The sequence below is a fragment of the Quercus robur genome, chromosome 4 (genome assembly GCF_932294415.1).
Source record: "Quercus robur chromosome 4, dhQueRobu3.1, whole genome shotgun sequence".
In the NCBI taxonomy this organism is placed as follows: Eukaryota; Viridiplantae; Streptophyta; class Magnoliopsida; order Fagales; family Fagaceae; genus Quercus; species Quercus robur.
The window spans coordinates 58,377,799-58,449,887 of NC_065537.1; the positions used below are offsets into that span (position 1 = coordinate 58,377,799).

Sequence of the window (72,089 nt, forward strand, 5' to 3'; positions counted from 1 at the left end):
GTAGGCCTTGTGGTTTGAACCATGCTTAAGTGCAGCCTTTATGCTATGTGAAATCAGTATTTTAAATCTAAATGTTCAGCATTGTGGTTTATGTACTGTCACTCTTGTGCCCTTGTAGGATTGTTCCTAGATGCATATGCCTTGTGTGCTATGCATTGGTTGAGTGTTGTACATACAAGTGTCTTGCCTTGTGCTTGTTAACTTGTATGTCCTTGTGTTCATTCCAAGTGTGAATGAACACTGTGATCACTACCTTGTGGTGTTCACTTGGTTGATCAAGCCATGGTTTGTTCATTAACTCCATCTTATGCTTGATCTCTTTTTGCCTGTTTCATATACATTTATAATTTTCTGCTTACAATGATCATGGTGTATTGTTGTGTTTCAGGAGTTTATGTTCATATGATTCAAGTGCTTCACAGCTTCTAGAATTAGGTGTGAGTGAGTTTTGATCAACTGTTCCCAACTCACATGTTAAGTCTAGAGTCTGTTTTAGGGTTTTGTCACGGAATAGCCAAAGGGGGAGATTGTAAGGTTGAATTTATTCAACCATCTAATTGGCTTTATTCCGTGCCAAATTTGCTTGTAATTCAGCATTTAGTAACCCTGTATTTAGGTGGGATTGTTGTAAGGGTAGTGAGTGAGATAGTGTGAAGATTGCTCAAGAGTGTGCAAGAAAACAGAGTGTCGCGGCTGGGACTCGCGACTGGACTCGCGGCTTCAACCCGCCAGAATCTGCACACGTGCCAAGCATGCTGGAAGATGAACAGTCATGCTAGCTGGAGCACTACAGGACAAAACAGGACAACTGGCCATACGGTTAACTCGCGACTGGAACTCGCGACTTAGTCAAGCCGCGAGGTCAAGCCGCGAGCCACCCCTGTTTTGGAAAAACCTGACGTTTCGCATTCCACTCCTCTTCAGTATAAATACCCTTTTAACCCACGATTGAAAGAGAGCTTCCAGAGAGAATTTTGAGAGAGAAACCCTAAAGAAAAACCAGATTGTTTTACCCACAATCTCTACCTTAGAGTCTCATCAAAATCCCTCACTCTCTTCCTCTCCATTGTCAAATCCTTGAGAGGCCTTTATACCAAACCTGGTTCTCACCATTATCATCTCTGTGAGACAGTCGTTTGGAGTTCTGGGAAGCAGTTAGGAAGGAGCCAATCTTTATTGGTTGATGCTACGGTGAAGTAGCGGAATCCGGAAAGCTAGAAAAGAAAAAGGTTCGGCGCAACCTCGTTGGAGCAAGAAGCTTGGAGGGCTTAGGTGCATTGGGTAGATTAGGCTTGGAGGGTCTATTGCTGTCCTTGTATCCCAACTGTATTTTCTAGTGGATTGATTACCGCTTGGAGGGCGGCGGAGAGGTTTTTCGCCGAGGTCTTCGGTTTCCTCTTCGATAACATATCTGGTGTTATCGCTGTGTTTGCATCTTCCTTCCTCTCTATCTCTGCCTTTACATTATCTGCTGTGGTTTATTTTGTTGTGGCTTAGATAGTTGTTTAATCAATACTATGTTATAGCATATGTTAAGTTTCCGCACACTATTGTTTAACATATTGCGTGTGTTGATTAAATTGGTTTTTGGGGGTCTAAACGTTCAAAAGTGTTTTTGTACACGTTTTTGAACTTTCAATTAGAAACTCAGAATACAGTGTGATTCAACAACTAAACAAGTCACTAGCTCAAATTTCCATCTTAGGGCTATTGCTATCCTCTGATGTCCACCGTAAGGCTCTTTTGAAAGTCTTGAAACGGACATGTGTTCCTACAGGTGTCACAGAATCTTCCTTTAAAGGTATGGTCTCGGCGGTGTTGGCCACCAACTAGATTTCCTTTACAAATGATGAGCTACCAGCAGAAGGTAAAGAGCATACATTGCCCATGCACATTATGGTAAAGTGTGAATATATGATCATCTCTAAAGTAGTAATTGACAATGGATTAGCCTTGAATGTTTGCCCGATGTCTACTATAGAGCATTTGAATGTGGATACCTTTCTTATCTGCCCTACCACCATGATCATTAGAGATGCAAGGTGAGATTGAATTAGCAATTGGAATTGACCCCATGATTTTCATGGTCAACTTCCAAGTCATTAAAGTGGATTCCCCATATAATATGCTTCTAGGGAGGCCCTAGCTATACGGCGTAGGTGTAGTTGCTTCTACCCTTCATCGGAGGCTCAAGTTCCCATCCGAGGATCTATTGATCACTATTATGGCTGAAGAACCCCTGACCATCTTCAAGGAGACTTCTGTCCCCCACATTAGTGCTAATGCCTTTCTAGAGGCAACTTTTCACATTTTTGAGCTAGTCTCCATGATTTCTAGAACTTCAGAACTTGAGTCAACATGGTCCTCCGCTACTTTAATGGCTGCTAAAGAGACACTCAAATTTGGCTATCAGTTTGGCCAAGGCCTCAATGCTATAGGACACAGAAAGGTTGCTTTGATTGAACTCTCGAACAACAAATGGGGATTCGGTCTAGGCTACAACCCCTCCGATGAAGAACTTTACCAGGCTTCCAGAGGTAAGAAAAGGAAGTGAATTAGCCAAGGGATGTCCATTCCCTACATCAGGGTCACTTTTTCGGCTCCGGCCGAGGTCATCTAATCAGAAATAACGTAGGAATCATGTGAGGAAGAATCAGATGTAGCTTGTCTCATCCGCTTGTGCCCTGAAGAATTCTTAGTGAATACCATCATATCCCCAGGGGATGATCTAACTTCTATTATTAGGCCCTGTGTGCTAGGCGAGATAGTAGACCATTGGACCATTGAGCCCTGCTTTGTGGTTGCACTGGCAAAGTAATGAGTGTTGGGTCCTCTAATTGCTCGAAAGAGTTGGAATAGTATATCTAGTTTGTTTTGCATGTTTATTTCCTATTTTCTGCATTCCTTGTTTGCATTTCCCTAGTTAATTTTCTAAAAAAGAAAGAAAGAGTGTTTCCCTTTTTATCATTGTTAGGCATGAACTTTGTTATCTCCCTGTCTGTAACCTATTAATGAAAATTATCTAGCGTTTTAGGAAATCCTTGAAATTATCTCTTTATTTGCTTGTCTATGAATATGTGTGTGCAAATTGTCTTATGTTTCTCTATATATGTTCCGTTCTATAGGATCTATTCTAATTCCTAAGCGGGTACATCGCCTTGTTTCCATAACAAGGATATTGATGATGTGAATGAGAAAATAGAGTTGGAGCATGATATTGAAGGATTAGAGGAAATTCTGAGTTTGCCTCGTGATATTTTGGAAGCTTTAAACAAAGAGAGCGAAGGGTCTAAGCCCAACATAGAAGAGACAGAAGTGGTTAAACTTGTCAACAAAGCCAAGAATGAAAAACCCATCAAAATTGGGGTAAACTTTCCTAAAGACATGAAGCCTGAGCTTATTGCGCTACTTAAAGAATTTAAAGAGATATTTGCTTGGTCCTACCAAGATATGCCAGGGTTGGATATTGAGATTGTCGTGCACAGAATTCCAATTAATCTAGAATGCCCTCCAATGTGGCGAGCGATTCGAAGGATGAAATTTGAGATCATTTTGAAGATCAAGGAGGAAGTTGAAAAGAAATTGAAAGTCGGTTTCCTTACCGCGATAGCCTACTCAGATTGGGTCGCCAACATTGCTCCCATGCCTAAGAAAGATGGGAAAGTACGTATCTGCGTCAACTACAGGGATTTGAACTGGGCCAGCCCCAAGGATAACTTCCTATTGCCACATATCAATACATTGATTGATAATATTGCTACCAACAGGTTCTTCTCCTTCATGGATGGATTCTTAGGCTATAATCAGATCAAAATGGCCAAAGAAGACAAAGCTAAGATAACATTCACCACTCATTGGGGAACTTACGCATATGATGTCATGCCATTCAGCTTAAAGAATGCCAGTGCTACTTACCAGTGAGCCATGGTAAATTTGTTCCATGATATGATGCATAAAGAGATTTAAGTCTACGTGGACAACATGATTGCCAAATCTCGCATTGTCAGGGATCATTTGGTAGATTTGAGAAAGCTATTCAAGCGCCTTATCAAGTACAGATTGAGACTAAACCCTAACAAGTGCGTATTCGAAGCTAGTTCAAGGAAATTGCTTGGCTTCATAGTCAACCAAAGAGGAATTGAAGTGGACCCAGCAAAAGTTTAAGCCATCTAAGACATGCCGACACCACAAATTGAGAAATAGATTTGTAGCTTCTTAGGTAAAGTCAATTACATAGCTCGCTTCATAGTGTAGTTAACCACCACATGTGATCCATTATTCAAGCTCTTGAAGAAAGACACAAAGATAGAATGGATAGATGAGTGCCAAGTGGCCTTTGACAAGATTAAGTAGTATTTGTTGAACCCTCCTGTTTTGGTTCCCTCGACCCTGGGATATCCATTGATCCTTTACCTAACTGTACAAGAAACCTCCATGGGCTGCATTTTAGGCCAAGTGGCTGAGGTCGACCAAAGAGAAAGGGAAATTTACTACTTAAGCAAGAAGTTGGCCAGTTGTGAGATCAACTACATCACCATTAAAATGATGTGTTACGCCCTAGCATGGGCGTCACGCAAGCGGTAGTATATGCTTTACTACACCACACTGCTCATTTCCTGCATGGATCCTATTAAGTAAATCTTTGAAAAGCTAGCTCTTATAGGGAAAATTTCCCGTTGGTAAATGTTGCTCTCCGAGTTCGATATTATATTTGTGACAAGAAAGGCCATCAAGGGTCAGGCCATAGCTGCTTACCTAGTAAACCAGCTGCTAAATGATCTAGAGCATTTAGAATCCCTCTTCCCCAATGAAGATGTCATGGCACTAGAGCTAGAACCAGGTAATTTGGAACCGTGGTGTTGGAAGCTTTATTTCGATGGAGCTGCCAATTCTACCAGAATTGGAGTGGGAGCAGTCTTAGTTTCCCCCAAGGGCCAGCAAATCCTTGTTTCAATCAAGTTGTTTCTGAAATTCTGAGACATCACATTTGCCTATTTGCTCGAACGCACAATCAATTTGTAGACACCTTGGCTACCCTGGCTAGCATGGTCAAGTTATTAGAAGGAGATGATATGCGGCAATCGCGCATAGAAGTCCGTGGTGTTCCAGCTTATTGCATGAACATCAAAGAATGCATAAGTGTCGAAGTTGAAGTCGATGGAAAGCCATGGTACCATGATATCAAGGCTTATATCAAGAACGGTGAATACCTGCCCAGTGCAATGGATAGTGAAAAGAAGTTTATCTAGTGCATGGCCTGCCAATTTTTCCTGAGTGGAGAAGTCCTATAAAAAAGGAACCATGATTCTACCCTGTTCCAATGCGTAAATGCCTCCAAGACTAATCATTTGATGGATGAGATGCATGAAGATTGACTTGGAGCTTATGCTAGTGGACTCCTATTGGTTCACAAGATTATGAGAACCGGTTACTATTGGCTCACCATGGAAAGTGATTGCATTAAACATGTGAGGACATGCCACTATTGCCATGTCTATCAAGACAGGAAGAATGCTCCTTCTCATCCTTTGCACTCTTTAGCAGCACCATGGCCCTTCTCAGCCTGGGGTATGGATGTCAACAGACCCGTGATTCTGAAAGCTTCAAATGGTCATGAGTATATCTTAGTGGCCATCAATTATTTCACAAAGTAGGTGGAAGCCGCTTCGTACAAAAGCGTTACTCAAGCAATGGTAGCCCGATTCTAGAAACATAATATTATTTGCCACTATGGTGTGCCAGGAAAGCTCATTACAGATAATAGGGCGAACCTAAATGAAAAAAGTAATCCAGCAACTCTGCCAACAGTTTAAGATCGAGCACAAAAATTTGGTTCCCTATCTGCCCTCAGAGTAGCAAGCTCACTCTCATGTACACTGCTCATCTCCTCAATATCCTCCATAAGGGTATCAGCTAGCTCTCTGTAGCAATCTCTATCCCTGGCAGCCTCCCTCAAGCACTGCCTTAAATCCATAAGGGCCCTCTTAACCCTGATCTTAATCTCCAAAATATAGTATCTCAAAACATCAGCCGAAAATGGCAACTCAGCTGAGACTGGTGATGATAAGTCAAACACAAAGGGGGAAGTCAATGCTAGACTTGCGCACCTCCCAGAACTCAGAGGCACGCCCTATCATTGCTACATCAATATCCACGAGCCCGTACTCGCAAGTGACAACAGAAAGATCACTAAGTTGAGGGATGTGCTAAATACCCCCGAACTGCGGCATAACCATGCTTGGAAAGTACCCCATGCATCTCTAGATGCCCACCACGTGAAGTTATGGACATTTGATCCAAACCTACATTTGTCCCCCGTGGACACCACCTTTTGTTTGCCTTTTTGCTTGTTTTCCTTCTTGCTTGTTTACTTGCTTTCTTGTCTCTTTGCTTACCATGTCTATCATGCTTATCTACTTTATGCCTCTTTCACATGCCTTAAGCATCTCTTTCTTTCCATTGCTTGTTTGCTAGTTTCTTGTCTTTGCATTTGCATGTACACATTTGGAGTGAGGACGCATGGAGCTAGGTGCGGTTTCCCAGGTGCAAGCAAAAAGGGTGAGGATGGGAGCATGTGGATATAAACCAAGCGATTATGTTAGTAGGTTTAGGGGTCTAGCCTTTCTTATTTGGTTATGTACTCTTTTAAAACCTCTTCCTTCCTCATTCCCCTCTTTCTTAGATTGTTTGTATTGGTATATCATGCCATGTACCATTCATCCTCATCTCTAGAGTATGGCAACCCCTGTTTACTTTCCTACACCTATATTTTAGGCCATTCTCTAGGGATGTAGGCATTTACTTTGCTGCTCTGTGTGATAGTATTGTGCATGGTGTGTATATATATATATATATATACCTGCTCGCCTCCTTTCGGTGTGATTGTCGTAGTTCATGTCACCTAAGGCAAAGCAATGCCTAATTTCCGCCGCAAAAGTAAAGTGACATATCGTCGGATTTTTGCTGTGGAAATCTGGTACTTTGCCTAAATGCCTTAGAAAAGCATAGATTGGGACCACACCCATTTAAAAGCCAAACTTCAAAGCCTCCATGCATGCAAAGCCCGAAAGCCAGTGCCAAAATCATGTTTTTACTGCCAATCTCCGTAAATTAAGTTTTTATCAAAACAAAGGACTGTCCTTGGATAGGCGTTGTGGGGTGCCTAATACCTTCCCCACACGTAACCAAACTTCCGGACTCAAGAATCAAGATTTTTTTCCATCCACATTAGATTAGGAAAAATGTCATTTCTCTTAGCCTAGGATTGGTAACAAAATCAACTAGAAACAAGTGACCAATCACACCTTAGAAAAACCCAATAATTGGTGGCGACTTCACTTACCTTTGGTAATCACCTAAAATTTGGCCAAGATTTCTTGCCACACTACCAAAGGTAGACCTACCTTCCTCCACCAAGAGAGAGAGAGCACCTGAAGCTCCACGTGAACCATGCACCAAGCGCACCAACCAATCAAGAGGGGCCTTCAACGGGCCCCACACGCGCGGGAGTGTCGCCACGGCGGGTGGTAGAACAAAGGCTCGACGACAATAGTTTTTCGCTCCTATCGAGGCCGAGCATTGACACTAACTTGCATTTAATCAAGTTTGTTGCCATTGTTGTGTATGGTTTGTGTTTGTGTGGCTATTTTGTAGATGCCTCATCGATCCTTATGCGGTAAAGAGCCTTTGATTGATCTCACATCATCTCTAGTATCAAAAAGGACTTGACAATCGTCAGCAAACTTTGATAATAAAAGGTTCAAGACTCTTTTGGACACTCAATCCTTCAACAATAATTTCAAGAATGCTCCAATTGTGGTAGAAAGGATTGTGAGATTTGACACATTAGGATCAACTTTCATTCCAAAAATCTTTACTAGCAGAGATTGGGCTAGATTGTTTGGTGGCTTTGAAGTTCCTATTGAGTAGTTGATCAAGGAATTCTACTCCAAAGCCTAGTTTATTGGAGCTGAACTGAAATGTTAGGTTCGTGGAAAGGACTTTGCCATCACTCCGGACTATCTGGCTAAGATTCTTCAAATGAATCGTCCGGTAAATGTGGATACATCCCCTTACGATAACCAGTTGACCTCATTGTCCAAATCCTTGAAACATTAGCAGCAAATCTTGAAGTTTCCTCCACGGGTACATCAATTGGCACTTCGATTCAAGCTGGAAATGAAGACTCTTACCTTGACTATGTACTCAAATTTGTACCCACTAACCAGCATAAGTTTCATCAGTCTTGGAAGAGCCCAATTCCTCTGTGATCTTATCAATGGAGTTCCAATCAACATTTGTGCTCACATCTTTCAAATTTTGGGAAGGACTGCAGGACGATTAGCTGCCAAGACATGTCTTCCTTTCTGCAACCTAATCATGAAGATTCTAACTTTCAAGGGCATTCATCCTCCTAAGAATGGAATGGTCCTGCCTCGTTAAGGTTCGATTTTCTTGCATTCTCTTCAGAGTAGCAAGGTTCCCTCATCTACTGAAAGGGAAAAAAAAGAGCCCTACCAAGCCTCCAAAGAGTGAATCTAAGACTTCTTCTCTTGCCTCTCCCATTGGGAAAAGCTCGACTGCTCCTAGTGTCTCCAAACTTCCTAAGACATTACCTCCTCTTCTAGCATTCACTCTTAGCCTGGATCATCTATCCCTCACATGCATAGGATGATGACTTTGATGGAGGGTTTACATGAGCACATTTCTGGACTTGCAATTATCATGTATTCTCAAAATAATCATGTTCAGCTTCGCTTGACTACTATTGAGACATAGTTGGATGAGATTTAGTATAAGCTTGAGGTGGACCTTTAGCTATTTGTGCCAAAAAAAAGGGGAGAAAGCCTTATTGTGAATATTGTGAATACTCCATAAAGTAAAGGAGAGCATCATAGAGTAAGGGGGAGTGCATATAGAAAGGGGGAGCACAATGGATACAAAAAGAGGAAGCTAACCTACAGCGACACAACTTAAAAGTTCTAACAATTTTTTCCCTGTTTTGATTAGTATAGTTTATTTACATTGCTTTACTTTAAAGCTTTCAGTACTTTAGTTTAAAACTCAGTTTATCTTTAGTACTTGTGTATCTTGGTTTTTATAGTTGTTTCTTGATGCTTTTAGTTATCTATTGCCTCTTACTTTAGTTTCTTTAATGCATCATATGCTTGTTGGACATGCAATTAATTTTTGCATTGCTCTTAATTGCTTGCATGTCCAGATGATCATTTACTTGTTAAATGTTCATTATGGTCATTTCTTAATGACTTTTCTTGTTTGATCAAGTTATGTTATTTATTCATATCTATTTTATCTTTACTTGATCTCATTTTACTTACTCTTTATACATGCCACGTATTCTACTTGCCTTATATTTAATGAAGCTATTTGTTATGTGCAAGTGTTTCAAGATATAGATGTATATGGTTCAAGCACTTCATAGTTTCTAGATTTAGGTGTGAGTGAGTTTTGCCTCTATTCCCATACTCACATTTTAAGTCTAGAGTCTGTTTAGGGGTTTTGTCACGGAATAGCCAAAGGAGGAGATTGTAAAGTTGTGTTTTACAACTATGTTTTATGTTGGATTTAATTTTGTGTCAAATTTGATTGTAATTCTGTTTAATCATCTCCCTGTATTTTTGTGGGGTTTAATATAAGGGTTGTGTGTGAAAGTATGGATAAGATTCTGTGAAGATGAGGATTTTACGACTAGCTCGCAACTGGCTCGTGAGTGCCAACCCGCGAAACAGGCCACATGAGAAGCACATGCTGGAATTTGAAGAGTTTTTGATAGGCTGGATTTCACAAGTCATTCATGACTTAGGTCAAGTCGAGAGTGACCTATGAAACTCTCTGCCTAATTATTTTGAGTGTGCCTTTTCTTATACCTTTACCAACACTATATAAACCCTCATTACCCACGAAATTGTAAGAAGAACAAGGAGTCTTTACAAGAAAATTTTGAGAGAGAAACCCCAGCCAAACACTTGAGAGTTAGAGATTGTTTACCCATAATCCTTTACATTATTTCTCTAAAGTTTCCATAACTCCTACCTTTCCATCTACACATCCTTGAGAGGTTCTTAGTCCAAACACTTACCTCACCCATTCTGAGTGTTGAGAGAAGTTTTGGTGCATATGGGAAGCATTGGAAGAAGCCATTGAGTGGCGGATGCAATCCAGCGGAATTGCGGGATCCGAATAACTAGTTAAGACAAGACTCCAAGAAGTCCGTTGGTAGTTGGAGCTTGGAGGGCTCAAGTACATTGGGTAGATTAGGCTTGGAGGGCCTTTTTGATTTTCCTGTACTCCAACTTATTCACTAGTGGAACGCAATTTCGGCTTGGAAGGCCGTGGAGAGGTTTTTCGCCAAGTACTTCGGTTTCCTCTTCGATAACATGTCTCGATGTTATCTTGTGTTTGCATTTATCTTCCCTACTCTTTAATCTTTACATTTATCACTTATTGTATACTTGCTTATGCATAAGAGTAGTGTTTCAGTTTATTACACATCTTTTACTCTTATTCCACACTTAGTTACATTAGAGTAAAAGCAACTAAGCAATTTAAAATTGGAGGTCTAAATAAGCATTAGTGTTTCTACACTAATTGAGCTTTCAATGTAAAAAAGGAAATTGAAAACTATCTATAGATTCAACATTACTCAAGAAAGGATTATCGTGTTTTTATGGAAAGAAAGTTGAAACAGAATAAAGATTAAAAAACCAGTTGTATATTACTTTTGATATTCTTAATTTATATAGAAGGCCCACAACATTTAGGTTTCCTTCTTCATTTTTATTTATTTATTTATTTTTTAACAAATGAGCTCCCTTAAAGGTAAGAAGAAATTTTGACAAGTCAATAAAAATCATTTCTTATTAGGAGGGAGGACAAATCTATACAAATAGAGAAATGTTATTTCTATAATATTTTCACAACAAATTCTATGTGGAAAGTTTGTTAATGGGGGGTAAAAGAGTGATGTTAGTGGTATATCTAGATTAAAATTAGTAATTGTTTGTCACCTACGATTTATTGTAAAAATATTGTTATATATATGATAACATAAAAGCATTTGAATTTGTTAATCGATCAACTTTAATAAAGCTCTGTCCTATCATATGTTTTTTTTTTTTTTTTTTTTGGTGAACCCCAAAAGAAAATAACATCCTTTGATTCTTCTCTTATCTCCAATTAAAATAGACATTGATCCTTCTTTTATCTTGCATACAAATTCCTTCCTTATTCTTTCCTTTGAACAAATAACTCGTATGGTTCCATGTGTGAAGTTTCTTGATGTGTAAAGTGCTATGATACTATTGAAGTCCCATCAACCATCAACTTCAACGAGGCTTTGTCTTTGTTAGAGATATGTTAAGCCCAATAGTCTAGGCCAAGCCCAATCCTAATTGATAAGCAAGCTAAAAAAGCTACTTCTCATACAAGTCAATTAACCATAACTAATGTGTGTTTAATCTAGGATTTAACCTCCTTTAAATACCCTAGGATTAGGCGTGCGAGTGAAGAATACTACCTTACAATCAACTCTATGCAAGGTTTATAGAGATGTAGATGCTAAAGGTCTAAAATTAGCTCTGGAAGAGCTTTACACTAAATTGGATCACTTGAGTCAGTACACAATAATTGCAATAATATTATTTTTAATAATCTTATCATAGTGAAGGACAATACCTTCCTTCGATTCTTATCTTCTTTCCAAACAAAATAGGCATCAATCATTCTTGTCTCTTGCATCCCCATTCCTTACTTATTCTTTCCTTTCAACAAATCGCACGTACAGGTTCCATGATGCTTGAAGTCCTATTGTACGGTCGTGGAGCAACATGACCATTGATTTCTCTCTATAAATAATGTAAATTATCATGTTTTTTCTATCCAAGAAGAAGGAATTTCAAGAAACTGACTCCTAAGACATTTCTGACAATAGCAATATGGCCGGTATGTTTTCACATCTTGTTGTTTTCTTTCTTATTTTGTTTCATTTTCAATATTTTTCAAACTACATCGTTATAGTCATTTTTTATTGCCCACTTTGGAAATCTTTGATGACATATGCTTAAAATGTATGAAGAGGATTCTCAAAAAAGAGGGGGAAAAAAAAAACAAAAGAGTGTATGAAGGGAACTTCAAATTTCCGAAATTGAGGTCTTGACTACAAAGATAAGAAATGAAAAGAAAAAAGGGAAAAGAAAAAGGAGCGAGCGATATTAAGAGTTGTTTTAATTTCTCAACTACTCTTTCAAAAGATTAAAGTATTAAAAACAACGGTGATTTCTTGAATACTTCGAGCTAAAGTGGGCATAAAGAATGGAAAAGTATCATCATATTATTATGATGGAAATTAAAGGGTATTTTTTTTTTTTTCTGTATTTGTTTTTGTCTCTCTTCCAATAATGCATGTTACAGATTATTATTTACTACTCTTTGGGAAATTAATGGAAGGCTTGTCACAGCCATACAAGAACATAAACATTTGACAAAATTACAAATTATATCTTTTCAGTTTGTTGAGTTGTCATTTTTGTCTCATAAGTTTTGTTTTCGTAACTTTAGTCCCTAGTTCACAATTGTTACTAACGTTGATCCTTCTGTCCAGCTCTCTGTCTCTCTCTCTGTAAGTTTCTTTTTGAAATTTTATTTCAACAGAAAAATCCACCTCCCCAAGCTTCCAGAAGCCTCCACCACATGTACCCAACTTGACTCTTAAGGTCCACAATTAATTTTACACCCATGTTTACAACAATTCTATATGTGACTAGTTGTTTGTCGTTATTATTATTATTATTATTATTATTATTATTATTATTATTTTGGATATGATTGTCATTTTTAAATGAATCCACCAATTTTTTTTTTTTTTTTTTTTTACTAACACTCATCCAAATCAGATAGTTGTAAAAATAAGTGCAAAATGGTTGTGATCTTAAAGTTTTTCCTTTAACTAATACAACTATGGGTTTTGCTTATTTTCATTCGTTGGCCCGGGAGACCAAGAATTACAAAGACATAGAGTCATATACTTGCACTCATATGTGGATGAAAGCTTGATATTTTGGAGGCAGAATCCCAATTCCCATCTTATCTAAAGTACTTTGAATTCTTTTCTGATCATTAGAAAATGGTTGGAACAATCTTTCCTCCCTTTTATAGAGAATAAATATAGTTCAATTGAATTTAGGACTCTCACTTCAACGGCAACAGCCTTAGATGATTCAGCACATTGTACTTGGGGAACTATCCTTTAAAGAAGAAGAAGAAGAAAGTTTGTACAAAGAGGAAATAATGTACTTCACATGTTTGAGAAAATGTGTGAGAGAGAAAGAGGACGGGTCTTGACCAAATTACCTTCAACAGAGGGGTCAGCAAGTTACCTTCAACAGTGACCCAGCAAGTTTGGAGAAAATTGTAGTGAACTCCAAGATTGATCTTCATCGGGATAGTCGACGATCTGAGGACAAACAAGGGAAAGGCGTGAAATGGATTTATGGGAAGAGAGGTGTTAATGGCATGGAAGGAAGTGTAAAGAACTAAACCTGAACCCGATCTTCGCCGGCACTGGACTGGGAGCTCTGAGCCGTGGATTTCTCTTCTGGGCATGGGCTTGCCTTTGTTCTGGAAGACAGGCGTTAGGGTGGGAGCGGAGTGAAATGCTAATGGAGACTGTGGGAGAAATCACGCGAGTATCAACCATAGCAGGGAAAAAAATTTTAAAAATAAAAAAATAAATGCTACAGTACTTTCAGCTGTCTAGCTTGAAAAGTATTTTACTATAGTATTTTTAGTAATAAGTTTTCAGTTTTTAGCAAAATAAGCGGTATCCGAATAGACCCAAGTCTTAAGAACTCCAAGGTGAAGATTTATGTCCTTGCCGTAGTTACCAGCCTATTAAATAAAAACTTAAGTTGTTTGGTGATAAATTTTAACATTTAACTATATTTATGATAGTTAAACTTGGTCTTTATTGGATTCCTTCATACCAGTATTCGTTTGGGAATTGTTGAAAAAAAAAAAAAAGTTTTTTACTTTTTGAGTCTTTTTTTTTTCTCAAATATTCTAGCTTTTAGTTTTTTTTTTTAATAAACTACTTCAGCTTTAAGTTTTTTGTAACACATTTAACATAAATGTTACCAAAATAATAAACTATGTACAAATAAACCACCGCAAATAAACAATTCACAAACTAACGCTCTGTTTTGTAATTTGATTCTTGGTGGAAGAGTTATATACTTGTAGCATTTACTAATGAAGTTACAGCCATGCCCAAGGTAGTTTAGGCTTTATGCCTTCTTTTCGGAGGTAGGTAGGGGATGTTTGGTGAATTATCTTTCGTTGATCTCTGTTGTCCCCTGTATTTTGAATTTCATGCTTTGCTGTCTACATCTTCTTACACTTTTGCAGTGAATTCTAATGTTCGGTCAACTTCCATGTCCTCAAGCATGGGAATGCATTCATTATCGACTGAACCAGAAGTTTCAGTTGAAGATAAGAGTACCAAGTCCAAAAAGCTGCAAGAGAAATCACAACAAACTGAATTGAAAAATAACTTGAAGGATTTTCATTTGCTCTTAGAGAATATCTCTAAATCTCTTGATAAAATGGAAGAAGTATTCAAGTCTGCCTCTTCCTCTTCTAATGCCACAACAGAGTCCCTTGCAGATATTAAATCTTTCTTCAATATGTCGGTTGATGTTGTTCTTTTGAATGAGGCTCTCTTATCCAATTTCAGGAAAGCTGCTGAACACTTGGTTGACAAAACCAGTATCCTTGGACAGGACAGGTGTGACCGTTTAAAGAAATTCAATAATGAGATCAATAGGGAAGTTAATCGTTTAAGCACTGCAGTTGAAAGAGAAAAAAAGAGAGCTGAACTTGAAAAAGCACGAGGTTTATATGTTGGCACTCTAAACACTTCCAAGACTGCATTTCAACCCTGTCGAGATGAGATGCTAACGATGGTTTCCAAACATGACGAACTGGAGAAAAATCTTCGAGATTATGAAATGCTGATGATTCAGAAGATGCCCCTTTTTGAAAAAGTGTATTCTCAACAAAAAAGTAGCATTCAGACAGATATCAGTGGTTTCCGAGAGAAAGAACAGCTTTTACAACAACTAAGCCAAGAAATTGATAATCTTCGTAAAGAACCTTCAATTGATTGGACTGGCCTGATTGCTGCATTTTATAATTAACTTTTCACGCTTTGTTTTCAGCTTATCACTTTTATAACTATTTTCTTAATTACTATTGAAAGACCTCTACTACTATTATTCTTAAAATATTAGTTGGCTTGTATAATAAGTTTTACTACCAAGGATCTCTTATGTTGTGGATCCTTTTTATTCATACTTGGCTTGTAATGTTTCAATATATTCCATTTATCGATTTAAGATGTCAATTCCTATCGATATACATCAACTTGTATGCATTTCCATTAGATACTTTACAAATCAAGTATGGTCCTTCCAAATTAGGAGATCTTTTTTCAAAATAAGGGTTTTTAGTACCCCTTGGAAGGATTACTTGCCATACCAAGTCTCCAGTTTTTTTAAAGAAGAAAAAAAATCAATTTCTTTAAATCAAAGAGGCCAAATCAGCTTGAACAATATGTAGAATATCTAATGGCACATCTTCCACCCAGACAAGTAAATTGGGTGATGTGATTGTTCTTCTTACAAGAGAATGTGCTATTGTGTTCTCTTGATGGCGAACAAGGGAAAAATTAATATTAGAAAAATGAGAAACTTGAAGTTTTGCATCGTGAATTAAATGCACATGCAAAAAGTAAATGATGGTTTAGAGCTTCTCTTTAAAAATAATATTTGAGTCATCCTTAACAATTGCTTCTCTGATACCCACTTCTAAAGTGAACTCAACTGCTTTTCTTGTTGCCATTGCTTCAACTTGTGTTACTGTACCAGGATGAGGGATTTGCTAAGTTAGGGAAGCAATTACCAAGCCCTTAGCGTTTCAAATAACCACCCCTATCCCTATAGAATTTAAGAATTTAGGGTTATGACTTCGGCCTCATCTAAATTAATTATCCAATTCAACCATCATAGCACTTTTAAAATCCATATGACCTAAGGGTTAGAAAATTGTCTCAACATGCATTTGGTTGGAGTGATTATTAGAGGGATGGAAAATGGGGGAGAAAATATGATATATTTGGTCGTTTGGTTGAGAGAGAAAAGACGTGAGATTTTGGTGGAGCCAAGAGCACCAAAAATCAATTTTCTTAATTGAAGAGAAAACTAGAGAAATTTTGGTCTCTTTTACTTCAGTCTTTACAATTATATTTTTATCCTCACAATGTTCAACACTTCAACTACTACCTCTATCCTTTGATTTATTTTCTTCTGTCCTTCTTATCGTCTTTTGCTGGATTTTTTTATTTTCTATTTTTTTAACGTTACATTTCTATCATCATACAATAACATTCACTGCTTGTATATTCATGTTTTGTGCTATTCCTTTTCAATTAGCAAAGGTCCATGATTTTTTCCCCAACATGGAAGCATTTATTGGACGATTCCATTTAATTTTTATTTAACAAAATATAAAAAATTTAATTACAAAGGAAAAAAAGTAAAATAATATGTGTAATGTGTTAATTTTTTTAAGATGTCATTTTATTAATTTTAATTGATAATAAGTAATATTTAATAAGTATAAATAAATTATTTCCTACATATTATGTAGTAAGGACATAAAAAGTAAATTTATATGAGCTACATCATCCATTCTTTCACTTTTCTTCTTTCACTTTTCTCTACAAGCAAATAAACTAGTTGTCATCACTCCAATTTTTCACCCCTCAACCGAACTCAAATAAGAGAAACTAAAATCTCTTTTATCCTCCAACTTTTCCATCTCCCAACCAACAGGACTCTTAGTGTGGAATTTAAGGAGAATTTGTACGGTTTTGATTAATGTTGCAAAGTGAAAAAAAAAAAAAAATAAAAAAAAAAAAATAATAATTGAAGGTGCTGCTGTACTGTGAGCATAGTGAGAATAATAATTGTGTGTGAACGCAAAGAAAAGCAAGAGGTTTTTACTAAAATTTTCAGTTGATTTTCTTAATTCACACAATTCTAGGTTGGGACCCAACAAGTGGTATTAGAACTTATATTCCTCTAAGTGCCCCTCTATTTGAGCAAACCTCTCATTCGTGGCTATTTTACATTCAACCATCCTTCCTTTCACTCCTGGTAACTCCCTTGTTTAACGAGTGAACTCTGAAATGACAAGAGATGTGCTTATAAGACTTTAGGTGTTATTGTCTTGGAGAATGATAGTTTGAATGAATATGTGCCCCCATTTATTCTTAAGTTTTAGATCCGAGATCTTAGTCAACTATTCTCGCTTACGTTTTGACTCATGGGCTATTCTCACCTTGTGTACCACCAAATCACCAATGCTTCAAGCTCAATTTCTTTCAAAAGAGGGTTCTGAATAAAATGTGCACTTGAAACTTAGGTGAATCACCACATGAATTACATACTTAAAATTCATGCCCCATTGTAAAATAGGCCCACCATATCTTAGCATTTTTTTTTCTTAAAATAAAAAAAAAAAATAAAAAAATTTTATTTGTGCTTATGTTTAAAATGAACCATGGCATTTAGAGCCCTATAGACGCATCATGCATATGTGTTAGGGTCATATTTTCTATGTATTGACTTATCCTTGGACAAAATGCACTTTACTTGTAATTGGGTAGATTGAAGTTAAGTTTAATGTATCAACAAGTATGTGAAGTTTACTTTACAAGTGGTATCATTGAAGACATGAAGATTGAACCAAGAAACAAGTAAAGAAAAACTAATTCAGTGAAGCTCGACACTAGTCTCGTCACTAGCTCAACACTAGTATCTATCGAGACTTAATGAAGGATTCTCGACACAAGCTCGACACCTCTCAATCTATCGAGCTCTGGAATTTCAGAATTCTCAGATCTGAATTTTGGCCCATGATGACTTGGATTGATAGGGTTTCTTTCACTGAACCTTTAGACCACATAAAAGTTTTATTTTAAAGTCATCAAAGACACAGAGACTCAAATAGAGAACTCATACATTTTGTGAGAAACTATTGCATTTTTTGCGCTTTAGGGTTTTGTAACCAAATACTTTCAAATCTTCGACGTGCTTTAGAGTGAAGAACTTTGCATCCAACAACAATCAATTAGTTGTTGGGAGTTAGTCACATATTGGGATCCGTGCAAAGGAAGAAGTCTCTTCAAGATCAAGTCCAATTAGGGATTGGAGTAAAAGTTCAACTGTAAGTTGGTATTTTGGGATAGTCCAAGGTAGTGGTAAGATTCCTTGTTCTTGATTAGTGGATTCTTGGGAATGGTGATATGAAATTCACCTAGTGGGGTTTTTGTCTTGCGAGAGATTTTCCCCATTCATCAACAAATCACCATGCCAATTTAATTTCCACTCCACTTAGTTTATTTGGTGATTTGTTAGTGCCTCCATGGTTTACAAATAATTTCACTTAATTAATCAACTTGAGCAATTGAATTAATTAATTGGGGTCAATCTATAACCCAACAATATGATTCACTAAAAAAGCTAGATTGTATATGAGAACTGCTTAGTAAAAACAAAATTTTTTATCTTAGCTAAGAACTCGCTCGACTAAGTTTCTGTCTATTAGAAGATCAAAATGTGATGCTTTGAAAAAAAGGAAAGTAAATAAAGAAGAAACGGCAATATCGTTTAATGATACTAGGCAAATGACAGAATTAAGCTTAATGAAGTCACAAGATCAGCGCGTGCAGAAGCTAAAACCAAAAACAGTTACAGAGTTTGACCACGTGTCCTAATGTAATTAGTTCTGGTTTATTAGTGATGATAGTTAGTTAGAATTTTTGGCCCCATTTCTTTTTCCTTTTTTGCCTTGCTCTGCGTTGGCGTATAATACCAAACTTGAAAATTTGTCTAATACCAAACTTACTGTTGATAACAGATCTATTTCCATTCCTCTTAAGACTAAAGATGACAAAGTTTATGTTCCTCTTTTTAAGAGGAATCATAAACGAAAGGCTTATTTTGCTAGGTTGGACAAAGGTAAAAGTTTTGATATAGACGTTGAAGTTTTTAAACCTGTGTCTAAACCTACTGCTAAATTGCAGAAGAGATCTGTTTTTGTGCCTACCTGTCACATTTGTAGTGTTGTTGGTCACATTAGACCAAATTGTTTTTTGTTGAGGCAAGAACCAAAGCTTGTGACTAGAAACCACTTTAGGAATACTAATGTTCCTAAATTTGTTCCTATTTGTCTCTTTTGTGGTGTCTATGTTCACATTCGTCCTAACTATCATAAATTGAAATTTAAAAAATCTGTGTTTTCAGGGGTCTAAACAAATAAACAATCTGTGATGATATATCTCTTGCTACAAGTCCTGATAAATTGTTTCACATACTTTTGAAAATTTTAAGCTTGTTGGCTTGTGTAAGGAAATTGCAAAATTTAGGTCTCTCTCAAAAGAACTATGTAATCCCTCAAATACACTCTGTTTCTTATGGTTTTCCACCTGCAAAGCCAAAGACGCGTGATGTATGGGTGAGAAAAGATTCGCTAAGGTGAATGTTTTTTACTTGTCCCTGATTTAATTTTTTTAATTATTTGTGGACATGTATTCTTTCAATTTTTAGTTGTTTTATTTCTTAGGTTATTTTTTTATTCAAAAAAATAAAATCCAAAAACATTAAAAATTTTCAAAAAGATGAAAAAATTTTATTTTATTTTTCTTGAGGGTTACATGGATTATAATATCTTTCTCTTGACTTATAACATGCTTGACATTTGTGGAAAAACATAGAAAGTGTGTGTTCCTTAACTAAGTGCATAAGATATCTCTAATTTTTTTATGAGTATGTACTAGTTTGTACATGTACTCATGGGTTAATTAAAAAATTGATGTTTCTTGTTTGTGTACCCTTTATAGCTTAGTTGAGCACTGTTTTTGCATTACATGTTGTCAAGCATTGCTTTTGCTTTTTATTTATTTAGTATCATGTGTACTTTTTGGTTGTGGTCAAAATAAAATTTTGAAAATCCAAAAATTATTTTTTTGTATTGCACATCACTTATTGTGTAATTAAGGTTGGCCAATGAAATTTGCATTCAAGACTGTGTACCTTGCTTAGATTTGATGAGCTACTTTTTGCACTTTGCTAGTTTGTGCTATTTAGTGCTTAATTGTGTGAGTTGTTTATAGTCTTTGAACAAACGATCTTGATTTTGATGTCACACTCTTTTGATCGTAAAGACTAGAAAATCCTAAGAGAAAGGCATAAGTAACCATTTCACCACTGTTACTTGCCAATCATGAACTCCTGTGTGCAAAACATAAAAGCCATACTTGGTAAGGTGTAGCACTTGCATAGCAAGATAAAATGAGGTGTTATTTTTTATAAATAATTAAAAAAAATTTTAACAAGGGTATTTTCTTTTCTATCTCCTATATGTCCATGCATGATATCTTTGATTGTGGTCAAAAAGAAAAAAATATGGAAAAAGCAAAAGGAATCAAAATGCTTTTACATGATTGCAAGCTTGTTATTTAGGAGATGTGGGAGTTATATGGTGTAACTCTTTAGGTGATAGTCACTTTCAAACCAATGTAATTGATGATATAGAAAATTTGTTTGATTACTATCTACAACTCACATTTTCTGTACTTTGTACACTTACTAGTTGCACACACTACACGCAAATCAATGCTAAATATTGTATATAAGAGTCATAAGACTATGTGTGTTGTCTAATCTGGTTATCTTTAATTGCATATGAATTAATATGTAAATGCAAAATTTTGTTTTGGTTGGGAATTTTGAAGAAAAATGAAATTTTCATGTTTTAGAAGTTTAAATTTTTTGATTTTAACTTCTTGATTGGTTTTGATATTTGCATCTAAGTGATATCATGTTTTTAAAACTTTTCTGGATCATGTTCATATACATTGAGTTGTTTTTCTACATACAATTTCCAAATTTTTAAGTTTTAAAATTGTTCACAGCTTCAATCGATCGAAGTTTTCCTTCAACTAATCGAAACTAAGCTTTTGTGTTCAAAACTCTCTGTGTTTGTTTGTTTAGACCCCTTAACGTAGATTGTTTGACCTAAAATATTAGCCAAGTGATTACTTAGGTTAATTATGAGATCTAGGTTAAGCAAAGAGAGATCATATCATGCACAACAGGGAAAAAACAAAGAACACACCGATATGATCACCTAAGAAAACATATGAAACGAACCATCTCAAGGTAAAAGCTTAGGGAGGATTTGACCTAACTATCCTCAAGGTAAAAAAAATCCACTAAAAGAGAATTGAAGTTTTTACAAAAGATTTAACCCTAAATCTATTGCTACCTCTAGTAGTAACTTACTGACATGACCACGTGCAAGCTCTGAATCCACGGACTCCTTCTTTCTTGGATTTGCATAACACAAATTCCCACTTTTGTGACTTTGAGATCCCACTCAAAGTTTTCAAATCACTGCTTGTTGATCTTGCAGCAACTAGATTCCACCAGCATTTGATTGTAGATTTTGTTCTGGTAGACACTTGTAAAGTTAGAAGATATAGAACCTCTCAGATCTTACAAGTCTTCCAGAGTCTTCAAAAACATAGTTAGGGTTTTCCTTTTCCACATGGGGCCAACAATTTTTTTCTATTTTGTTGATTGGGATTAGTCCCATTTTGTTTGTTGATGTTTATGTTGGCCCCATGTGGCATTTTGAACATGTATTTAAGGCATATTTCATCATGTTCATGTATTTTTCATCATATAGGGTTAGTTCATGCATAAGTGTTTGATAAAATGCCCCTTAGGCATTTTGACACTTGTTTGGACTCTGATAAGTACTAAACTTTAGGGATTGCCATGTTTACTAAATTGTAACATATTTCTATCATTGCTTGTGCGTTTTACACATTTTACCCCATGAGTGCTTGTTCATGCTTTGGTCATGCATTACACATGCATATTGTCATGCTCTTTATCTAATTAGACTTCTAGATTTGTTTTCATGTCTTTGTGTTCTAATATGTGCTCTTTAACTTAATTTTTAAGAGTTATTTACTCGTTTTTGTACTAACTTGCATATAATCAAGTTTTTTGCTATTGTTGTGTATGGTTTGTGTTTGTGTGGCTATTTTGCAGATGCCTCATCGATCTTCATGCGGTAAAGAGCCTTTGATTAATCTCACATCATCTCCAGTGTCAAAGAGGACTCAATAATCATCAGCAAACTTTGATAACAAGAGGTTCAAGACTCTTCTGGACTCTCAATCCTTCAACAACAATTTCAAGAATGCTCCACTTGTGGTAGAAAGGATTGTGAGATTTGACACATTGGGATCAACTTTCATTTCTAAAATCTTTTCTGACAGAGATTAGGCTAGCTTGTTTGGTGGCTTTGAAGATCCTATTGAGAAGTTGATCAAGGAATTCTACTCCAATGCCTGGTTTACCGGAGCTAAACTAGAATGTTGGGTTTGTAGAAAGGACTTCATCATCACTCCGAACTATCTAGCTAAGATTCTTCAAATGAATCGTTCGGTAAATGTGGATACATCCCCATATGATGACCGATTGGCTCTCGTTGTCCAAATCCTTGAAACGTTAGGAGTAGATCTTGAACTTTCATCCACAGGTACATCAATTGGCACTTTAAGATTCGGGCTGGAAATGAAGACTCTTACCTTGATTATGTACTCAAACCTGTACCCACTGACCAACACGGGTTTCATCAGTGGAAGAGCCCAATTCCTTTGTGATCTTATTAATGGAGTTCCAATTGACATTTGTGCTCATATCTTTCAGATTTTGGGAAGGACTGTTGATACCATATTTTATCCGCCCTTGATTTGTGTGCTAGACCCCGAAAAATCCAAAAAATATTATTTTCTCTCCATGGGGCCATGAGGACATCAGAAATGATGTGGCACAACCCGTTCAAACACCAGAGCACCCAAAGTACCTTTTTTCAGCTAAAATGACCAAAATGCCCCTAGTCAACCTAAGGTTGACCGAAGGTCAAACGAGGTCAAAACTCTCACAAAACAACACTTTTCATAGTTTTATATCAAACCCAAGCTTCTCGGATATTTTTGGCAACTTTGACTAAGTTTGACCAAGCTTGACCTAGAGTTGACTCCCAACGAGCCCAGAAACCCTAATTTTGATCTGACTATCAGAACGGATTGAAACCAACGCCATTGTAAAGATTATCAAATTCTCATTCCAACGACTATTCATGGGTTGAAATCGGAGTTAAAACGGCTGAGAAATTGTGAAAACCGGGATAACGCATCGATTGATGCACGACTAATTTCTGAGAGCCATAACTTTTGATCCGACCGATGGATTTTCGAGTTCAATACCTTTTTAGAAACTGGAAGTCAAGATCTCTCCAAGGGTATCAAGATCAACTCCATCCAAGACCATTTGAAGTTGGTAGCCCTGAAAGGGCCGCTGCCTCGTAATCCATGCCGAGGCTGTAAAAGGCCCCAGGCACCCTCCAAACAAACAAAAAAGGAGGAGATTTTGGGTTTTGCTCTTTGCCTGGACGATTTCTACACATTTTTCCTCTCTTCCAAAAACACACAAAAACACATCAAAGATTCTTGATTCTTCCTTCTTCACAAAAAATACAAGGTATAGTTCTTATACCCAATCTTCTTTTCTTTGGTTCTACACTTTGGATTTGGGGGTTTAGGGGTATGGATGTAGCTTTTTAGCTACTATCCACACCCCCTAACTTTCTAAATCTTTTTCTAGCATTTATCTTGTTCTTTTTTCTTGAATCACATGATTTATTGCTTTCTTTAGCATGTTGCTTGCTTTATTTGTGCTTCTAGCATAAATCCCCTTGCTTTTTATGCCTTATGCCGTGTTTCATGCTTAGATCTACATCCTTACATGCTCATATGTTTAGATCTACATGCTTTATGTTATATGCCATGTTTTCCTATGCTTTGTTCCTCTTTTTGTTCTTGGATGATGTTAGGGTTACATGCTCACATGCTTGTATGATGTTATTGGCTATGCCTTGCTTGGATCTATGTATCTATGTGTTAATTTCCATGCTATATGGTTAGACCCTTGTCTTCACATGCTTATATGCTTGGATCCATGTTCCTCCATGTTTATGTGCTAGGCTTTTACATGTTTACATGCATGTTTCTATGCCTATATGTCTAGATCTGTGCTTTCACATGCCTATGTGCTTGGATCTATGTCCTCTACATGCTTTATGCTATCTTCTATGTGCTTGTGTGCTCCATGCCATGTTTATATGCCTAGACTTAGGCCATGTTTGTCATGCCATGTGCTATTGTAGTCCTTTTGTTGCTTTGTCTTTCTTTCTTGTGTTTTGGCCTGATGGTTAGGACCCGATCTAGACCCTATGGTCTTTGTCATCGTCCATACACCGAGGTCCACATAAAAGTGTTTGGATCATCCTATTTGCATGTCTATGCTTGCTTGCTTCTATATTTTATGCTTGTGTTATCCTCTCTAGTTTTAGGATTTGCCATGCTTGACACCCTTAGTGGGTTTGTGGTTGTGTGGTTACATCTGACACTCATGAGGCCTTGTTTGGATGTAACCATTTGGGATGCATCACGATGATGCCAGTTGTTTTGTGCATATCTTTCCCCCTTTTTGCTCCATGCGATGATACGCTTACCATGCTTGTTTGTGCCACCCGTTGGCTTTCTATGCATCTTTACACGCTTGCTCATATGTTGATGCATGAGTCTTGCTTGCTAGTTTGTCGTCCATACTTCAACACAATGAAGTCATGGACATCTGATCCAAACCTACATTTGTCCCTTGCAGACACTACCTTTTGTTTACTTTCTTGCTTGTTTTCCTTTTCATTTGTTTCCTTGCTTTCTTGTTTCTTTGCTTGCTATGTCTATCATGCTTATCTGCTTTATGCCTCTTTCATATGCTCTTTGCATCTTTTCCTTCCATTGCTTGTCTGTTGGTTTCTTGTCTTTGCCTTTGCATGTACACACATTGAGCGAGAATGCGTGGAGCTAGGGCACGGTCTCCTAGGCACAAGCAAAAAGGGCAAAGACGCAAGCATGTAGATATAAGCCAAGCAGCAATGTTCAGTAGTTTTATGGGTCAAGCCTCTCCCATTTGGTTATGTACTCTTTTAAAACCCCTTCCATTCTCCTTCCCTTCTCTCTTAGATGGTTTGTATTAGGTATATCATGTCATGTACCATTCATCCTCATCTCTAGATATGGTGACCCCTATTTACTTTCCTGCACCTATATTTTGGGTCATGCTCTAGCGATGTAGGCATTTACTTTCCTGCTCTATGTGATTGCATTGTGAATAATGTATGTATATAAATACCTGCTCAGCCCTTCCGATGTGATTGTCACAGTCTATGTTACCTAAGGCAAAACAATGCCTAATTTCCGCCGCAAAAGTAAGGTGACATCACCAAATTTTTATTGTGGAAATCTGGTACTTTGCCCGAATGCCTTTGGAAAGCATAGATTGGGATCACATTCATTCAAAAGCTAAACCTCAAAGCCCCCCATGCATGCAAAGCCCTGGAAGCCAATGCCAAAATCATGTTTTTACTGCCAATCTCCAAAAATTAAGGTTTTATCAAAATAAAAGTCTATCCTTGGACAGACGTTGTGAGGTGCCTAACACCTTCCCCACACGTAACCAAACTTCTGGACTTAAGAATTAAGATTTTTTTACCATCCAGATTAGATTAGGAAAAAAGACCTTTTTTTTTTCTTAGCCTAGGATTGGTAATAAAATCAACTAGAAACAGGTGACCAATCACACCTCAGAAAACACAATGATTGGTGGCGACTTCACTTACCTTTGGTAATCCCTTAAAATTTGGCCAAGATTTCTGCCATACTACCAAAAATAGATAAATACCTTCCTCCATCGAGAGAGAGAGAGCACCCAAAGCTCCGTATGAACCACACCAAGCGCACCAACCAATCAAGAAGGACCTCCAACAGGCCCCACGTGCATAGGAGCATCACCATGGCAGGTGGTCAAACGAAGGCCCAATGATGGCGGTTTTCTACTCCAATCGAGGCCGAGCGTCAATAAATTGGCAACTCCACTAAGGATTGATGATAGTTTGGCCTTTAGAGCTTTTGATAAAACCATAATCTTTGGACATTGGCCTTTAGGCTTTCCTTTAGAAAAAGGGTTATACTATATCCTAGTAGACTATTTTCAAAAGAGCAAAAAAATCTTTTTTCAAAAACTCCTTTTCCAAAAGGGAGGCTTTGAGGTATTTTCACATAGCTTTACTCACACGCTTTACTGCTTTCTGCACATGCTTTACTGCTTTCCTCACATGCTCTACAACTTTCCTTCACATGCAAACATAGGGTAGCAAAATTTATTTTCCATTGCACCTTTATCTGCTTTCATATATATATATATATCTCCTGTGTTTGGAAAAGCCCTTCCCCTTCATTAAGGATTGCATGACATATACACCCTTTTTGAGCCAAACCCAGGCTCTGCATTGCTAGCGTAATCACATCTCTTTGGGGATTTCATCACCCTATTTGCAGATGCCTAGACACAAACATCGATAGTGTTAACCATAGTTAGATTAGGGGCTGACTTTGTAGGTACTTCTAGGTCCATGGGTGGACAGGAGTAGCTGAAAAGGCCCCCTCCATCCTTCCTACCCAACAACTTCAATGAAGGGAGAGGTATGGCGATTGAGTCCCCCTAGGATAGGAATAACCTACCAGTTAAGCCTTTGCATATAGTTGGCCTAGTTATGTCAAACCCATGAGGACTAGGAAAATCCCAAAGAGTGAACATCCAAACCTAGAAAAGGATACCCTTCTACGACTAGAGGTCAGGGGAAAGTGTTTTGTAACAAGTGCGCCCTTCTTGCTTGTGCCAAAGAAATTGTGCTCTACTCTAGGTTCTTTCTATCCTGCTTGCACAGCAACCCCATTGCTTGTACATGCTAGATCATACCTCATCCCTAAGGGTTTACAACCCTACAAGGGTGCTCATGCATACACTAATTGGTAATGTCACCTAATTGTGCAAAGATAAAATCTATGGCAAGTAACTGAAAATCCCCAGGAGGAATTGCTGCCGAAAAACTATCAAGAATCCTAAGACATCATGAGTTCAAGAATTCTCCCGAGAGAGATCCAAACTGCCAAGAGATCCAAATCACCAAGATGTCAAGAGTCCAAAGGCTCCCTCAAGAGATCCAAAGGTCCAAGAGATCCATGCTGTCCAAGTTACCAAGAGATCCATGCTATCCAAGAGCATCCCCGAGAAGTCCTCATTGTTAGAAGCCGAGCTTTTCCTCGTAATTGCATTTCCTTGTATTGTAAAAGGCCCATTGTTGGAGTCGATGAACCCAGCGTTGTAAAAGCAAATCTTGTACAAGCATGTAATCAAAAGAGGATCCGACCCTTATTACCAAGCATATCATGAAAGTTTCTGTTACTTGCCAATCTTGTGCATTAATCTTGCATCATTATAGAAACTAGCCGAGGGGCCCGCATGATGCGCGGATGATGTTGTAAGCTATTATATGAGAAGGTTAGATAGAATGTTTAACATATTTTTAAGTAATAACATGAAGTAACACCTTTTTCCCAATTCTAATAATTGCAGTTAAATATTCAATTAGAATTGCTTACTATACAAGTGACATTAGCTAATTAAACATTATATAAGAAGTTCACTTAGTCTTGGTGATGTAGAGATATAGAACCAAAAGAGGGCGAGTTAGACTCATTAGAATGCATGGTCTCAAATCTCCTTATTTTCCCAATATCAATATTCACGTAAAAGAAAATAGGAGTTTATATCGTGTGCCAAAACATAAGTATTTTACTGATCTAGTCAATTCTTCCACCAAAGGGAAGATGGAACAAAATTGACCTAGATTTATGATTTGCAAAATATGACACCCGTGCTACATTGAACCATAAATGCATTGCTCATTTTTCCTACAACCAAACCATTAAAATTAGGAGAAAAAAAATTTTCAGTTATCTTTTGGTCACAACTTGAATTAAAACACATAAAAACAACACCCAGCCTATTAAAATTAGAACCTTGAAACTCATTCAGCCACAAAGTCTCCATAAAATTTTGGACTAAAAATGGGAATCAGACAAACTAACCCCATGCTATGCAATGTTGAAATAACACAAAACTTAAAAGAGACTATTTATTTCAATTTCCATGGCATATTTGAAAATAAGAATTCAAATATTTAAAGGTTTCTCATTTTTTGTTTAGTTTACAACACTTAAACAATACATTCTGTCACATTTTAAATCACAATATTTGCAGAAACATATCTACAATTTCATAAAGGCAATAGATCACAAAAGTAATACATATAAAATTTCATAAACTTAAAAAAGTGGAAGTTATCCTTTGCATCAACACAGGTTGAAAATTTCTTTTATGAACACTTCGTGGCAAATCTATTATTGCATCAGCCACCCTTAAGTATATAGACTTCCGTCCGTTTGCTCTATATGGCTTATTGTTTTTCCATTGTGCCATCCAGAATTAGCACCCCATAGTTGTGAACAGGTTCTGCAACTGTGAAAGTGAAACTCATCATGAACAAAAGATGACAATGGTGCCTTCATTATGCAAATCACTTTTATATTAGTATCTATATTTTTGCTTAAAAGGATCAAACAATGATGTTTTCTCCAAAAATTTGTTATATATGAGAGAATGACAATAAGAGATCCCGCAAAAAAAAGATGAACAACTACACTAAACTAAATTAAATACAGAGTCAGTTACAAAATTCAAAAAGAACAACTTCAAGAAACATACACTAAAAATGACCTTTCTAGTAATACAAATTTGATCACGAAAGAACATCACAAACATCAAATTTAATATTCAGTATTCAGTGTCTACATGAAAAACAAAAGTTTTATGAGGCAAAATGCTCATTAAAAGTTAAAACTATGTTTGCTAGAAAACATAAAAAATGAAATATTCATTTCCATGTGTGTACATTGATCTCTCTCAAAGTGAAAGGTTCACACAATTGTTTGAAAGAATTTATTCTTCCTCAAAACATACTACCAATAATGATGCAGAAAGAGACAATAGAGAATAAAGGAGAAAAAACGGTAAATATTTGGCATTAGTATTACTACTCAAACTGATGAACATGGACATCTACCTATTTTAAACCCTCAATTTTCTGTTCTCTACAGAAGTGAAATATATAAATAAATTAGTAAACATATTTCCTATTAGTAAAGTATTTCCTTTTACCCATAAACAAAAATTAATCAATGAACAAACTTTTTCCTAAATTAACTATATAGATTACAAATACTCAAGAGTCACAGTGCTCTAGGCATAGCTTCTAAACTAGACAAAACCTCAACCACAAAATCTGGGTTGTTCCCATCTTGTAGTTTCTAAATTGTTCAAAATGATCTTTCAAATATCTCATTCTATCACCAACAAAACCCATCAACAGAATTCCTCTACCGACCCAATTAAATAAATAAAGCAGTACAAATTCTGTTTGCTTCAACATTTTGGTCGAAATTAAATATTTTTTTAAAATGGAAAACTCATTGCTCGTCTTCAAAACTTAAATCTTTCAAAACTGATAAATTGCAAAAAGAAGTTTAAGGAAAAAAAGGAACTAAAATTTCCCAAGAAAGAAAGACTTACACAGAACATAACCCACATAGAAATCCAATTCGCACAATCATATGTAGAAAAATCTCTCAAAAATAATTAAAAAATACCCAAAAAATCAAAGAAAACCTGACCTCCTTACATAGATAAGCAGAGTGTTCACGACATTGTGATTGGGCCATAGAAGAACAAATACTTGAGATTTTATTATAATCTCACAGATTAGAGAGGCTTTTGACTAAATAGTTACAGTGTTGGAGAGGTTTGTAATCTTCAAGAATCATAAGGAATATAAGGAACATAGGGGTTGCAAATTCAGGAATAGAAGGGAGAAAGGGTGTGATGTGGTGGTCGTGAAACCAAGAGATGAAGGTTTATTGTAAAAGAAGAGTCTGATGAAAGGGTAGCAGATTTAGAGAAGGAAAACAATTAGGCTATTTGGCCTTAGAAGTTGTTGTGGACTTTTCCTGTCATAATAAGTGAAGAGATTGCTTGCCTCCTGAGTAATTAGGTAGGAGACATCCAAATGCAATCTCCTCAAGTTTCTTGGGCATCACCAAACTGACAAAGTGGATCAAATTACAATATGAACAATTCAATGTTATAGGGAAATAAACTTTAAAGTGATTCAAATTACAATATGAACAACTCAATGTTCCAGGGAAATAAATTTTACTTTGAACTTTAAAACTGAATCCACTTTTTTCTCCTTAACTAAACAAATATTGTATGACAATAAGATCCAAATCCAAATTTGTCTTTTGTGGTGACAAAATTCTGCAATTCACATTTCAAATGCTTAAAAAAAAAAAAAAAAAAAAAAAAAAAAAAAAACCATTCATTGACAATTAAATACAGTGCGAGTTCCTGCATACAATTCAGGCATAACTTCAATGTTATTTTTAGCTAATTACTAACCTCCTATTCTTCATTCTCCAAAAAAAAAAAAAAACCTCCTATTCTTCTTCTTTTCTCTCTCTCTCTCTAGTTTAAGGTTTATGTGGTTTTGGCTAGCTTTCTCATTAGGTTTTAAAAAAAATGTAAAATTGTGAACTAAAACTCAAAATTCCTTGGTTTGATATATATATATATATATAGACACATACAGTTCATGAATAGGAAAGCAAAATAAAAAGGGAAAGAAAACACAGCATTTTTAATATTTATTTTAAAATACCTAGGAAGCCAAAGTTTTGCAACTTGATTGACACTTCTTGAAGTTTCCAAAAACTACCCTAAAAGCTGTGAAAACTTATTTTCCACATACCACTATATAAAGGAATCTCAAAGCACTATCCCAAAAAAACCAATTCAATGCAAGCCTAGCAAATAAAAAAAATCAGAAATCTTAGAGCACATCTGCCTATAATCTGATTTTTATCTTGTCTTCAAAACTTATCTATCAATCTTGACTAATTTTGTAACCTCAAATATGCAATTCAATCTGATTTCCAAGTGAAGATCCTCATAGGGAAAATCTAATGGTTCTAAATCAAAGCTTACCATTCTAAAAAGTATAAGGCCAATTGCACAAGAAAGCTTTGCATAAAGGTGTAATATATGCCTTTTGATTTCTCAAGAATAATGCTATAAGAAATTGTAAATGCATCTATCAATAATCCACTTTCTCATATGCTTTGACACCAAATGGTCTTATTTAACTTAATTTCACATCACTAAAACAATGCAAGTTCACCAAAGACCATAAAATATGTATATGAAAATCAATAGTTTTAGTACTTTAGACCAGTCATGCAAACACTGTTAACACAGTTAAGATAAATCTGTTGAATATTAATTATTAGCCCAACTATTAAAAAAATCTAAATATCATAGCCTTTGAATTATAAGTCTAGAGTACCCTAAAAAAATGAATCCAAATATTCCAACCAAAACCAAATCAATTCAAAGGCTGCAGAATGAAGAAGTAACTGAATTAAAAATCAGAGGAGAAAAAATGGAAAAAAAAAAAAAATTGAAGATTTTGGTAATCTAACAATCAATTAAGATAAACAATCTTTCTAAAAAAAAAAAAAAAAAAAAAAAAAAAAAAAGGATAAACAGTATACATTAACCATATCGTTTGAGATCAATGCATGTCACTATTTGAAGGCCAAAGAGGTATTCTGTATTAAGTGTGATTCAATAACATAAATTAATAACCACCAGAAAACTAATCTTCATGATCATGTGCATGGCAGTATACACTAAAAAATGGCATAAAAAAAATATTTTAAAATAAGATCAGTGCAAAAAGGTATTTAACAGAAGTAACAGTAAGTCCTAAACACATAGAAAAAAGTGCAGTGTCTCATATAAGAAAGGTGGAGTCCTAAAAAAGTAATGAAACCTGTGTTAGTGACAGATTGCCTACCTACTTTCTGCTCTAAACGCAGATAGAAAAATCATTGGTAGATAAACTAGGAGAAAACGAAGCATCATGTATTGGAGGAAAAAAGAATGGATGAAGCATGGAAAAAGAGTAAGAAAGAAAAAAAATCTAGAGAATATTAATAGATAAAATCTAAAGTGCTAAAGCCTTCTTCACAATTGTCTTTTCCAATGACCATAAGATTCATAACTAATGTCCATTCCCTTATCATTTCACAGTTGCCACATTACAATGAAAATTTCAATTTCATACATATAAATTCAATGTATATGCCAATCCGGATGCCCACCAAAAGCCAAACACAAACAGAGAAGCCAAAATATTGAATCAGATATCTAATATTAATTCAATCTGCTCTCTATGATTATTGATTTAATCTATCCAATATTGATTCACATTTAGCAAAGTAAACTAATAAACGTAATTGAAATTTGAAAAAAACAAAACAAAACAAAACAAAACTTTAGAACTGGCTACAATTCCTTTTACTATTATACTTTTAGATTTCACAATTTAAACCCATTAAAACCCAACATCAAAAACAACAAAATCAAGACCTAAAAAGTCTCTTTTAAAAAAATATCAACTAAAATCTACAAAGTAATAAACTTAGTGTAAAGAGAGTAATACTATCAGATTTCAAAATCCCACAATTTCACTCCCCCTTGCAATAAAAACAGAACAGGTAAGAGGCCATTATAACTCAGGTAGGATTTTCATATTGTGAGGGGTTTTCCTTGATTTAAACGAATAGAGAGGAAAAGGGTTATGAATCCAAGTTCCTAAATTGACAGTAAACCATAATCGAAGAGAATATTAGGAAAATTAATTGAAACTTTTGCCTTGATTAAACTAGAGACTCTTGATTGTAGAAAGATTCCACTTTATTGTTGCAGAGGAAGAAATTGAATGATTATATCCTAAAGAGAAGAATTCAAACAAACCCATTATCGAAAATATTTAATAGAAATAGCCACACATCGTGATTTCGATTTCGTTAACCCTAATTTCTGGAACCAAAATCTAACTGCAATTGTATAAGTGGAAAACATATAGCAAAACTAATTTAACTATAAATTTGTGGAAAACAATAGTTAGAGAAAGAATAGAAACCCGTCGGAGGCATTGTTAATCAAAAAGTCGGAGGCAACTCTTTTTAGTCGACTTCATCTTCCTTCTTCTTCTGCTTCTTTTTCTGGAAAAATCAAAAAGCAAAAAGGTCGTTTTAGCGTAACTGGAAACAAAGTTTTTGAAAGGAACTGGGAAACTATGGGGCATATGTAGTTTATGTCTGATTTCTTAGATTTTCCTACACCTAATTGACTCCTCTCTCTCTCTGTTTATCAGAGTTTCTCTCAGTCGGTCAGTCTCTTTCAATTTAATGGTGTTTTTGTTTTAAACCAGAGGTAATGTGCAAAACAGCAATGCAAAAGAATTGTATATAGTTAGTTAGGCAACGTTTGAAACAATAAAGGGAAGTAGCATCTCGAGTTTTAGAAACTCGAGATCCATATTACAAAATGGGAACACAGATCTCAAGTCTTTAAGACTCGAGTTTCATGCGAAAAAAATTTCACTTATAGTGGCGTTTTTAAGCCTTTCAGTGACGTTTTAAAGCCCTATAGCAGCGTTTTCCTGGAAAATTTTTTTTCATAAGTACAGATTTATGGAGTCCTATAGTGGCGTTTTTAAGCCCTATAGTGACGTTTTATAGACCTATAGCGGCGTTTTTATTCAATTTATGGAAATCGAGTCTTTAAAACTCAATTTTTAGCTTAATTTTTTCCCGCTTTACACTAATCCACTTACAAATCAAGACTTAAAAACTTAAAAACTCGATTTTTATCTTGGAACTCGAGTTTTAGACACTCGAGATGCTAGTTTTCAACATTGTTTTGAAACGTGACAATTAACTAAATTTTTTAATATTTATTGTTATTTAGAAAAAAAATTCTTTAAACCGTGTGCACGGTAAATGGAAAGAATTTTTTAAGCCCTAAAACAATGCAACGTACGGTATTTTGTTACTTCTAAGCTACACACGTGGCAGCATTTTAACTGGCTTTTTTTTCCAAATGTAACAACACCTCCTTAAAGGCTTCTGCTGCCAAATATTTTTGAAAATGATAAGTGCATGTTAAATAACAAGGACATAAACTAACTTGATTTTGGTGTTATGTTTCCACATTTTCAAATGCACCCCATTTCTTTTACCCCCTATTCTTTATAAGGATCAAAAGATTGCTAAAAAGAAACAATCCAAGCTATTGCCACATCATGATCCCATCATCACTAGGTCTCGTGCAAGAGAGATGTCTACCAGTGGGCCTTCGACTCCCAAAGTGAGTCCAACTGAGTTCGCTCAGATGAAAGAGCAAATGTCAGAATTGATGCGCGTGATGCAACAACTAGTTATAGGAAGAGGACAAAACTCTTTCGGTCATAGTCAAGGAGGTCCCCAAATTGAGAATGAAAATTAGCCTCCCACCAAGACAGGATCAAGGCCATAATATACCGCATCAGGGAAATGACCAAGAACAGATCCTTCTAAGGACAAGAACCCTGAATCTAGGTATGGCCAATTCAAGAGCGAAGTGGAAACTCTGGCCAAAAAGCTTCGAATCATAGAGGGCTCCAGTGCCCATGGAAGCGTTGATCTAGATAGTTTGACCAACTTCCCATAGGTTGTTATGCCTCCTAAGTTCAAGGCACCAAAGTTCATCAAGTATGCTGGTATTGGAGGAGGATGGCTCCTTATAGGGATAATCACCCTTTGCTTTGCCAAATTTTTCTTGATAGTTTGACCAGCCTCGCGGCCACATGGTATGCGATATTGGAAAAGACCTCTAGCTAGAGGGAAATGGCCAACTCTTTCCTGGAATATTACAAGTTCAACACCGAGATAGCTCCTGACCGCACGATTCTTATGAGAACAGAGAAGAAGAGTGGGGAGCCTTTCCAAGAATATGCCTAGAGGTGGCGTGAGCTAGCCGCACAAATTCAACCCCCCATGATGGAAAATGAGATGATCAAATGGTTCATTAACAACCTCAAGCCTCCTTACTATGAGAAGATGATTAGCACCCAAGTCACTCATTTTGCTAGCCTCATACCTATTGGGGAGCATATTGATGAGTAGGAGCAAGAAAATCATGGATCTCGAATCTTTGAGTTCCATGGTTGAACAACAAGTCAAGAAAATGATCAGCCGCAAGACTAAGGAAGCCGATGTGTATATGATTGACAATACATCAGAAAGGCCTAGGGGTATTACTTTTGCTTTTGCAACCCCAGCTGCTAGACCTTATTAACAACAAGTTCAGTCTACTTAAGCACCTAACCGAGCCTTTAATCAGAGAGGGTGGCCAAACCCAGCTTGTCCCCTAAGGAGGGAAAACTAGAAGTACACTCCATTACCCATGCCCATGGCAAATCTCTATGCTTGCCTACTAGAAAAGAAACTAGTGACCCTGATATTTTCTAGGCCTAGAAAAGGCCCTTCACCACCTCGCTTTGATCCATCCAAGAAGTGTGAACACCATTTTGGGGCCCAGGGGCATACCCTTGAAGAATGTTACCATTTGAGGGACCATATCTAGGATCTCATTGACAACAAGTTGGTATAGTTTAGGAATGTGGCTGCTTCAAACATCATCAGGAAGGGAATGTGAATGCCATCATCATAGTGGAAGAAAGGGTTCCGGATTTCTCCTCGCTGTCATTCCCATGGAAGACCCTACTCTAAGCCTTGGTCCAAGAGAGCCACCTTGATCTTAAAAGTATAGGAAACCCAAGATTTGATAAGGGAATCTTCTCATTTTATGACAATGGAGACAGGCACGACCTGTTTGATTGTAGAGTGCTCTAAGCACAGATTCAGAGTCTAGCCAATTGTGGTATTATCTGGATTGAAAGGGAAATTGTACGAAGAGGAGATTGCATGGTAGCCAGCCTATGTCCTTTAGTTGCCCAATTAGGAACTAGCTGCAATGCCATATCAATTGGGTCAAGGAAAGATTGGGACGAATATCTACAAAAATGCCTTGGTAAGGTTACTTCAGTGCCTCCCTCTTCAGTAGTCATTGAGGAGATCATAGAATCACCTGCGGATTCAAGGTCATTAGATTCAGGAAAAGGGCAAGCCCTGCTAGCCATCGAGGGATACACTCCTCTAGTTCTTGCATTGCCTGTAGTCGTAGGGCTAGCTTCATCATCAGTTCAGGAGGGAACTGCCATTGTCCCTACCATATGAGGTTTCAATCCTCATATTCTACCAAAGCCTGACTCAGGAATCTCTAGGTATTCGGCTTAAAATCTCTTGAAGCCATTTTGCCAAGTTTGGTGGTCATTAATCAGAAGGTGTTCTCCATAGTGCCCAATTTGCAAACTCAAGAAGGTGTTATCATTCGCATGCCGAAGCCGTTTCCTTATGAGGATAGTCATTGTGTCCCTTGGAAATATCATGTGTCATTGATCTCCACTCGAACTAGGAAAGAGGAAGTTTGCTCCAATATCTCTTCAAGTCTACCTAGGCTTACTAGGAGTGGTTGCTGCTATACTCCCGAGGAGCTAGAAAAGAGAAGGAAAAAGGTTAGCAAGGGTATAGCTGAACCTGTTAGGAATAGGGTCACAACCGAAGAAGCCGAGAAATTCTTGAAAATTATCAGAAACTTAGAGTATAGTGTGACTCAGCAGCTAAATAAGTCACCAGCTCAGATTTCCATCTTGGCACTATTGCTATCCTCTGATGTCCACTGCAAGGCTCTCTTGAAAATCTTGAAAGAGACATGTGTTCCTACAGGTGTCACAGAATCTTCCTTTGAGGGTATGGTCTCGACAGTGTTGGCCACTAACCAGATTTCCTTTACAAATGATGAGCTACCACCAGAAGGTAGAGAGCATACGTTGCCCATGCACATTATGGTAAAGTGTGAAGATATGATCATCTTTAGAGTACTAATTGACAATGGATCAGCCCTTAATGTTTGCCTAATGTCTACTATAGAGCTTTTGGATGTGGATACCTCTCTTATCCACCCTACCACCATGATCATTAGAGCCTTTGATGGCACTCTCTGGGAGGTGCAAGGTGAGATTGAATTAGCAATTGGAATTGGCCCCATGATTTTCATGGTCAATTTCCAAGTCATCAAAGTGGATTCCCCATATAATATGCTTCTAGGGAGGCCTTGGCTACACGCCGCAAGTACAGTTGCTTCTACCCTTCACCGGAGGCTTAAGTTCCCATTTGAGGATCTGTTGATCACTATTAAGGCTGAAGAACCCCTGATTATCTTCAAGGAGACTTTTGTCCCCTACATTGGTGCTAATGCCTTTCTGGAGGCAACTTTTCATAGTTTCGAGCTAGTCTCCATGATTTCCAGAGCTTCAGAACTCGAGTTAGCATGGCCTTCCACTACTTTAATGGCTGCCAAGGAGATGCTCAAATTTGGCTATTAGTTAGGCTAAGGCCTCGATGCTATAGGACACAAGAAGGCTACTTTGATTGAACTCTCGGACAACAAAGGAGGTTTCGGTCTGGGGTATGACCCCTTCAATGAAGAACTTTTCCAAGCTTACAAAGGAAAGAAAAGGAAGTGCATTGGCCAAGACATTGGCCAAGGGATGTCTATTCCCCACATCAGGTTCACTTTTCTAGCTCCAGCCGAGGCCATCAGATCAGAAGTGGTACAGGAATCACATGAGGAGGATTCAAATCTAGCTTCTCTCATCCACTTATGTCCTGAAGAATTCTCAATGAATGCCATGATATCCCTAAGGGATGATCTGACTTCTACTATCCAACCCTGTGTGTCAGGTGAGACAACAGGCCATTGAACCATCAAGCTTTGCTTTATGGTTGCATCAGCTGTGTAAGGAGTATTCCATCATCGTGTGGTTGGGTCCTCCAATTGCCCGAAAGAGTTTGAATAACATATCTAGTTTGTTTTGCATGACAGTTCCTATTTTCTGCATTCCTTGTTTGCATTTCACCAGTTTATTTCCCAAAAAAAAAAAAAAAAAATTCCCTTTTATCATTATCAAGCATGAACTTTGTTATCTCCCTATCTATAACCCATTAATGAAATTATCTAGTGTATTATTCAGGAAATTCTTGCATTTATCTCTTTATTTGCTTTCCCATGGATATGTGTGCAAATTGTCTTATGTTCCCTTGTATATGTTCTGTTTTATAAGATCTATTATGATTCCCAAGCGGGTACATCGTCCTATTGCCGTAATGAAGATATTGACGACATGAATGAGACAATAGAGTTGGATCATGATATTGAAGGATTAGAGGAAATTCTGAGTTTGCCTCATGATATTTTGCAAGCTTTAAACAGAGAAAATGAGGGGTGCAAGCCCAACATAGAAGAAACTGAAGCGATTAACCTTGCCAATGAAGGTGAGAATGAAAAACCCATCAAGATTAGGGTGAACTTTCCTAAAGACATGAAGCCAGAGCTCATAGCATTACTTAAGGAATTCAAAGAGATATTTGCTTAGTCCTACCAAGATATGCCAGGGTTGGATACTGAGATTGTCGTACACAGAATTCTAGTTAAGCCTAAATACGCCCCAGTGTGGTAAGCCCTTCGAAGGATGAAATCTGAGATCATTTTAAAGATCAAAGAAGAAGTAGAACAGCAATTGAAAGCCAGTTTCCTTACCGTGTTAGCCTACTTAGATTGGGTTGCCAACATTGTTTCCATGCCTAAGAAAGATGGGAAAGTATGCATGTGCGTCAACCATAGGGATTTGAACCAAGCCAGCCCCAAGGATAACTTTACATTGCCACATATCGATACTTTGATCGATAATACCGCTACTAATAGGTTCTTCTCCTTCATGGACGAATTCTCAGGCTATAATCAAATCAAAATGGCCAAAGAAGACAAAGCCAAGACAACATTCACAACACATTGGGGAACCTATGCATATGATGTCATGCCATTTGGCTTAAAGAATGCTAGTGCTACTTATCAATGAGCCATGGTAACCTTGTTTCATGATATGATGCATAACGAGATTGAAGTCTACGTGGATGACATGATTGCCAAATCCCGCACAGCTAGGGATCATCTAGTAGATTTGAGAAAGTTGTTCAAGTGCCTTATCAAGTACAAGTTGAGACTAAACCTTAACAAGTGTGTCTTTGGAGCTAGTTCAAGGAAATTGCTCAACTTCATAGTCAACCAAAGAGGAATCGAAGTGGACCCAGCAAAAGTCCAAGCCATCCGAGACATGCCGACACCAGAAACTGAGAAACAGATTCGCAGCTTTTTAGGCAAAGTCAATTACATAGCTTATTTCATAACACAGTTGACTACCACATGTGATCTGCTGTTCAAGCTCTTGAAGAAAGACACAAAGATAGAATGGACAGATGAGTGCCAAGCGGCCTTTGACAAGATCAAGCGGTATTTGTTGAACCCTCCTGTCTTAGTTCCCCTAATGACGGGATATCCGTTGATCCTTTACCGAGCGGTACAAGAAACCTTCATGGGTTGCATGTTAGGCCAACCGATTAGAAAGAATATGCGATTTACTATTTAAGTAAGAAGTTCACTAGTTGTGAGATCAACTACATCGCCATTGAGAAGATGTGTTGTGCCTTAGTGTAGGCCTCGCACAAATTGCGGCAGTACATGCTCTACTACTCCACGCGGCTCATTTCTCGTATGGATCCCATTAAGTACATCTTTGAAAAGCCAGCTCTTACAAGAAAGATCTCCCGTTGGCAAATGTTGCTCTCCGAGTTCGACATTGTGTTTGTGACAAGAAAGGCCATCAAAGGCGAGGCCATAGCCGATTACCTAGCGGACCAACTGCTAAATGATCCAGAACTTTAGAATCCCTCTTCCCTGATGAGGATGTTACGGCGCTAGAGCCAGAACCAAATAGTGTGGAACCGTGGCGTTGGAAGCTTTATTTTGATGGAGTCGCCAATTCTACTAGAAATGGAGTGGGAGCAGTCTTAGTTTCCCCCAAGGGCCAGCAAATCCCTGTTTCAGTCAAGCTGAATTTTGATTGCACCAACAACATCACAAAATACGAAGCGTGCATAGTCGGCCAGCAAGTGGCCCTAGAGTTTGGCACCTATGACTTGAGCGTCTTTGGAGATTCCCTGTTGATCATCTCCCAAATCTAAGGAAAATGGCAAGCCTGAGACACCAAGTTGATTTTGTATTAGAAATGTGTCAACCGCTTGATTCCGAAATTTCGAGACATCACATTTGCCTATTTGCCCCGAGCACACAACCAGTTTGTACACGCCTTGGCTACCCTGGTTAGCATGATCAAGTTATCAAAAGGAGATGATATGCGAAAATAGTGCATAGAAGTCCGTGGCGTTCCAGCCTATTGCATGAACATTGAAGGATGCATAAGTGTCAAAGTCAAAGTTGACAGAAAGCCATGGTACCATGATATCAAGGCTTATATCAAGAATAGTGAATACTCGCTCGGTGAAGCGAACAGTGAAAAGAAGTTTATCCGGTGCTTGGTCTGCTAATTTTTCTTGAGTGGAGAAGTCATATACAAAAGGAACTACGATTCTACCTTGCTTCGATGCGTAGATGCCCCCGAGGCTAATTATCTGATGGAAGAGATGCATGAAGGCTTACTTGGAGCTCATGCTAGTGGACCCCTATGGGCCTGCAAGATTATGAGAGCCAGTTACTATTGGCTTACCATGGAAAATAATTGCATTAAACATGTAAGGACATGCCACCATTGCCCAGCCTATCAAGATAGGAAGAACGCTCTTCCTCATCCTTTGCACTCTTTAGCAGCACCATGGCCCTTCTCAACTTGGGGTATGGATGTTATCGGACTCATGATTCCGAAAGTTTCAAATGGTCACGAGTACATCTTAGTGGCCATCGATTATTTTACAAAGTGGGTGGAAGCCGCTTCGTACAAAAGCGTCACTCAAGCAGTGGTAGCCCGGTTTTTAAAAAATAACGTTATTTGCTACTACGATGTGCTAGGAGAGCTCATTACAAATAATGGGGTGAACCTAAATGGAAAAATGATCTAGCAACTCTGCCAACGGTTCAAGATCGAGCACAAAAATTCGATTCCTTATCGCAAAAAAATGGTGCAATGGAAGCCACTAACAAGAACATAAAGAAAATCTTGGTGAAGATGATAGACACATACAAGGATTGGCACGAGTACTTGTCGTTTGCCCCGACTTACGAGGGCCCATATGTGGTAAAGAAGGCCTTTTTTGGAGGAGCCTTGATTCTGACATTGACGGGCATGACTTCAATATGCCCACCAATTCTGACGCCGTCATACAGTACTTTGCATGAAGGAGCCTCTTAGTGCACCTCATTTCCATATTTTTATGTCAACAAAAAAAAAAAAAATAAAATAAATAAATGGTAAATCGAAAACTCAAAAGGGTGGTCTACGTAAAACGAGAGCCGAAAGAAAGAGAGCGTGAGAAAATACAAAAGGTAGATTGAAAACCCGAAAGGGCGGTTTACACAAAAGGAGAGCAAAAAAAGGAGTGTGAGAGAGCTTGCTAGATTGAAAACCTGAAAGGGCGATCTAAGGCTATAAAAAAAAGTTAGTTGAACTATGTGATGACCTGATCCTTTCTTATGGAGGTATGTAGGCAACCATCTTGGTTTGGTCATGTCTTAAAAGAAAAATCAGTCAGCTTGGCCAACTTGAATTCCTAGCCAAGATCAGAAAATTAGATGGATCCAGCATCCAAGACAAGATGTGAAAACACCTCCAAGATTGCTCTCTGTCTACAATACTGCCACGACCCGATGGTTCACTCAAGATGTTCTGGCTCATACCAGTGGGAAATGTACCTTAATGGGAAAAGGAAAAGATCCATCTAGAATAGGATGTATCCTTGGAAAAATAAGATATTGATATGCATGGATTTTACATTTACCACTTATTTGTATAATCTTGCATTTTCAAAGCATTTGCCTACATATTCATTAACATGCCTGTATTGTGCCATTTAGTTTCTTTCATGCATATGGATACCCAAATGTGAAATCTCATCTCATAAATATATCCTAAATATCATCATAAACATCTCTCTCTACCATCTCTCAGTTTCTAAGCATGCATATCAGACTAGACTATGCTTTAAGAACTCAAATGAAAAGAGGAAGGCCTTACGCAATTGCCTAGCAATTTACGAAGGACCTTTCCATACATGGTGGGATACTAATTACATAGCTCATGTGCAGAAACAAAATAAGTAGAAAAGAACACCGGTAAGTCATACATGGCCTAAGCGATCAGACATGACCTGACAGAATCTCCCAAAACCAGTATAGAGAATCGGGTCATCATGAGCATGAGTGCGAAATAACCCGGCTGCATCAAAGCCCAGGTCTCTGGCGATCTCTCTAAGTCTGTCATCTGAATGTCAAAGATGGACCAGCTCTTTCTCCATCATGGAATCAAAAGTATAGCCCTATCTCTCAGTCTTTAGCAAAGCCTGCAAGGTGCTTACCTCTGTAGTAGCAACTCTCAAAGCCTCTTCCCTCTCCGCCAGCTCAGCCTGAAGGCGATGGAAGGCCAGCTACAGCTCACTAGGCTCATCGCCCTCTTGCCTATACTCTATGCTTAAAGTGGAATGAATGTAGGCCTTCACTTGTACTAGCTCCAATCCTAAGCCATCGACCTTGCTACTAGCCTCGGCCCTGCTTGCCTCCAATGCATCCCTCTCCTCATCCCAAGTGTGATCCAAAGTGGCAAATCTCTGAGTAAGATCCGCAAGCTCATCCTCTAAACCTGTAACCTGGGATCTTAGCTGAACACACTCTGCCTCTATGCCTAGAGGGGCTGGCCCCCTTGGATGAAGCTCTGCCCTAAGAGTAGCGAGCTCACTTTTATGTGCATTGTTTATCTCCTTAATATCCTCCATATAGGTATTAGCTAGTTCCCTACAGTGGTCTCTATCCCTGACGGCCTCCTTTAGGCACTCCTTCAGATCCATAAAGGCCCTCTCAACCCTAATCTCAAACTCTAGGGTATAGTTTCTCAAAACATCAGCTGGAAGTGGCAGCTCATCTGAAACTGGTGATGATAAGTCAAACACAAAGCTAGGATCTCTGGTGTCTCACCACACTCTAAACTAAGTAGAAAACCACTCCTGGTCATCCCTAGAACAAAGGGGGAAGTCAATGTTCGACTTAAGCACCTCTCAGAAATCAGAGGCACGCCCTATCACTGCTACATCGATATCCACATGCCCATACTCGCAAGTTACAACAAAAAGATCACTAAGTCAGGGGATGTGCTGGATACCCCTGAACTACTGCATGGCCATACCCAGAACGTACCCCGTGCACCCCCAGATACCTACCAGGGGAATGCCAAGCAAATTAACGCAATGAGTCTGCCCCTACCAATAAGTGATACCCCACTTGACTCTCCAGGTCCAGTCAGCGGGACTCAGGCTGCAAAAGTATCTCAGCCAATCCTTAATATCCCCAGAAAAGGGAAGATCAAAAACTACAGTAGCCCGAACTCTATTCCTACTTACAAAGCCCACAGGCTGATCCCTAGCAATAAAACTTAAGTGGCTATAGAACCATAGTTGTAACATATGAACACAGCAACCTAGCCTACCCCTACCAGTCTCCCGACAAAAAGACAAGGACCTAATCGTCTTAGAAAGTAGAGTAGGAATGAAAGAGATACCATGAGGTAGGGTTCTCACTAGAGGGAGAATGAAAAAAATAACAACTCCTAATGATGAAGGAAATAGAACTACACCAAAGAAGGCCACTAGGAAGGCTTGACGCTGGTAGGATGTCCACCGCTCCTCTAAGTCCACAAAGTCATCTTGATAGCCAACAGGGCACTCCAACAAGTGGAATTGATCGCACAGAAAATCAAAGGACATGCTTCCTCCTATCTCGTTGCCATACCAAGTCAGCACCTCCACAATAAGCCTGTTGAAGCCTAACAGATTAGTGAGTCTTTTGTGGCTGCAGGGGTGGAACAACAATAGTGCTCAGAAGGGTAGAAAGAGAAAGAAAATGATCATACTCCTCTAAGGTGGGCACTAGATCAACATCTCCAATGGTAACACATCTCAAGATGGGATCCTAACGAGAGGTGATGACCTCCAACAAATGCCAATCTACTATGGTGTGAAAAAGAGTAGTAGCATCTCCAAGAAGTCGCTAGATGAATGCTCAGTCACCACAAGAAAAAGAGCTCAACCACCTCTTAAGCTTCTTCTCATAGTAAGACTTCCTCTCAAGCTCGACCAAAATGTCATAGGATTGAGCACCAAGAGCATCCATCAACGGATCCTACTAAATCTGATGATCTGATGAGAATCTACACAAAAAAGATGAAAAATAGTGTTTTCTGCACGTTTCGGGTGAAGAAAAGGGTAGGAGAAGACCCTAGAAAATTGCAAACCAAAATGAGCTAGGGTTGGGCTGAACCCAGCCTTTTATGCACGAGAACCGAGATGGCAACCCTTCAAGGGCTGCCAACCCTCAGGACACGTGCCAGGGCTTTTTAGCCCCCTGGGCACAAACTCCTATGAACTTTGACCACTCCCTCCCGGTTTGGGATGCTTTCGACCACCTTGGAGCAAAGATTCCTCTGATTTAGCATCCGTCGTAGTGCGCGGTCAGCTTGGCAATGAACCAGATTGTCAGGAACTCCCTCTCGTGCATCTGATATCACACAAATCCTACACTGGGGTAGTTTTTCTTTTTGCTTCTTGTTCAGCACCTCTAGATATCTTGAACCTCATTTTTTAAAGCCCGGTTCACCTAGTTTAGGGGTCAGTTCAGCCCCGGTAATTAGAGCTCACAACAAAAAGACACTAGAGCCTGTTCTTAGCCATGCAGCAACTTTTTCAGCTTATTTGGAGGACTAAAGGAGTCATTTACAAGGCCACCCCAAGAAGCCTATCTTTAAATCATTAAGCCCGTCCAAGCAATCACAGGAGCAATCAGTGCATACCACCTTCTGGTGTGTCTAAGGAGATTTCGTTCAGAATGTTCACATTTATTACCAGCATTTGGTAGGGTCTATGAAGTTGAGGCCATTTTCAGCCAGTTTGCAGGCTTGGAACCCCACAAAACCCTAAACTGGGGTAGTTTATTTTGCAATTGGGGTAGTTTATTTTGCGTGGTTCCCTCCATCTTATCCAATTTACAAGAATGGGTCCATCCTGTTGAGGATGTGTCTCTCATGTCGAGAATTGCATGCAACCCTAAACTGGGGCAGTTTATTTCATGCGATCTCTCCTTTCTCTCTCCCCCTAACGAGACGATCATTGTCAAAATCCACCGATAAACTCGTGAAACTGCGGTGCAAAACAAGTGAGTGTGACACAAGCTGGTTCAAAACTACCATCCACGATAAAAATGTGATAATGCTTGCATACATCAGCATCCCTTTGAAAGGCAATTTCCAGAATTATACATGTGAGTCCTACCCAGAGGCATTGTTTTGTGTGAACAACAACAACCCTTTGAATTATAGAATCATAAATATAAGTCTTAACCAGAGGCATTGTTCTTCATATACATTAACAGCGCTCTCAAAGGCGATTTCCAATAACTATGCATGTAAGTTCTAATCAGAGGCATTTTTTTTCCACATATATCAGCAGCCCTCTCAAATGCACTTTTCCAAAAGTCATACATCAGCCCTTTCAAAGGCAATTTCCAAAATCATACATCAGCCCTCTCAAAGGCACTTTTTCTAAAGTCATACATCAACCCTCTCAAAGGCAATTTCTAGAATCATACATCAACCCTCTCAAAAGAACTTTTCCTAAAAGTCATACATCTGCTCTCTGAAAGGCAGTTTCCAGAATCATAAATCAGCCATTCCAAAGGCACTTTTCCTAAAGTCATACATCAGCCCTCTCAAAGGCAGTTTCCAAAATCATACATTAGCCCTCTCAAAGGCACTCTTCCTAAAATAATACATCAACCCTCTCAAAGACAGTTTCTAGAATCATAAATGTTATACATGTTCATGCCAAGCATATGTCCTCACAGGAAATCAGATTCTTACACGTCCTATAATGGCTAAACTAGCAATCACGTCCAAGGCTCACATTCTAGAGTGGGTAAATCGGCGGCCACACCCTGGGCTCACATTCTACAGTGGATAAACTAGCGGCCACACCCTAGGCTCACATTCCATCTTGAGGTTAAATAGTGGCCGCACCATTTGCCTCACCATCGCACAGCTACCAAGTTACTCAAAAGTTCAAGTTCCTGATCCGCAGTGGGTAAACTAGCGGCTGCACCCTAGGCTCACATTCCATCTTGAGGTTAAATAGCGGCGACGTCATACGCCTTGCCATCACATAGTTACCAGTCACTCAAAAGTTTAAGTTCCTAGTCTACAGTGGGTAAACTAGCGGCCGTGCCCTAGGCTCACATTCCATCTTGAGGGTAAATAGCAGTCGTGCCATACACCTCGCCATCGCACAGCTACCAAGTTACTCAAAAATTTCGAAGTTCCTAATTTACAGTGGGTAAACTAGCAGCCGCACCCTAGGCTCACATTGTGTTAGGGACATATTTATGTAATTGGCTAATCCTTTGACAAAATACACTTTACTTGTAATTTGGTAGATCTAAGATGAGTTTAGTACTTCAAGAAACAAGTGTTCAAGTTTAGTATTGAAGCCATACAAATTTGACCAAGAAATAAGTGAAGAATGTGCTGCTCATTAAATCTCGACAGAAGTCTCGACAGAATCCTTTCTATCGAGAATTATTGTTGAAACTCGACACAAGCTATATCTGTTAAGAATTATGAAATCAAGTTTTCCAGATCTAATTACATGCATATCCTTGAGAATTTGTGTAGGGTTTCTTTTCTCACAACCCTAGACATATATAAGGATTATTTTAAGAGTCGTCACTAGGATGCAAGGTGATGCGAAGTGATTATACATGCATATTGTGACTAGAGACAGAAATTGCCCTAATTCATCATATTCTTTATAGAAGCTACTGCGTTTTTACACCAAGGGTTTTGTGACCAAGGAGTTTCCTGATCTTCATTGTTAGATGAACTAAAGAACTTTGCAATGAACATCTTCCTAAAGTTTGTGTGTTAGTCACATACTGGGATTCGTGCATCATTGGTCAGTCACGTACTGGGATTCGTGCATTGAATGGAGAGATTGCCACTACAATACAAGTCCAATTGGGTATTGGGGTAAGGGTTCAACTATAGGATGGCATTGGGTACTAGGATTCCTTTTACTTGTAACCGCTTTTGATTGATAATAGTGGATTCTCGGGAGTGGTGACCTTAAATTCACTCGATGTGGTTTTGCCTCAGTAGTTTTCCTCATTCGTAAACAAATTACTTATGTCAAACTTATTTTCTGATGCATTTAACTTAGTTGGTGATTTGTTTGTGCTACCATGCTATTGCATGTTAAATTGACTTGGATAATTAATCAATTAAATTGCAAAAGGGTCAATACATTTTTGGCCTATCAAATGGTATTAGAGTGGGCACACTTTGATTAGGTTTAATCTTTGCTGTGTGATCCATTGATCCCTATTTGTCATGGATAGAGGACAATCTCTTATTAAACCTCCTTTATTTGATGGCACTAACTATGCATTCTAGAAAGTACGCATGAGAGCTTTCTTGCGGTCTTTAGATGAGAAGGTGTGGCAAGCTGTGGAGACTGGCTAGACTAAGCCAAAGGAAGCACCAGCTGATTGGGATGATACAAAGATCAAAGCGGAAAACTTCAACAACAGAGCATTGAACACCATTTTTAGTGCAATCATGAATAAGGAGTTCAAGAAAATATCCTCGACTGAAACTACAAAGGAAGCATGGACCATCCTCCAGACAACCTATGAAGGGACTAAGGCTATCAAGGATTCAAAGCTCCAAAGGCTCACTACTAGCTTTGAGGAGATAAAGATGAAGGAGGATGAGTCTTTTGATGAGTTCTATGCCAAGCTAAAGGACATAGTCAACTTAGCCTCCAATCTTGGGGAAACTATTCCCAAACCCAATGTCATAAGAAAGGTACTAAGGTCTCTTCCTAAGAGATTTCATGCCAAGATAACAGCAATTGAAGAATCGAAGGACATTGACTCCATTCCTTTAATGGAACTGGTTGGCAATTTACAAAACTATGAATTGGGTTTGACTAGAATTGGTAAAGGAACCAAAAGTAAGAGCATGGCACTGAAGGCCAAAAGTAATGAGACTGATGAGCCTTTAGATGATGAAGATTCCAAGATTAAGTCCTACATCACTAGGTAGTTCATGAAGTTCATGAAGAATGCCAATGCGAAAGGATTTGATAAGGACTATAAGCAATCCAGTTATTCTCAATTTAAAAGCCAAGACAAAGGAAAAAAAGATGCTAAGGATGGTGGTCAGTACACTATTCCCTCCAGACCAAAGTGCTTCAGATGTCAAGGTTTTGGACATATGAAGCAAGAATGTCCAACATATCTCAAGTCAATTGGGAAAAGCAAGGCTTTTGCTGCTACCTTGAGTGATACCAAGCTTGAAACTGAGTTAGATGATAGTGATGACGAGGGAATTTTGAGTGCTTTCACTGCTACAGTTGATCCTACTAAAGGGGTTACAAAAATAGTAGATGATGAAGAGGACTTTGTGGAATCTAAGTTTGAGAAAATGGATGAACAAGATGGCATCCATACAGCCTATGCAAAATTGTACAAGGTTTCTGAAAAGCATGACAAACTGTATAGGCTAGCCACTAAGAACCCGAGTGATGTGGAGCTATATCGAGAGGAGCTCTCTACAAAGGTTAATGAAGCAAATCAAACCATTGGAGCTTTGTGGTTTAAGAACAACTTCCTTGCTAAAAGGACAAAAAAGCTTAAAAAGAAACTGTTCCAAGTTAGAGCTCAATTGAAGAGGACTTCCAGTGCAAAGCTCGATGAGATGCTAAATTTTCAAAAAGATGCTACTGATAAAGCCAGTTTGGGGTATGATTTCTCTTCTCCTAATATTGCCTCCTCTAGTACAACTGTGTTTTTCTCACCTGCTGATAATGTTAATTCTGAGAACAATGAATTTAAAACTGAAATAGCTAGTGAGAACTTAGATAAAGGAGAATCTATTTTAGGAGCACCCCTTAAGGTTGAAAGAAAGAGACTAGAAACCCTAGAACTAAGAAAGTAAACAACAAAAAGTCTCAACTGAAGAAGCCGCATTTCTATCATCACTATGGAGCTTCAGGGCATACTTGTCCAAATTGCTATAAGTGGTTAGCCACTCAACAAAGCAATAGTATGCTCTTGTCCCAAAACCAGAATCAGTTTTCATCCTCTTTTACTCCTCTTAGAGATCTTATCAAAGCCCTTAATGTTGCTTTCGAACTTGGACAGTTTCAATTCTTCCCCCTCACCTCCGGATCAAAGGTTCGCACAAAGGAAAGGTTCTTCCAAAGTGTGGAAGGAAAAAGGCTCAAAGTGATTCAAGCACTTTTTCTCTCTCCCCTTATGGTTATGCATTTCTTGTTTGTTCTGCTTTCTATTTTTGAGTCAGTCTAGATTTATGCTTTGTGTGTTTCTTTATGTTTTTGTTTGGTTGTTTTTATTTTTTTGCTTATTTTGCTTTTCATTATAAAAAAAAAAAAAAAAAAAAAAAAAAAAAAAAAAAAAAAAACAACAACAACAACAACAACAGTGTGTGTTTGTGTATATTGGCCATTGAAACAAAGTTTTCTAAACTTTGTATCTTTTGTAGTTTAGATGAGCATCTAATTGCACAACTATGCAAGTGAGCCTTGTGGTTATGTTTGTGATGAGTACGATTAAATAATCTCTTATACTTAACACTCATATCACTCTTTTTGACAAGGACCAGAAAATCCTAAGAGAAAGGCATAAATAACATTCTCACCATAAAGCCCACCAATCATGTATAACATCTGTGTACTTCGGCATAGCAAAATTGTGATGTTTTTGGCTTACATAAATGGCTATTTCTTTTCTCTCTCTTGTATGCCTATGCATGCTATGCTCAAAAAGAAAAATATGCAAAGAAAAACAAAAGCAAAAAGAATCAAAATACTTTTAAATATGGTTGCAAGCGTGTTTCTATGAGATGTGGGAGTTATAGGATGTACCTCAAATGTGATAGTCTCCATCAAGCAATTATGATTGCGTGTGAGTGTATTTGATTTTCTCATATCTCAAATCGTCATATATACACTTATGTACTTTTGCTATGTTTACACACACAACACACAAACTCTTTGCTAATTTTGATACATGTGCAGGTATAATGTGATTTGGCCATCACAAGAAATACATGTGTTAATATATGCTGACTAAACTGTCTTAATTTTTTTTGAAATATAAAATTGGTTAGACTTGTTTAGTATGTATGTGGGTTTTGGATCTATGAATGCTTTGCTTATATGTTGAGAGATATTTTGAGAGCTTAATATGTTGATTGGATCCTTGTTTGAGTAGCTTGCTTGTAGCATTCATCTCTTTGTGTTTTTCCCTTCTTGAAAAACATTCCTTCTTAAAGCTCAACAGCTTCTCAACAAATCCTTGACAGATTTCCTTCTACCGAGCCTTTCTTTCTCTTCTTTCGACAGATCTTGACGGATTCTCGATCCATTGAGATTTTTGGGTTTCTTCTTGACAGATTCTCGACAGCTTCTCCAATCCATCGAGCCATTTTTCTGAACCTTTTGTCTGGCCGATAGATTCTCGATTTATCGAGGCATTTTTGCCGTCAACAAATCCTCGACAGCACCTCGACAGATTCATTTCTGTCAAGATTTAGTGCTCGACAGATCTTGATAGATACTTCAATCTATTGAGTTGCGATTTTTATATATAGGCTGAGTGCGAATTAGATCTCAGTTTTCACTTCTCTCTCTCTACAGAATTTTTTTTCTCTCCTCCCAAACACTTTTCTTTCCCACAAAACCTTCACCCTCATGATTTTTGGCCTAAATCAAGCCTCAATCACTTGATATGTGTTCTTCAACCCTTCATTTACATGCATTCATGCATTTTAGACCTAGGTTTTGGGGTTTTTGAAAAATTTTTGGGGTTTTTTAGATTTTTGTGAAATTGTTGGGTTGGGCGTTGTTGTTTTGATGTTATATGCCCATGCATTGCATTCTCATTGCATTTTAACAATGTTTCTTGCATTTTAGATATGTGTTTGATTATTGAAATGTGTGCTGGTAGGTTTGGATTGGGTCTTACCCATAATGCTTTTTAAATATTGCACGTCACATGTTCATGCATATTTCATGCATACATATCTTTTCTTTTCCTTTCTATTCTTTGTTTTTGTGTGGTGATTGTGTTCTCTCTCTCTCTCTCGGATAAACTGTGCCATGGCACCCAAAGCGCCTTGATGAGTTTTGTTTAAGTGTTTTAGAAAGACAGGTTATGAAAGTCTACCATGCCATGAACTTTCTTCTTGCAAAGTTTTTCAAGAATTTGTGTTAGGGTTAGATTTATTTTGTATTTCAACAAGTGATTATGAGTTTAGTGCTTAAGACTTCTCTCATGATTCATTTGTTTGTTGTGGCTTTGTCACAGATTGCCAAAGGGGGAGATTGTTAAGGACATATTTATGTAATTGGCTAATCCTTTGACAAAATGCACTTTACTTGCAATTGGGTAGATCTAAGATGAGTTTAGTACTTCAAGAAACAAGTATTCAAGTTTAGTATTGAAGTCATGCAAATCTGACCAAGAAATAAGTGAAGAATGTGCTGCTCATTAAATCTCAACAGAAGTCTCAACAGAATCCTTTCTATCAAGAATTAATTGCTAAAGCTCAACAGAAGCTTAAAACAAGCTATATCTATCGAGGATTACGAAATTAGGTTTTCCAGATCTGATTACACATATATCCTTGAGAATTTGTGTAGGGTTTCTTTTCTCACAACCCTAGACATATATAAGAATTATTTTAAGAGTCGTCACTAGGATGCAAGGTGATGCAAGGTGATTATACATGCATATTGTGACCGGAGATAGAAATTGCTCTGGTTCATTATATTCTTTGTAGAAGCTACTGCTTCTTTACACCAAGGGTTTTGTGACCAAGGAGTTTCTTGATCTTTATTGTTAGATGAACTAAAGAACTTTGCAATGAACATCTTCCTAAAGTTAGTGTGTTAGTCACGTACTGGGATCCGTGCATCATTGGTCAGTCATGTACTGGGATTAGTGCATTGAATGGAGAGATTGCCGCTACAATACAAGTCCAATTGGTATTAGGGTTAGGGTTCAACTGTAGGTTGGTGTTGGGTACTAAGATTCCTTTTACTTGTAACCGCTTGTAATTGATAATAGTGGATTCTCGGGAGTAGTGACCTTAAATTCACCCAATGAGGTTTTGCCTCGATGATTTTCCGCATTCATAAACAAATCACTTGTGTCAAACTTATTTTCCGCTGCATTTAACATAGTTGGTGATTTTATTGCACTACCACGCTATTGCATGTTAAATTGACTTAATTAATTAACTTGGATAATTAATTAATTAAATTGCCAAATGGGTCAATACATTTTTGGCTTAACACATTCCATCTCGAGACTAACTAGTGGTCGTGCCGTACGTCTCACCATTTCCACTATTCCCGACTACTAGGTAAATCCCCTTACCTATATCCCGCATTTTATTTTCAACATTTAAATTCCCACATATTTGCACACCCATATAACATAGGCAAAAAGAAAAAAAATGTATGCATCCCCCTAAGATAGCATGGCAAAAATATGAGCTTATGAAAATTCCAAAAATAAAATAAGCACCAGCATGCATCCCTAGTAGTATTGGTACTAACATTTTGCAGGAGAGAGAGAGAGAGAGAGAGAGAGAGAGAGAGAAATAGACACCGACCTCAAGTGTGGAAAAGACTGAAGCAGCAGATTGAAACTGAAAAGCCGGACTTGCTAAGTTCGTAGTCACTCCAGAGAATTTTTCAGAAGTGGGAAGTCAAAGGAAAGGGTTAAATGAGGTCAAAAATGAGCCAAAAGGGACTTTTAAAGGGTTTTAGGGTGGCCTGGCTGCTAGCGCACCTTCTTGGGCCGCCAGTGAGCATTGATCGTTAACCCGGTCAAACCTACAAAAAAAAAAAAGAAAAAAAAAAAAGAAAAAAAAAAAAGAGGGGGAAACCTTTCCCTTCCCTAGAGCTCAGAGACAGGTCCAAAAAATATTTCAAAAGCAACTACAACAGAATGGTCCAGTTAGGTAAGATCCAGTCTCGATCTATGAGTAGTCTTCGCAAGCAAATCTAGGGGTAACGAAATTTGAAATCACGTTCTTTATCCGAAAAATAAAAAAATATTATTTTCTCTCCATAGGGCCACGAGGACATCCAAAATGATGTGCTGCAACCCGATCAGACATTGGAGCACCCAAAGTGCCTTTTTAAACTAAAATGACCAAAATGCCCTTGGTCAACCTAGGGTTGACCAAAGGACAAAACAAGGTCAAAACCCTCACAAAACAACACTTTCATAGTTTTACATCAAACTCGAGCTTCTTGGAGGTTTTTGGCAACTTTGACCAAGTTTGACCAAGCTTGACCCAGAGTTGACTCCCGACGGGCCTAGAACTCCTAATTTTGATCTAGTCGTCAGAACAGGTTGACAAAGCCATTCTGAAGATTATCAAATTCTCATTCCAATGACTATTCATGGGTCGAAATTGGAAATAGAACGGCCGAGATATCGTGAAAACCAGGATAATGCACCGATCGATGCACCACTAACTTCCGAGAGCCATAACTTTTGATCCGACCATTGGATTTTCAAGTTCCATACCTTTTAGAAACTGGAAGTCAAGATATTTCTAGGGGTGTCAAGATCAATTCCATCCAGGACCATTTGAAGGTGGCGGCCCAGGCCCTACAAGGGTTGCTACCTCGTAATCCGTGCCGGGGCTATAAAAGGCCTCAGGCACCCTCCAGACAAAAAAAAAGAAGGAGCTTCTGGGTTTTGATCTCTTCCTAGATGATTTCTACACATTTTTTCTCTCTTCTAAACACAAAAAAACACATCAAAGTCTCTTAATTCTTCCTTCTTCACCAAAAGTACAAGGTATAGTTCTTATGCCCAATCTTCTTTTCCTTGGTTCTACACTTTGGATTTGGGGTTTAGGGGTGTGGAAGTAGCTTTTTAGCTACTATCCACACCCCTAACTTTCTAAATCTTTTTCTAGCATTTGTCTTGTTCTTTTTGCTTGAATCACATGATTTATTGCTTTCTTTAGCACATTGCTTGCTTTATTTCTACTTCTAGCCTAAATCCCCTTGCTTTTTATGCCTTATGCCATGTTTCATGCTTAGATCTACATGCTTTATGTTATATGCCATGTTTTCCTATGCTTTGTTCCTCTTTTTGTTCTAGGATGATGTTATGGTTACATGCTCACATGCTTGTATGATGTTATTGACTATGCGTTGCTTGGATCTATGTATCTATGTGTTAATTTCCATACTATATGGTTAGACCCTTGTCTTCACATGCTTATATGCTTGTATCCATGTTCTTCCATGTCTATGTGCTAGGCTTTTACATGTTTACATGTATGTTTCTATGCCTATATGTCTAGATCTATGTTTTCACTTGCCTATGTGCTTGGATCTATGTCCTCTACATGCTTAATGCTATCTTCCATGTTCTTGTGCTCTCCATGCCATGTTTATAGGCCTAGACCTAGGCCATGTTTGTCATGCCATGTGCTATTATAGCCCTTTTGTCGCTTTGTCTTTCTTTCTTGTGTTTTGGCTTAATGGTTAGGACTTGATCTAGACCCTATGGTCTTTGTCATCGTCTATACACCAAGGCCCACATAAAAGTGTTTGGATAATCCTATTTGCATCTCTATGCTTGCTTGCTTCTATGTTTTGTGCTTGTGTTATCCTCTCTAGATCTAGGATTTGCAATACTTGACGCCCTTAGCGGGTTTGTGGTTGTGTGGTTATGTCCAATGCCCATGAGGCCTTGTTTGGATGTAACCATTTGGGTTGCATCATGATGATGCCAGTTGTTTCGTGCATATCTTTCCCCCTTTCTGCTCCGTGCGATGATATGCATGCCATGCTTGTTTGTGCCACCCGTTGGCTTTCTATGCATCTTTACATGCTTGCTCACATGTTGATGCATGAGTGTTGCTTGCTAGTTTGTCACCCATACTTCAACACAATGAAGTCATGGAAATCCGATCCAAACCTACATTTGTCCCTCATGGACACCACCTTTTGTTTAATTTCTTGCTTATTTGCCTTCTCGCTTGTTTCCTTGCTTTCTTGTTTCTTTGCTTGCTATGTCTATCATACTTATCTGCTTTATGCCTCTTTCATATGCTCTTTGCATCTTTTCCTTCAATTGCTTGTCTGTTGGTTTCTTGTCTTTGCCTTTGCATGTACACATATGAAGCGAGAACGTGTGAAGCTAGGGCACGATCTCCTAGGCGCAAGCAAAAAGGGCGAAGACGCAAGCATGTAGATATAAGCCAAGCGGCAATGTTCAGTAGTTTTAGGGGTCTAGCCTCTCCCATTTGGTTATGTACTCTTTTAAAACCCCTTCCTTCATCCTTCCTTTCTCTCTTAGATGGTTTATATTAGGTATATCATGCCATATACCATTTATCCTCATCTCTAGAGTATGGCAACCCCTATTTACTTTCCCGCTCTGTGTGATTGCATTGTGAATGATGTACGTATATAAATACCTGCTCACCCCTTCTGGTGTGATTGTCATAGTCCATGTTACCTAAGGCAAAGTGATGCCTAATTTCCATCGTGAAAATAAGGTGACATATCGCCTGATTTTTGCTGTGAAAATTTGGTACTTTACTCAATGCCTTAGGAAAGCATAGATTGGGACCACACCCATTCAAAAGCCAAACCTCAAAGCACCCCATGGATGCGAAGCCTCGAAAGCCAATGCCAAAATGATGTTCCTACTGCCAATCTCCAAAAATTAAGGTTTTATCAAAACAAAGGACTATCCTTGGACTAGTGTTGTAGGATGCCTAATACCTTCCCCACACATAACCGAACTTCCGGACTCAAGAATCATGATTTTTTTACCATCCACATTAGATTAGGAAAAAAGACCCTTTTTTTTCTTAGCTTAGGATTGGTAATAAAATCAACTAGAAACAGGTGACCAATCACACCTTAGAAAAACCCAATGATTGGTGGCAACTTCACTTACCTTTGGTAATCCTTTTAAATTTAGCCAAGATTCCTGCCAAATGGCCAAAGGTAGACAAATACCTTCCTCCACCGAGAAAGAGAGCACTCGAAGTTCCGCGCGAACCACACCAAGCACACCAACCAATCGAGAGGGGCCTCCAACGGGCCCTACGTGCATAGGAGCATCGCTATGGCAGGTGGTCAAATGAAGGCCCGATGGCGGCGGTTTTCCGCTCCGATCGAGGCCTGGCGTCGACAAGGACTGTAGGACGATCAGCTGCAAGGACATATCTTCCTTTCTACAGCCTAATCATGATGATTCTAACTCTCAAGGGCATTTATCCTCCTAAGAATGGAACGGTCCTACCTCATCAAGGTTCGATTTCCTTGCATTTTCTTCAGAGCAGCAAGGTTCACTCCTCTGTTGAAAGGGCAAAGAAGAGCCCCACCAAGCCTCCATTGAATGGATCTAAGACTTCCTTTCCTGCCTCTCCCATTGGGAAAAGCTCAGCTGCTTCTAATATCTCCAAACTTCTTGAGACATTACCTCCTTAGACTCCGGAGCCTCAACCTTCCAGCACTCACTCTTAGCCTAGATCACCTATCCGTCACATGGATAGGATGATGACTTTGATGGAGGGATTACATAAGCGCATTTCTAGACTTGCTAATATCATGTATTCTCAGAATAATCATGTTCAGCTTTGCTTGACTACGATTAAGACACAGTTGGATGAGATTCAACACAAGCTTAAGGCATACCTTTAGCTATGTGTGCCAAAAAGGGGGAGAAATCCTTGTTGTGAATAATGTGAATATTGTGAATACTCCTTAGAGTAAGGGGGAGTGCTTATAGAAAAGGGGAGCATAGTGGATACAAAAGGAGGAAGCTAACCTACAACCACACAACTTAGAAGTTCTAACAGCATTTTGCCCTGTTTTGATTAGTATAGTTTATTTACATTACTTTACTTTAAAACTTTCAGTACTTTAGTTTAAAATTCAGTTTATCTTTAGTGCTTCTGTATTTTGGTTTTTATAGCCATTTCTTGATACTTTTAGTTATCTATAGGCTCTTGCTTTAGTTTCTTTAATGCATCATGTGTTTGTTGGACATGTAATTAATTTTTGCACTGCTCTTAATTGCTTGCTTGTTTGGATGATCATTTACTCGTTAAATGTTCATTATGGCCATTTCTTAATGACTGTTCTTGTTTGATCAAGTTATGCTATTTGTTCATGTCTATTTTGTCTTTACTTGATCACATTTTACTTGCTCTTTATACATGTCTTGTATTCTACTTGCCTCATATTTAATGAAGCTATTTGTTATGTGCAAGTGTTTCAAGATACAGGTGTATATAGTTCAAGTGCTTCACAGTTTCTAGATTTAGGTGTGAGTGAGTTTTGCTTCTGTTCCCATTCTCACATTTTAACCCTAGAGTCTATTCTGGGGTTTTGTCACGGAGTAGCCAAAGGGGGAGATTCTAAAGTTGTGTTTTACAACTATATTTTATGTTCGCTTTAATTTTGTATCAAATTTGATTGTAATTTTGTTCAATCATTTCCCTGTATTTTTGTGGGATTTAATGTAAGGGTTATGTGTGAGAGGTGAAGATTCTGTAAAGATGATAATTTCGCAATTGGCTCGCGAACGCTAACTCGTAAAACAGGCCACGTGAGAAGCACATGCAAAAATTTGAAGAGTTTTTGATAGGTTGAATTTCGCTAGTCATTCGTGACTTAGGCCAAGTCGCAACTGACCCGCGAAACTTTCTACCTGATTATTTTGAGTGTGCCTTTTCTCATACCTTTGCCAACGCTATATAAACCCTCACTACCCACAAAATTGTAAGAAGAACAAGGGGTCTTTGTAAGAAACTTTTGAGAGAGAAACCTTAGCCAAACACTTGAGAATTAGAGATTGTTTACCCACAATCCTCTACATCATTTCTCTAAAGTTTCCATTACTCCTACCTCTCCATTTATACATCCTTGATAGATTCTTAACCCAAACACTTACCTCACCCATTCTGAGTGTTGAGAAAAGTTTTGGTGCCTATGGGAAGCATTGGAAGAAGCCATTGAGTGGCAGATGCAATCGGGTGGAATTACGGGATCCGAATAACTAGTGAAGACAAGACTCCAAGAAGTCTGTTAGTAGTTGAAGCTTGGAGGGCTCAGGTACATTGGGTAGATTAGGCTTGGAGGGTCTTTTTGATATTTGTGTACTCCAACTTATTCACTAGTGGATCGATTTTGATTTGGAGGGCGGCGGAGAGGTTTTTCGCCAGGTATTTCGGTTTCCTTTTCAATAACACGTTTCGGTGTTATCTTATATTTGCATCTTTCTTCCCTACTCTTTAAGCTTTATATTTATCGCTTATTGTACTCGCTTATGCATAAGAGTAGTGTTTCAGTTTATTACGCATCTTTTACTCTTGTTCTGCACTTAGTTAAGTTAGAGTAAAAGCAACTGAGCAGTAATTTAAAATTGGGGGGGTCTAAACAAGCATTAATGTTTCTATACTAATTGAGCTTTCAATCTAAAAATGCAATTAAAAACTATCTATAGATTCAACATTACTTAAGAAAAGGAATATTGCATTTTTATCGAAAGAAATTCAAAATATAATAAAGATTGAAAAACCAGTTGTATATTACTTTCGATATTTTCAATTTATATAGAAGGCCCACAACATTAAGGTTTCCTTCTTCTTCTTTTATTTATTTATTAACAAATGGGCTCCCTTAAAGGTAGGAAGAACTTTTGACAAGTCAATAAAAATCATTTCTTATTAGAAGGGAGGACAAATCTATACATATAAAGAAATGCTATGTCCATAATATTTTTACAACAAATTCTATGTGGCAAGTTTGTTAATGGTGGGTAAAAGAGTGATATTAGTGGTGTGTCTAGATTAAAATTAGTAATAGTTTGTCACCTAAAATTTATTATAAAAATATTGTGCACCTAAGATATATATAAATATATATATATATATATATATGATAACATAAAAGCATTTGAATTTGTTAATCTATCAAATTTGATAATGCTTCGTCTTATCATAAATTTTTTTTTGTGAACCCGAAAAGAAAATAACATCCTTTGATTCTTCTCTAATCTCCAATTAAAATAGGCATTGATCCTTCTTTAATTTTGCATACGGATCCCTTCTTTATTCTTTCCTTCCAACAAATCACTCGTACGATTCTATTTGTGAAGTTTCTTGATGTGTAAAGTGCTATGATACTATTGAAGTCCCATCAACCCATCAACTTCAACAAGACTTTGTCTTTGTTAGAGATATGTTAAGTCCAATAGTCTAGGTCAAGCCCAATCCTGCTTGATATGCAAGCTAAAAATGCTACTTGTTATACAAGTCAGTTAACCATAACTAATGTGTGTTTAATCTAGGATTTAACCTCCTTTAAATACCCTAGGATTGGGCGTGCAAGTGAAGAATACTACTTTACAATCAACTCTATGCAAGGTTTATAGAGATGTAGATGCTAAAGGTCTAAATTTAGCTCTAGACGAGCTTTACACTAAATTTGGTCACTTGAGCCAATACACAATAACCACAATAATATTATTTTCAATAATCTTATCATAGTGAAGGAAAATACCTTCCTTCGATTCTTCTCTTCTCTCCAAACAAAATAGGCATCAATCATTCTTGTCTCTTGCATCCCCATTCCTTAATTATTCTTTCCTTTCAGCAAATCGCACGTACGGGTTCCAAGATGCTTGAAGTCCTATTGTACGGTCGTGGAGCAACATGACCATTGATTTCTCTCTATAAATAATGTAAATTATCATTTTTTTTCTATCCAAGAAGAAGGCATTTCAAGAAACTAATTCCTAATCCCATAAAAAAAAAAAAAAAAAAAAAAAAAAACTAATTCCTAAGACAGGTCTGACAATAGCAACATGGACGGTATGTTTTCTCATCCTGTTGTTTTCTTTCTTATTTTGTTTCATTTTCAATATATATATATATATTTTTTTTTACTGTCAATATTTTTAAAACTACATCGTTATTGTGATTTTTTATTGCCCACTTTGGAAATCTTTGATGGCATATGCTTAAAATGTATGAAGAGGATTCTCCAAAAAAAAAAAAAAAAAAGTGTATGAAGGGAACTTCAAATTTCCGAAATTGAGTTCTTGACCCTCAAAGATAAGGAAAAAAAAAAAAAAAAAAAAAGGAGTGCGCGATATTAAAAAATGTTATTTTTATACATAAATATTTTAATATCCGGAGTTGTTTTAATTTCTCAACTACGCTTTCAAAAGATTAAAGTATTAAAATAACGGTGATTTCTTGAATATATACTTCGAGCTAAAGTGGGCATATAGAATGGAAAAGTATCATCATATTATTAAGATGGAAATTATAGGGTATTTTTTTTTTTTCTTTCTGTATTTGTTTTTGTGTCAGTCTCTTCCCATCTATGTTACAGATTATTGTTTACTACCATTTGGGAAATTAATGGAAGGCTTGCCACAGCCGTACAAGAACATAAACATTTGACAAAATTACAAATTATATCTTTTCAGTTTGTTGAGTTGTCAAATTTGGCTCATAAGTTTTGTTTTTGTAACTTTAGTCCCTAGTTCACAATTGTTACTTACGTTGATCCTTCTGTCCAGCTCTATTTTGCATTAAAATAGGTAGTTTTGACTTCTTTTTTTCCCAATTTTCTATACAAGAAATTTTACTTACATTTTTTTAATTTAAAAAATACAAGAAATTTTATAAATATCTCTCTCTCTCTCTCTCTCTCTCTGTAAGTTTCTTTTTGTAATTTTATTTCAACAGAAAAATCCACCTCCCCAAGCTGCCAGAAACCTCCACCACATGTACCCAACCTGACTCATTGATAAGAGGTTGACTACTAATTTTACACCCATGTTTACAACTATCCTATATAGCAGTCTGTGACCGGTTGTTTGTCAATTTTACTTGAACCCACCAATTTTTATTTTTTTTAACTACTAACACTCATCCACATTAGATAGTTGTAAAAATAAGTGCGAAATGGTTGTGATCTTAAAGTTTTTCCTTTAATTAATACAACTATGTGTTTTGTCTATTTTCATTCGTTGGCCCCGGTGACCAAGAATTACAAAGACAGAGTCATATACTTGCACTCATATGTGGATGAAAGCTTGATATCCTGGAGGCCAAATCCCAATTCCCATCTTATCTAAAGTACTTCGAATTCTTTTCTGATCATTTAGAAAATGGTTGGAACCGTCTTTCCTCCCTTTTATAGAGAATAAATATGGTACAATTGAATTTAGGACTCTCACTCCAACGGCAACAGCCTTAGATGATTCAGCTCATTGTATTTGGGGAAGTATCCTTTAAACACGAGAGTTAATTTTATATACCAAGTCTCAAGAACTCCGGGGTGGAGATTTATGTCCTTGCCGTGGTTACCAGCCTAATAAATAAAAACTTAAAGTTGTTTGGTGATAAATTTTAACATTTAACTATATTTATGATAGTTTGACTTGGCTCTTATTGGATTAGTTCATACCAGCATTCGTTTGGGAATTGTTGAAAAAAAAATTAGTTTTTTACTTTTTGACTCTTTTTTTTAATAAACTACTTCAGCTTTAAGTTTTTTGTAAGTCATTTAACATAAATGTTACCAAAATAATAAACTAGGTACAAATAAACTACCGTAAATAAGCAATTCCCAAACTTACGCTCTTTTTTGTAATTCGATTCTTGGTGGAAGAGTTATTTACTTATATGGCATTTACTAATGAAGTTACAGCCATGTCCGTGGTAGTTTAGGCTTTATGCCTACTTTTCTGAGGTAGTTAGGGGATGTTTGGTGAATTATCTTTCATTGATCTTTCTGTTGTCCCCTGTATATTGAATTTCATGCTTTGATCTTCTTACACTTCCACAGACAATGTTAATGAGTTTTATAAGCTCTTAGAGAATATCTCTAAATCTCTTGAAGAAATGGAAGAAGTATTCAAATCTGCCTCTTCCTCTTCTAATGCCGCAACAGAGTCCCTCGCAGATATTAAAGGTTTCTTCAATATGTCGGTTGATGTTGTTCTTTTGAATGAGGATTTCTTATCCAAGTTCAGAAAAGCTGCTGCACTCTTGGTTGACAAAACCAGTATCCTTGGACAGGACAGGTGTAACCGTTTAAAGAAATTCAATAGTGAGATCGGTAGGGAAGTTGATCGTTTAAACACTGCAGTTGGAAAAGAGAAACAGAGAGCTGAACTTAAAAAAAAACGAAGTGTACATGTTGGAACTCTAGAGAGTTACAGGAGTGCATTTCAACCCAAACGAGATGAGATGCGAAAGATGGTTTCCGAACATAAAGAACTGAAGAAGAAACTTCTAGATTATGAAATGCATATGATAAAGGAGATGCCCTCTTTCCAAAATGTGTATTCTCAAAACAAAAGTAGCATTGACACAGAGATCAGTGGTTTTCAAGAGAATGAACAGCTTTTACAAAAAGAAAGCCAAGAAATTGACAAACTTCGTCAAGAACCTTCACTTGATTGGAGTGGTCTGATTAAAGCATTTTATAATTAACTTTTCACGCTTTGTTTTCAGCTTATCACTCTTATAACTAATTTCTTAATTACTATTGAAAGACCTCTACTACTATTATTCTTAAAATATTAGTTGGCTTGTATAATAAGTTTTACTACCAAGGATCTCTTATGTTGTGGATCCATTTTATTCATACTTGGCTTGTAATGTTTCAAATATACTCCATATTTATCAATTTAAGATGTTAATTCCTATTGATATACATCAACTTGTATGCATTTCCATTAGATACTTTACAAATCAAGTTTGGTCCTTCCAAATTAGGAGATCATTTTTCAAAATAAGGGTTTTTAGTACCACATGGAAGGATTACTTTCCATACCAAGTCCCCAGTTTTTTTAAAGAAGAAATATATCAATTTCATTAAATCAAAGAGGCCAAATCGGTCTAAACAATATAAAGAATATCTAGTGGCACATCTTCCACCCAAACAAGTAAATTGGGTGATGTGATTGTTCTTCTTACAAGAGAATGCGCTCTTGTGTTCTCTTGACAGTGAACATGGGAAAAATTAATATAAGAAAAATGAGAAACTTGAAGTTTTACATCGTGAATTAAATGCCCATGCAAAGTAAATGATGGTTTAGAGCTTCTCTTTAAAAATAATATTTGAGTCACCCTTAACAATTGCTTCTCTGACACCCATTTCTAAAGTGAACTTAACAGCTCTTCTTGCTGCCATTGCTTCAACTTGTGTTACTATAGCAGGAGGAGGGATTTGCTAAGTTAGGGAAGCAATTACCAAGCCCTTAGAGTTTCAAATCACTACCCCTATCCCTATAGAATTTAAGATTTAGGGTTATGACTTCGGCCTCATCTAAATTAATTATCCAATTCAACCATCATAGCACTTTTAAAATCCATATGACCTAAGTGTTAGGAAATTATCTCAAAATCCAATGGTGACTTAAGTTGAATTTGGTTGGAGTGATTATTGGAGGGATGGAAAATGGGGGAGAGAAAATGGTATATTTGGTCGTTTGGTTGAGAGGGAAAAGAGGTGAGATTTTGGTGGGGTCAAGAGCAAGGTTATCGATTCCGTACCGTACAGGCTGATACAGCCGGAATATACCGTACCGGCCAGCAATTCGATACGCTCGACCCCCCTGTTTCGTACCGGAAAAAATACCGGCCGTACCGGCGAAATCCGGCTGTACCGGCCGGTAATTGGATACCGGACCGAAACATGAAATATACCTTTTTTTTTCTTTCTTTTAGTTGATGCTAAAGTTTAAAACTATGAATTATTTGTTCTTAATTGAAGTAATGTTTTATGGTGAACATAAATTTTTGAGGTATTGTTTTATGGTAAATAAAGATTTTGTGTGTGTATGTGTGTGTGTGTGTGTGTGTGTGTATATATACATATATTAAATATATAAAATAGCGGTAAACCCGAAACGGTACACCGGTATTGACCAGTATTCGAAATATATCGTACCGGTGGCCAAACCGGTACGGCCTCCGGAACGGTATTGACATCCTTGGTCAAGAGCACCAAAAATCAATTTTCCCATTTGAAGAGAAAACTTGAGAAATTTTGGTCTCTTTTGCTTCAGTCTTTACAATTATATTTTTATCCTCACTTACAATGTTCAACACTTCAACTGCTACATCTGTCCTTTGATTTGTTTTGTTTTCTTCTGTCCTTCTTATCATCTTTTGCTGGATTTTTTTTTTTTTTTAATTTTTTAACGTTACATTTCTATTATCGATCATACAATAACATTCACTGCTTGTATATTCATGTTTTATGCTATTCCTTTTCAATTAGCAAAGGTCCATAATTTTTTCCCCCAACATGGAAGCACTTATTGGACGATTCCATTTAATTTTTATTAAACAAAATATAATAAATTTAATTACAAAGAAAAAAAGTAAAATAATGTGTAATGTGTTAATTTTTTTAAGATGTCATTTTATTAATTTTAATTGATAATAAGTAATATTTAATAAGTATAAATAAATTATTTCATATATATTATGTAGTAAGGATAAAAAAGTAAATTTATGTAAACTACATCTTCCATTCTCTCACTTTTCTCCTCAAGCAAATAAACTAGTTTTCATCACTCCACTTTTCCACCTCCTAACCAAACTCAAATAAGAGAAACTAAAATCTTTTATATCCTCCCACTTTTCCATCCCTCAACCAACTGGACTCTTATGACCTGTTTGGATAGAGAGGGGAAGGAGGGGGAATGAAGGAGAGTAGAGTAGAGTTGACTAAAAATAAGCTAATTTTGTACTAAATCTACTCTACTCTACTCTACTTCCCCTCCCTCCCCCTAAATCCAAATGGATCATTAGTGTGGAAATCAAGGAAAATTTGTAGGGTTTTGATTAATGTTGCGAAGTGAAAAATAAAAAAATAAAAATAATAAAAATAAATAAAAGAAGAAGAAGAAGAAGAAGAAAGGTGTTGCTATAGTGTGAGCACAGTGAGAATAACAATTGTGTGTTGAACGCAAAGAAAAGCAAGAGGTTTTACTAAAAGTTTTAGTTGATTTTCTTAATTCACACAATACTAGGTTGGGACCCAACAAATGGTTATTGAACTTTTATTCCTCTAACTATTTGAGCAAACCTCTCATTCGTGGCTATTTTACAGTAACCATCCTTCCATTCGCTCCCGGTAACTCCCTTGTTTAACGAGTGAACTCTAAAATGATGAGAGATGTGCTTATAAGACTTGAGGTGTTATTGTCTTAGAGAATGATAGCTTGAATGAATATGTGCCCCATTTATTTTTAATTTTTAGATCCGAGATCTTAGTTAACTCTTCTCGTTTACGTTTTGACTCATGGGCTATTTCTCACCTTGTGTACCACCAATGCCTCAAGCTCAATTTCTTTCAAAAGAGGGTTTTGAATAAAATGTGTACTTGAAACGTAGGTGAATCACTACATGATTTACATATTTAAAATTCATGCCCCATTTGTAAAATAGGCCCATCATTTCTTAGCATTTTTTTTCTTTTAAAAAAAATTATTTGTGCTAATGTTAAAATTGAACCATGGCATTTAGAGCCCTATAGACACATCATGAATATATGTTAGGGTCATACTTTCTATGTATTGACTTATCCTTTAACAAAGTGCACTTTACTTATAATTGGGTAGATCTAAGTTGGATTTAATGTATCAATAGGTATGTGAAGTTTACCTTACAAGTGGTATCATTGAAGACATGAAGATTGAACCAAAAAACAAGTGAAGAAAAGATGATTTAGTGAAGCTCGACACTAGTCTCGACGCCAGCTCGACACTAGTATCTATCGAGACTTAATGAAGGATTCTAGACACAAGATCGAAACCTTTCAATCTATCGAGCTAGGCAATTTCATAATTCTTAGATCTGAATTTCGGCCCACGATAACTTGAATTGCTAGTGTTTCTTTCACTAAACCTCTAGACCATATAAAAGTTTTATTTTAAAGTTATCAAAGACACAGAGACTCAATCAGAGAACTCATACACTCTGTAAGAAGCTATTGCGTTTTTGTGTGCTTTAGGGTTTTGTAACCAAATTCTTTTAGATCTTCAATGTGCTTTGGAGTGAAGAACTTTGCATCCAACAATTAATCAGTTGTACAGAGTTAGTAACGTATTGGGAACCGTGCAATGAAAGTAAAAGTCACTACAAGATCAAGTCCAATTAAAGATTGGAGTAAAAGTTCAACTGTAGGTTGTTATTTTGGGATAGTCTAGAATAATGGTAAGATTCCTTATGCTTGTAACTGCGTGTTCTTGATTAGTGGATTTTTGGGTCGGGAGTGGTGACATGAAATTTACCTGGTGGGGTTCTTACATTGCATGATATTTTCCCCATTCGTTAACAAATCACAGTGTCAATTTTATTTCTGTTGCACTTAGTTTATTTGGTGATTTGTTGGTGCCTCCATGATTTACATGTAATTTAACTTAATTAATCAACTTGAGCAATTGAATTAATTAATCGAGGTCAATCTATAGCCCAACAATATGAGTCACTAAAGAGGCTTGATTGGATATGAGAACAACTTAGTAAAAACAAAATTTTTTATCTAAGCTAACAACTTGCTTGACTGAGTTTCCATCTGTTAAAAGATCAAATTGTGATGCTTTGAAGAAAATGAAAGGAAATAAAGAAGAAACAGCAATGTTGTTTAATGATGCTGGGCAAATGACAGAGTTAAGCTTAATACCAAAAATAGTTACAGAGTTTGACCACGTGTCCTAATGTAATTAGTTCTAGTTTGTTAGTGATGGTAGTTAGTTAGAATTTTTGGCACCATTTCTTTTTCCTCTTTTGCCTTGCTCTGCGTTGGTGTATAATACCAAACTTGAAAATTTGTCTAATACCAAACTTGCTGGTAATAATAGATCTATTTCTGTTTCTCTTAAGCCTAAAGATAAGAAAGTTTATATTCCTCCTTTTAAGAGGAATCAGAAACGAAATGCTTATTTTGCTAGGTTAGACAAAGGTAAAAGTTTTGATATAGATGTTGAAGTTTTTAAACCTGTGTCTAAACCTACTACTAAATTGCAGAAGAAATATGTTTTTGTGCCTACCTGCCACCTTTGTGGTGTTGTTGGTCACATTAGACCAAATTATTGTTTGTTGAGGCAAGAACCAAAGCCTATGACCAGAAACCTCTCTAGGAATACTGATGTTCCTAAATTTGTTCTTGTTTGTCACTTTTGTGGTGTCTGTGGTCACATTCATCCTAACTATCATAAATTGAAATTTAAACAATCTGTGTTTTCAGGGGTCTAAACAAACAAACAATTTGTGATGATATATCTTCTACTACAAGTCCAGATAAATTGTTTCATATACTTTTGAAAAATTTAAGCTTGTTGGCTTGTGAAAGGAAATTGTAGGATTTAGGTCTCTCTCAGAAGAAGTGTGCAATCCCTTAAATACACTTTGTTTCTCAAGGTTTTTCACCTACAAAGCCAAAGACGCGTGTTGTATGGTGGAGAAAATATTTTCTAAGATGAGTGTTGTTTACTTGTTCCTGATTTAATCCTTTCAATTATTTGTGGACATGTTTTCTTTCAGTTTTTGGTTGTTTTATTTCTTAGGTTATTTTTTTATTCAAAAACAAAATCCAAAAACATTGAAAATTTTCAAAAAGACAAAAATATTTTATTCTGTGTTTTGTTTTATTTTTCTTGAGGATTACATGAATTATAATATCTCTCTCTTGACTTAGAACATGCTTGACATTGTGGGAAAATGTAGAAAGTGTGTGTTCCTTAACTAAGTGCATGAGATATCTCTAATTTTGTATGATTATGTACTAGTTTGTACATGTAATCATGGGTTAATTAAGAAATTAATATTTCTTATTTGTGTATCCTTTATGGCTTAGTTGAGCACTGTTTTTGAATTACATGTTGTCAAGAATTGCTATTGCATTTTGTTTATTTAGCATCAGATGTACTTTTTGGTTGTGATCAAAATAAAAATTTGAAAATCCAAAAATTACTTTTTTGTATGCACATCACTTAGTGTGTGATTAAGTTTGGCCAATGAAATTTGCATTCATGACTGTGTACCTTGCTTAAATTTGATGAGCTACTTTTTGCACTTTGCTAGTTTGTGCTATTTAGTACTTAATTGTGTGAGTTGTTTATAGTCTTTAAACAAACGATCTTGATTTTGATGTCACACTCTTTTGATTGTAAGGACTAGAAAATCCTAGAAGAAAGGCATAAGTAATCATCTCACCACTATTACTCGCCAATCATGAACACCTGTGCACAAATCATAAAAGCTATGCTCAGTAAGGTGTAACACTTGTACAACAAGATAAAACGAGGTGTTATTTTTTATAAATAAATAAAATTGAATTCAGGGTATTTTCTTTTCTACCTCCTATATTCCCATGCATGATATTTTTGATTGTGCTAAAAAAAAATAAAATCAAAGTGTTTTTACATGATTGCAAGCTTGTTTTCTAGGAGATGTGAGAGTTATATGATGTAACTCTTTAAGTTATAGTCACTTTCAAACCAATGTGATTGATGATGTAGAAAATTTGTTTGATTACTATCTACAATTCACCTTTTCTGTACTTTGTACACTTACTAGTTGCACACACTACATGCAAATTGATGCTAAATACTATATATAAGATTGTGTATGTTGTCTAACCTGGCTATCTTTAATTGCATATGAATTGATATGTAAATGCAAATTTTTGTTTTGGTTGGGAATTTTGAATAAAAATGAGATTTTCACGTTTTAGAAGTTTAAATTTTGTGATTTTAACTTCTTGATTGGTTTTGATATTTTCATCTAAGTGGTATCATGTTTTTAAAACTTTTCTGGATCATGTTCATATACATTGTGTCTTAAAAACTACTTTTTAAGTTGTTTTTCTGCATAAAATTTCCAAATTTTTAAGTTTTAAAATTTTTCACTGCTTTGATCGATCGAAGTTTTCCCTTAACTGATCGAAATTATGAGCTTTTGTGTTCAAAACTCTTTTCCTGACTCAATCGATGCTTGATCGATGTTCGACCGATCGAAATTGGAAAATTTTCAGTTTTTAGTTTCTTGACCAATCAGTGTTTTCATGCATCATTTGTGATAGGTTCACATGCATTACACATATAGATTAGGACATGCATTACATTGTTTCCTTTATCTATCCTGCATTTTTGCAATCATATCTCTCATAGATTGGTTTCATAAGCAACACGCATACACTTTGCTAAATTGGATACTCAGCTTGATTTAAAAATTAATTGATTAAGTTTTGAGCTTTGTAGATTTTAGTATATGCTATTTTTCTTGATGTGTGAATTGCTAAAAATTGGAAATATGTTTTTGAAAGTTATGGTGGATAATAAATGTGCAAATATTTTCTCTACTTTTGAGTATGATTTGAATTCAAATTACCTTGATACATGAAAACACATTGCATGTGGAATTTTTATATCATTGAGATCTATATTGTATTTTGTATAATCTTAATTGATTGGAAATATTAAAGTTTGGTATGTGCTTATTTATTTTTCCTACCTCCTACATTTTTCCCAAAGCTATATTTCCCAAAACTTGTTTTGTTTTTCCTATTTTTATAGGGGGAGAAAGCTAGTTTTAAAACCTGTGCTATTCATAAGAGGAGTTATTGCTCTTCATAGGGGGAGTTGCCTTTATTTTCTATAGAACTTAATTCTTTTGTGTTGCCTTTATTTTCATAGGAGGAGTTGCCTTTATTTTCTATAGAGCTTAATTCTCTATTTTCTCTTGACTTCTGTTGCATATTTGTTATTTATCTTTATTTATTTCCACACATGCGTTGATGTGCTCTTTTGAGTGTTTCAAGAATTAGGGTTTCAAATTTATTTCACTAAGTATTTAGAGGAAACTCTAAGGCACGTTTTGAAGAGACTTTAAAGCTTCTCTTTTGAAATCTAAAAGGTGTTGTGCCTTTTCCACTAAAAGGCACTACCAAAAATCATTCTCATACCATTAGAACCGGTAGATCTAAAGTTGCTGCTACAAGATCAACTATTGATGATGATCTAAAGTTTTGAGTGAGATCTCAAAGTCACAAATGTGGGTGTTTGTGGTCAACAAATTTAGATAGAAGAGTCCGTAAATTCGGAGCTGCATGTGGTCATATAAGTAAGTATTACAAGAGGTAGCTTTAAATTTAGGGAAAAATCTACAGTAAAACTTCCTTTCTATATAGTGAATTTGTTGCCTTGAGGATTATTTAGATTAAATTCTCCTCATGTTTTTTTATCTTAAAACTGAACGGTTTTATTGGTTTTCTTAGGTTATCTATCACATGTCTTCTTTATTATTCCTCTATATGTGATATAATTGTTTGTGTTTAACCTAAATCTGCACAATAAATCTAAGTAACAACTTGGTTAATTAATTAGGTTAAACAATCTAAGTTTTCAGGGGGTCTAAATACACTAACAAGAAGATCATTGACAAATTATAGTGTGTTTTTGGGTGATTCTTTGGTGTCATGTAGATCAAATGAGCAAGGAGTAGTGTCTAGATCATCAACTGAGGCAGAATACATGGCCATGGCTACTGTGGCATGTGAAATAACTCGCGTACAGCAATTGATCAAAGATTTGAAGATTGATCATCCTAAAACTACTATGCTCTTTTGTGATAACCAGACTACTCTACACATTGCAGCAAACCCTGTCTTTCACAAAGAACTGAGCACGTTGAAGTGGATTGCCATCTAGTGAAAGATAAAATTTTAGAGGGTGCTATCAAGACCTTTCATGTTGCCAGCAATTCACAAGTTGCAGATATTTTCACCAAAGCTTTGGGAGTTCCAACTTTTACAAGATTAGTAGGGAAATTGGGTTTAATAGATATTTTCGTTCCAAAGCCTTTGTAGCCCTCAAGTTCTTGTTTATCATTGCAAGTCTCAGAACCTGAGGTTCAGGACTTGAGGGGGAGTGTTAAGAGATCAAATCTTGATGCTTTGAAGAAAAGGAAAGGAAATAAAGAAGAAACGGCAATGTTGTACAATGATAATGGGCAAACGACAGAGTTAAACTTAACGAAGTCACAAGATCAACACGTGCAGAAGCTAATACTAGAAATAGTTAAAGAGTTTGACCACGTATCCTGATGTAATTGGTTCGGGTTTATTTGTGATAGTAGTTAGAATTTTTGGCGCCATTTCTGTTTCCTCTTTTGCCTTGCTCCACGTAGGTGTATGTATAGCAGAGTGGGAGATATTTATTTTTGTACTCTTTCTCATTTTTCTTTCAATTTAATAAGAAGAATCCCATTCTATTTAGAGAGCTTGCTTTTTAACACCATCAAAAGGTTCTGTGATAACAAAATTTAAAAGTCTATTAAGCTCGCCTGATAGCAAAATTCCCGCTGTTTGCAGGTTGTGCTCTTCATCTAACTTGGTCGTCTTTGACTCAATGTAATTACAATCGAAAGGAATTTCGAATACATGGAAATTTACTATTAAAAATTTGACTCGAGAATTAACGAACAGTAAATCATCCTAACAAGGACTATACTAAGTTTTATCATAGTTTCTTTTATGTATCCTTAAAGAAAATCCAATCCTCAGATTCTCTCCTCTTCTCTCCCATCAAAATAAGCATAAATCCTTTCGTTCTTTTTGGTTTTTTTTTACTGCATCTTGATCCCTTCTCTATTCTTTCCTTCCAAACAATCACACGTACGGTTAC

The 72,089-nt window shown here is 36.9% G+C and overlaps 2 protein-coding genes and 1 long non-coding RNA gene across 5 annotated transcripts; 2 read left to right on the forward strand and 1 right to left on the reverse strand.

Annotated features, from left to right (window-relative positions):
• The first annotated feature begins 11,776 nt into the window (after positions 1 to 11,776).
• Positions 11,777 to 15,284, forward strand: LOC126723132 (uncharacterized). Of its 2 annotated transcripts, none has more exons than XM_050426421.1 (2): positions 11,777 to 11,961; positions 14,422 to 15,284. In XM_050426421.1, the coding sequence occupies exons 1-2, from the start codon at positions 11,955 to 11,957 to the stop codon at positions 15,210 to 15,212; spliced, it is 798 nt and encodes a 265-aa protein (XP_050282378.1). In that variant the 5' UTR covers positions 11,777 to 11,954; the 3' UTR covers positions 15,213 to 15,284. The 2 variants fall into 2 exon arrangements, with proteins under 2 accessions (XP_050282378.1, XP_050282380.1); XM_050426423.1 differs by lacking the exon at positions 11,777 to 11,961 and adding an exon at positions 14,055 to 14,319.
• A 12,948-nt stretch (positions 15,285 to 28,232) lies between these two features.
• Positions 28,233 to 33,505, reverse strand: LOC126723133 (uncharacterized). Of its 2 annotated transcripts, none has more exons than XR_007654172.1 (2): positions 33,223 to 33,505; positions 28,233 to 28,640 (listed from the first exon to the last, which is right to left on the reverse strand). It is a non-coding gene; the product is annotated as an uncharacterized LOC126723133 (long non-coding RNA). The 2 variants fall into 2 exon arrangements; XR_007654173.1 differs by having other exon boundaries at positions 28,233 to 30,278.
• A 26,644-nt stretch (positions 33,506 to 60,149) lies between these two features.
• Positions 60,150 to 63,076, forward strand: LOC126723135 (uncharacterized). Its single transcript, XM_050426425.1, has 2 exons — positions 60,150 to 60,240; positions 62,231 to 63,076. The coding sequence occupies exons 1-2, from the start codon at positions 60,234 to 60,236 to the stop codon at positions 62,878 to 62,880; spliced, it is 657 nt and encodes a 218-aa protein (XP_050282382.1). The 5' UTR covers positions 60,150 to 60,233; the 3' UTR covers positions 62,881 to 63,076.
• Positions 63,077 to 72,089: the final 9,013 nt, after the last annotated feature.